The sequence below is a fragment of the Rhopalosiphum maidis genome, chromosome 3, assembly GCF_003676215.2.
Source record: "Rhopalosiphum maidis isolate BTI-1 chromosome 3, ASM367621v3, whole genome shotgun sequence".
Lineage (NCBI taxonomy): Eukaryota > Metazoa > Arthropoda > Insecta > Hemiptera > Aphididae > Rhopalosiphum > Rhopalosiphum maidis.
In genome coordinates, this window is record NC_040879.1 from 72,180,836 (window position 1) to 72,232,136 (window position 51,301).

The 51,301-nt window shown below is 32.7% G+C and overlaps 1 protein-coding gene and 1 pseudogene across 1 annotated transcript; one reads left to right on the forward strand and one right to left on the reverse strand.

The window, feature by feature from the left end:
* Positions 1-2,273: 2,273 nt before the first annotated feature.
* On the forward strand, positions 2,274-46,257 carry LOC113558303 (annotated as a pseudogene).
* Positions 25,305-27,769, reverse strand: LOC113555585. The gene is made up of 2 exons (XM_026960026.1): positions 25,453-27,769; positions 25,305-25,363 (listed from the first exon to the last, which is right to left on the reverse strand). Exon 1 carries the CDS (start codon positions 27,056-27,058, stop codon positions 25,466-25,468), a length of 1,593 nt encoding a protein of 530 aa, XP_026815827.1. The 5' UTR covers positions 27,059-27,769; the 3' UTR covers positions 25,305-25,363; positions 25,453-25,465.
* Positions 46,258-51,301: the final 5,044 nt, after the last annotated feature.

Sequence of the window (51,301 nt, forward strand, 5' to 3'; positions counted from 1 at the left end):
TTTTTATTATATTGTAATTTCAAACGATAATTGGATGTCATGCAATTGGCAGGTTCGGAAGAAAATATAAAATAATTTAGTCAAAATCGTAAAATGTCGCTTCACTGTATTTCTGCGTATTACACATTACTGTACAATACCTATTATATTATTGTGTAGTCATTGAGTTTTATTAAATTTAGTCCAAACACAAAATATCTCTTTGTAATCTATAATGTATTCGGTCTAAAAATATTATAATAATATATTATTTATTATTTAAATACATTATACATACGACTAGTTCCACGTGTGTAAAGCCATTATTAATGGCGTCCGTCATAATACGTGTTCATAATGATAATAATTCGCTAGAAGTCTATACCTAGTATAATAGTAATAGTTATAGTAATAATAATACTAATACCAAATATATAATATGCCAGGTAGCTACTTGGTGTCCGGGCAGACGGATGGACGTCGATCGAAGAAACCGCAAGGATAAAAATAACCTACGGAACAACAATAAGCATTATGTTTTACGACTCAGTCACAATAATATTTTGCACCCAATATACTGTATATTACTATATATATTATAGTCGGCCAAGTATATTATTATTACGCTATAGTAGGAGGTATGTATATTATACGTATTATTTTGTCTCGCGTGTTTATGACGACTCGAAAACTCTAAATCGGCACAACACGGGCCCGTCCGCGCTACTCATTAAATATGTACGTCCGAAAACATCGAAGGCGTCCGCTTTCGTTGAATCTTTAATGCCTAGCAATTTATGTACCTCCCCGCACTGAGAGAAATCGTAAATTTTTTATTGCCCATCGTCAGACCGGGTCCTTCCCCCTATCACAGTGGTATATAATATACATTGGACATCGTGAACTTGGGGTTGATCTAGAATAGTGTAATACGAATAATAGGCATACGATAATTTTAAATCACATTGTGTATCCGCACAACCGTGTGTGTGCGTTTGATTTTTTATTTAATATTACTATTTCTAGGAATATTCTTAATTGATACTTTATAGAGCAATTGTGAATTTATTTAAAAAATAAATTGTTCAAAACATTTTTAATAAATTAATTATAATATATGTCCCCAAACACTGTTCAGATGCAAATTCGACAATTATTTAAAGGGGGAGCGGCTGCAGTACAGTTTTTGTAAGCCTTAATCAGACGTTTTCATTAATTTGTGTCCTGTGACCAGAAAGTATATTTTATTTTGATAATTTTCATTTTAAAAATGCAATGTAATATATCAATTTATATAACCTACGTTATTAGTATGAGAATACCGCATTCATTCGTTCGAAATATGTGCGCGATAAGCATCACGTTTGAGTTTGACATGGCCACTTTTGGCGATAACCATCAATAATAAGTTCGGATTAACAGCTGCACAGTTCTGCAAAAAGGTAATAATAAAATAAACACACACACACATATATAATATATACACCTAGGTATAATATAAATATAATATACTAATACTACAGCTCGTTCGTATTGGGTATACGATATAAGTCACAAAAGACTTAGTTTCGACAAAGCCAGACACAATAATAATATCATAATATATTATACTGTACATAATAATATAGTACCCGCGGCCGTTTATAATACATACGGTAGTCTTTCAAATTTTGGGAAGTTTTGAAAGGCCTTTCAGCAGCTATATTATAATAGCTGTGCACCTACCCCGAAATACCTCTATCAGAATAACGATAATAATATTTTACAAGACTCAGTTCACTAAACAATTTCGGACGGTAAACATATTCATAATAATATGCACACAAAATAGAGGAGTTATGAGAATCTTGACATATTTTACAAAAATTTACAATTTTAAGATACTTACTTATAAGTTGCTTAAAATATTGTAATATCAAAAAAAGTGTATGCGGGGATCTGGATAATATTCTTACCTAAAATTCTATACCAATTCAATCTCGATTTAAATATTATAGAAAATATAAAAGTAAAATCGATTCTTCTAAATGCTAAAACGTGCCGCGTTATAGTTATAATAAGATAACTGCACGTCGCACTCTAAAAGTCTAAAATATCCATCGCAGAGAGATAATGACGTGTTATGTTGTACAATATAATACGACGTGTGCCGTGTCATTGGATTTTGAGATTTCGTTTACACAATAACGGCGCGTGATATGACTTTTTCGTACATAGAATTTCTTTTCTGGCACCGACCACGGGATTCGAAGGTACTATAATATAATATCATTTATAACATCATATGAAATATCATGATATCGTATTTGGATTATCCGTTAAACTCCCACTACAGCAATGAAGCGTGTGCTTGCATTTTTGATAGTCCGTTCCGCGGCGACTTCAGTAGTGGCTTTTCTATCCAAAGTATTATTGTACATAATACACTATACGAAGTGCACTCATCTGGAGGCATTGTTGCAGTAGCTGCTATTTCGATTCCATTTTCGATTTAAACGGTTTTTAATGCCGAGAACTCCGCGGCCGCACGAACGAATTTTAAACGAAACGATACACACAATATTTATATTTATGATTTACGACCTACCACTGTGGTGTCCGTGTAAAAATATGATAATATTATAATATAAGATATATAATATATGACATTATACGTTGACGATTTACCGCCTTGTCGCGGTCCTTCATACTACATAGTACATATATATATATATTATTTATTGCGTAACGCGCAGTAGATTTATGCATAATAATATTATGTGTTGTAAATAGTAGCAAGGATATCTTCGAGTTATCGTAACGTGGTAACTCATATCTGAGTTTATGCGTTGTTTATATAACTAGTAACTTTTTTGTTTAAGTAACGTCTAATTAAACGAGCTAAATTGTATTCCACGATGTTCAGTTAACTGAATTTCCAATCAGTTGTAATTTATAAGTAGTTTTACTATTAAATTATAGATTGGCAAACTATATGATGCATGTATGTGTATAAATATCTACAGAAAATCACATTATTACGTCCAATCACATTAATTTTAAATTCCTCAATAACAACATTGATTTACTAAGTTCGATGTTTAAAGATACATGTGTGTCACGCTCCCTTAAATAATTAATTAATGAGCTAATCAAAAATTAATTTAGATAAATAATTATTAACTTGTTTTTGTGTATTTCGACTAAATTGAGTTACTTTTATTTATTGTTTGTAATAAACTTTTTTTTATTTAACTTCTTATTTTTACAAGTTGATCAAATGAAAAGTAACTTCAAGCTTTAACCTTAAACTATACGTTTTTGTAAAACTACCTAGCTTGATAATTTAAAAAAAAATGGTTGACTTAACAAACCTTGGTATATTGTAACTAAGGCTGCGAGGATTCGAACAAAATTATTTAGAACGTATCGCGTCACAGAAAAAAAAAAATAAAATGCACCTCCGTCACACACACCGAACTCGCCCATGTTTAATATAATAATATGTCGACCTCGCTTCTCTGTATTGTCCAGTACATATAAAAACATAATATCCGTTATATTATTATATTATACTTTATATATATATATATAAATTATAAATATGTGGTGTGTGTACACGGTGTTAACGTACTGATTGACGATGTCGGCGATTGACGTATTGTAATATAACGAGAATAACGTAATAGGAAAATACATTGACTACAATAATAATAATAATAATAATAATAATAATAATATAAAACCGATTTCTAGACAATAATGATATTATCGAGTGACCTTCGTACACGTTAAACTGTCTCGACTTATTGTAGAAAATCATACCATTTGCCTCAGCGTCCTTCGGTTTCATTTTTTTTTTTTTTTTTTTTTTAATCAAAATTCTTCATTTCAGTTTTCATAAAAAATATTTAAAAAAAAAAAATAAAAACAAAATAATGTATTTGTGTACAGTACCATTATAATAGTTACTATATTTATTTGAAAATAACCTCTGTTCCGAGTATTTAATCAAAATATATAATCCCTTTTGGTTTTCCAAAATAATTGGCTTACATAGTTTCGCTTCCGAGTAGCTTTGGGGCAACCAAATATTTCGGCGGCAGATTTATTAAAAATGTTATGCTCGTGTATTGTTATTAAATAGCTCTTTATTTAATATTATATTATGCGAAAAGGGGGAAAACGTCGGATGGGATACATTGGTCTGAACGTCAACATTGCGTACACCAGAGATACCTTATGCGGTGCGCGACGACTTTATTAATACGGAATTCCATCATTCGCTGTCAAAACACATATTGGAGTAACTCCGTATCAAAACACGAGGGATGATGTGGCTAAAAAACGTATGGGCATATATTATAAAAAATGTTAAAGAAAAAAAGGGGTCGCCTGAAATATGTTCAGGTGTCGATATTATTATTTCCGTCGTTTTGTTCAGTCGTTACAATATTATGTTATATACTGTACTATGCATGTATTATTGTTATTATTATTATTACAGTCTGTCGAATTTTATTCGTTACGCTATTCTACCGACGCTGCTGTAAGACGTACTCAAACATTTTATTATTATTGGTGTTATTATTATTATTTTTTTTTATTATTATTAGTACTATTATTTTTTACCAGAGATTACGATAAAATCCATTGCATGATACAATTTTATGGCACTCTCAACTAAAAAAACGGAATGTACACTCGCAGAATAAAAAAATTTAAATTTAGTCTCGTTCGTATTCAATTATTCGAAACGTTTTGTTTGAACAGAGCTGGCACTTGCTTAACAGATATTTTATTCTACACGTACAATCAAAAGGTTCTAAATTGCTCAACCGAACTCGATCAATATAATAATATCTACAATCGACGAACTCGTACAATACATTATTTCAATTACAAAACAATAAATAGCCAAATTTTATGTACCAGAAATAATGGATTGATATTTGAAAAGAGTAAAAGTGTTTAAGACATTTGCAATGTTTTCAATGATTACGTTAAATTATATATTAGTAATCTTTTTGACTTAGTATTGAATAATATATTATACGTTATTATATTATAACATGTAAAAGAGTTTTTTACATGAACTATGATAAAATAATAAAAGTAGTCTTATAATATATTCTAATGTAAAATCTTTCTACCCCTGAACCGAGCACTGACCTGTGAACATTTTCTAAATTAGCTTTGACGAAAACGTAACGGTAGTGAATCGTACATAGTTACTTTAAATACATTGAAAAAGATATTTTAGTTTATTTAAATGTATAAAACTTGAGTTTGTCTTAAAGTGTACTTTATGATTATATAACACGAAATAAAACCATCAGTAAAAATAAAATTTTTTGATTAGTATAGTAAAAATAGTGGCAAAAAAAAGAATAATTGCATCTTTATTGTTGTAAATAACTGTTATTTAAAAAAATATATACATATATTTTCACCAGAGAAAGAAAATAAAAACTCTGTTCCTTAAATCACCGTCGTTGCTTAATATACAGAAAGGCTTTTGGTGTAAAAAATAAGCCTTTCGCCACTCTTCCCGGAAACGAGTAACCCACACACGCGCTTGTGAATTCATTTACATAATTCGATTCGCAACACTACGAATGTGCGTTTTTACCTCCCGAGCCAACGACACGTGTCTTACTAGCGAATATAATATATTATATTATAAGTCAGACTAAACTCTAACTCGACAATACAAAAAATCACGATTTTTCGATATCACACTCGGCCGAGTTATCAGCCGGATAAATAGTAATTTTTTAGCGGTTCGATTCTGTAATATATGCGCATTACGATATTATAATATTATGTACACGCGCAAAGTGTACATCGCGTCTACGGATTGGCTGCCTCGGGCTGTTTGATAACACTCGCGTGTCTCGCCGCTCGCACGGTGCCGAGCTTATGAAACGGATAAGGAAAAAAGAAGAAGTACAAAAACCAACTGTTATCGCCGTTCCGATTTCTGGCACCGCCGAGGGCCGAGGATTTGCGGCTTATCTCGGGGGGGGGGGGTAGCCCTACGCACGTTCTTTCGTATTCCGTTCGTCGGACGTTTGCAGATTATAAACGTAATGCACTACACATCTAACACACACAAATACACTGCACAGATACATTATGGTATTATTTATGTTATCGGAGCGTGTGCTTTTTATACGTCATCCAACCTCCGCCGGGGCCCCGCGAAATGCGCCGCCCGAAAACCCGCGCGCACGTCGAGTGTATATCGTACGAACCTACACGCGACTATATACGGCCTGGGGTGTCCGATCCATTAGACGAATACAATGTATATACGCATAATACATAATATTATTATTGTACCGTCCTCGTATACCGCGGTCGTAAATGGAACCGCCGCGGAGTGTCCTATATATTATTATAATATACCGTAGTTGCTACCATAATAAATATATATATATATATATATAAATGCTTAAATATTATATATTACGCGTTATATACCCTTCTTGTACATGCGCATCTGTCACGAGACTGTGTTCCTACTGTTCCCGCCGCCGCGGGCGTCACGTGCGCCGCAATTATTGATGATTAAATCGGGATTTCGACTCCTCCTCTTCGTCCTCCGCGTCGTCCTCAATGTCGTAGTCATCCTTCACCGCCGGCGCGCGCCCGACCGGAGGGCGACGGACGAGATGGCATCGCCGGTGCCGCCGATCGACAGGCTATTAATTTATTTTTTTCTTTCATTTCTTTCCGCCCGGTCGTGTGCCTAGGGGGGCTGAAAATGGCGAAATACCGGGGAAAAAAAATCTGCCTTTAATCTCCCAAAGAGGAGGCGTTTGATTTGACGGCGGTGGTGACTTTGAGTTTTCGGAAAACCCATTTTTTCCCCAAACGTATACAAACGCCGTCTTATTATTCTAAATTACATTATTTCCTACTCAGTTTTCATCGTGTTTTTTTCCCGCCCTACCCCCACACACTGCAGCCGTTAAATCGCTCTAGATGGAAAACCGCTGCAGGGAGTGGGGTCCGGGACAAAAGCTTTGCTCCAACAGGCACCAAAAACTCTGAGAGAATCAGATGTCGTCACACTGTTCGTGACGCGAGTAGCATTATACTGAAAACGCTCCCCTACCCAAAAAGGGTTGTGTGCGTTTTTTTTTAATCACTCTTAGTCGAGAAAAGTGATTTTCAAAACACGCTTTCTTTTTCTCACGGTAGTCATATCGTCCGATCGTTAATCATAATTAAAACTCAAATGTTAATGACATGAGTGCACAATTGCAAATGACAAATTCAACATTCGGTAACGTTAAAATGATGATGAATTTCCCTTGTGTAAACCTATTAGAGCACGATATAATTTACACACGCGATCATCAAAACGGTCGATTCTATAATATAAAACCATTACCATAACATTATGTTTCATAATATTATTCTCTTAAAAAGTTTTACGTAAAATAAAATATCTAATTTCAAAAATACAATGTATTTATTTACACTTATTATATTACTTAATAATATAATATAATATATACATATAATCCAGTTTTTAATTTGTAACACTTCTGTTTTTTTTTTTTTTTTTACAAAGTTTTTAAATAAACAATAGTTTTATAATGTACAAATGTTGCTTACAATTAATAATCTATTAAATATATATCTAAAACTTTTATTGTTTTATCCTCCTTCTTATTATTATTATTTGTACACAATAATACAGCTATAAGATAAGTATCAACTTGGATACTACGTAAACAGACATATAACGAAATAAAGTTTGACCGTTATTGATAAATGAGATCGAAGTAAACATTTCAAGTGACTGTTTGTTATAGGTACTTGAAATCAACTGTGGTCTGACGAATTCATTTTTTATTAGATTTTTTAAGCAATACTATGGAATAAACGAACGAAAATAATAAAACTCTAATAGCGTGTTTGGCAATGTAATATATTTTCAATGGTTTTCAGAGTCGTAAAGGTAAAAACATATATCACATAAAAGTCCCAATTTGGAAATACTTAAAACTTTTGGAGAAGATCGAAGTATTTTGAACTTTGGATACATTACCGTAATGAAATCCAATATGTAAGATTAAAAAAATAAAAAAATGTAATTCGAGTAACTTAACTACCATGACAACCATGGTGTTATCTTACAATGTATCTTTTTTTTTTTAATCAAGTAATACTACTAAAACTCTATTTTCGTACATTATTATGTCTACCATAAAAAGCAATAATTTTCAAAACTTTTAAAATATTATAAATTTCAAAAACCTAATTTACATTTTAGTTTTCAAAATATCGGGTGCATTTCATTTTCATATTAATGAAAGTCAGATTAAAACTTAACATATATTATGGGATCTCCACCCTAATTAATGAACCGGCTTTTAAAAGTAAAATGTCCTGTGTCAGTGCAATTTGTTAAAATGTAAATAGATAGAAAATGAGGGTTTATGTTGCAAAACAAAATACCATCATAATTTACATAACAGTGTAAACATTAAGTCGGGGAACCGTTAAAAACAAGAGTTTATTCATAATACTGTTTCTGTATTTTATTTTTTTTCATTAAATATGATTTTGGCTGATCTACTGGATTAAATTAAATTCATGTATTATACTTTCTGTTTTTCTTTGAAAACATATAAATATAAAAACATTAATTTATGTACATCAAAAAGTAATATAATTGCAGCTGACGGGTGTGCAATGTGTATTGAAAAATATATTTAATTTGGTAAATAATATTTAATATTTCTTATATAAAAATTATTTTTTTAAACACTTTCAACTTTGGTTCACATTGTCGATCGAAAATCTTTGATGTTGTTGGTAAAGCAGTCCCAGCAGAACTAAATGATAAATTATTATGATTTATCAACTAATCATAAACACAAAATAATTATTATATGACAGTTGAAGTAAAATAATAATAAATCGATTTATCATATTTGTGTACACTTGAGGCTCTATTAGGTATAATAAACAATAACCTTATCGTGTTTGAGGATGTTTATAATTGCATAACCAATGGAATCACTATGTGGATACTAAATTATTTGAGAAATATGATAAACAAAATTAATAATAACGGTCATCTAATATAATAATATTTATATTATATTCGGTTGCCCGAAAAATTGAAACCCCATGTCGAGATGTAGTTTTTTTATTATATTATGTAACATATTTTTTTTTTATGAAACATTTATTTTTTTTAATCCTAATTTGTTGTAACTTTTTTTCAGGCGTTGATAGATTTCATGTTTTTATATAACGGTGTTAACGTTTTATGTTTTAAATTTGTGTTAACAAAATTACAACTCATTACCTCTATACGGTACCTATATAGATATTTTAAAACGCAAACTTTGAGTTACATTAGTTTACTTTTATCGTGTTCAAAACTTTTGATTCATTGACCAATAAGAATATCTCCGCACCTACACTTTTATACAATTTTATTATTACAAATTTTTCATCAGATGATATTAATCTCTTTTATCTATTATATTTGCCTTTTGTCTTTATAGTTTTAGAAAATGCATTTTTACTGATTCCGTTTTATTAAATAGTCTATAGAAAATCTTTAGATGTTAGACGATGCTATTATTATGGGTTATAATTAAATCGCGAATAATCGAATAGTCCTAGTGCGTAGCCTTTATTCCACGGTAAAAGTCTATAAGTATGGACTCTCGTTTATAAACCTAATTTTCAATGAGAAAATATATTTTTATGGAAAAAAAATGCTTCCGTAATTTATCAAAATATAGCGAACTCGAGTACGTCCTATTATAATATTAAATCGCGTTTTGGCATGTCGACCATACGCGATTAGACCCTTCGTTTAGTGAATTATACACTGGAGCGTATGCTGCGGACCGCGGTGGACGTTTACGTGCCACGGCCACGACCCCAAAGTGGTCAGATGTGTTGCGTATATTATTAACATAAAATAACGTGAAACGGTTAAAAAGGCTACGCTGTCCCCTCAACGGCGTCGCGTGGATGGGATATCCTAAAAAAAACTCGCCGAAAAACAATAGAAAATAAACAGAAAAAAACGTGTTTTTCCGTTTCGACGAAATAATACAATTATGTTATTATTATTATTTTTTTGTTTTCCCCCGAACCTACAACCGCTACCCTCCCACGGGAACGGACGCACGTGGCGTTGACCGTAGGCCTGTATACGGCGTACGCGCTGCGCGTATTTGCCATTATTATCGATCTCACTCGGTCTCTGTCCGACGTTTGGTCGGGATTCGACGATGACAATACGGTTTTCACCGCAAATGCTTCACTACCGCAGCGGATTATTGCTGTCCCGTCGACACAACAATAACGCGCAGCGCGTTATTACACGTTATTTATGCCCACACATGCGAATGTAGGCCATTCTACCTCCAGTGCGTTCGTTCGAGAGATATTTAGGACATTTGTCTTCCCGGGAAAAAAGTAAAAAAAAATAAAATGTCAGACAATACTCCCTCCTATAATCTATTTCTAAGGTATTACATTTAAAGTTCACTTAAAATTAAGATATTTATTGCTGGCAGGTGGCCGGATTAATAATGAAAATGTCCCTGAGGCTTGCAAAAAATAAGTTTATTTCTGTGAGCCACATATTATTTCATATTATATTCTTCAGCTTATAGAATTAAATATTAATAATAATATGCATATTTTTAAATAATAAACTAAATGATAAAAGAACATTTTTTTTTTTTAAGTATTATTTTATAATATTCTGTCCGAAAACTGATTAAAAATTGTATTAAATAAATAATTATGACAAATACTACCATCTAAAGGATTTTTTATTTTATTTATTTAAATTAATTATAATGATTAAATAGCAACTAATTGACCAAAATTGATTTTGTTAAAATAAAAGGATTAAATAAGGTATTCTATTTTTTTTTTTTTTTTTTAATAATGCTTCCTGTTTGATGAGTTGAACATTTTTAATCGAATAATATGATCACATTAAACTTTAAATTAGGTTTTCTACTATAAAAAAAAGAAACGAAAAACCAATAAATAATAAAATAAACACATAACTGTTAAACTAATACGTTTAAAATCTTCGCTGGAATCTAAGATGAGAGCAAAAATAATTATTTACTTATTTATCTACTACGTCTTCTTTTCAACCTTTATAATTTATTTTCTTTTAAAAGTTTATAAATATAACAGATGAGAAAACTACAATGTACCTATGGAAATATTTTTATTTTTTAAAATAAAATAAATCGAGTACAAACATTTAAAAATGTAACGTCCAATATTGTGCATTATTTGATAAATAATATATTAGTTAGGTAGCCATAAAAAGAACAAGATATGTGTCGATAACGTATAATAAAAATCCATTTTTATGTGAACGATCATTTCGTGTTACCCATACATGCAATTTCATACGCTCTTGTGATATACACAATATATAATATACGTTTACGTCTATTTTTCACTTGACGGTTAACGTCTAAAAAATTATACATCTCACTTTTTCTTAAACATTTCGATTTACGATTCGCATTTTCAGGTCTTATGTGTTAAAAATGTATTTTCTTATTATTATTATTTTCTTTTTTTTCACATTCCCGTGGTTAAAATGTGAACAGTCTATAACAATAAATGTATATATCGGTAATACCTAAACGGCATAATTTTTTTCAGTCAAAGTCGATCGATTTTTACATCGGTCCGTTAAGACTGAGGGTTCATCTGGTATACGACCGCGCATATACGGTGTATTCAAACGCGGTGTGGTTTAGGTAATTAGTATGTAAAAGGCGCTCCTACGCACACATTATTATAATATATACATATGCCCGCCCCGGATAACCGACCAAAGTTGTGTCTTGCTGTGTTCCCTCCACCGCTGTTTGTCTAGCTCGTCCCAAAGTTTTCTACCTGTGCGCGCGAGTGTGTGTTTGTGTGTGTGTGTGTGTGTGTGTGTGTACGCGTTACACGTTATCTCGGGCGCGTGTCCAGGTGCGTGATTAATTACGCTATATTTTCTATTGACGGGAGAAACGTGAAACCTCGTATATATAATTAAACGCTTCCGGGTATTCGCCGGCAGAGAGACCCGAAACTTTGGATTCCTCTCCGCCGCCGCATACGAAGAGCCAACTAGGCCGGAGACGGGATCGATGGAAAAAAATACAGAGCACGTATTTCGAGCGATTATTGTGCAGTGTAGGTAGTTTTTTTTGATTTTTTTTTTTTTTTTTTTGTTTTGTAACTCCGTCGGAAATTTCATTCGAAAACTTCCCGATGGGATATATTACCATCACTGTCGCGCGGGGTGTGTCGGAAGGGAGGAGAAGGTGAATTTTTTTTAGTTCTGGTCGTGTTTTTGTACCAAACACACTAATATATAGTTTATAGTATATATACAGGTACATCGTTTACGCCACGCCCGGGTCCGGACATTAGAGTTAGTACCCCATCTACGCTACACATGCACGCGTTTTGTATATGATATTGAATTATGTGCCCGGCCGAAATTTTCAAACAGATTAACGTCGGAATTGCCTTAAAACGGATTACGATATTTGTTACTTCATTGTTTACCAATCAGATGCAAACATTTCAATCTCGCTTCAATTTGATTTTTTTCTACGGCGATTTTTCAAAATCGATAAATCATCATGACACAATTGTTATGTTCACTATAGATATCAGGTTATTAACAATTTATACGGCACTTATGCCACAGACTTAACAATAATATTAAGTAACCGAGATTTGTTATATTATTGCTTTTGCCTCCCGTTCACCTATAGGTATACCTTGATTTATACTTTTTTCCCTCGCGAAATAGCTCCCCACAAGGTTTCATTAATAAATTAAGGAGCTTGGTTATTTACTCGAATTGATTGTCAGTGGCTTTTATTTGTTGTGTCCGATTTGGAGAACCCAATTTGTCGTCTTGGCTGTTAGACCAAACCCTTATATCGAACTTTTGGTTAAAGAAAACAAAAACAATACCTTACCCTCTATTTTGGATTCGTGCCAGCCAAATTGTTTGTTTCGATTATTTCCCCTGTTTTAATAGGCACTCAGTCGTGTAGTTGAATTTTCTAAGTAAAACGTAATAACTTAAACACAACTTCGGTTTACACTACATTTTGTAAATATGTGCTTTATATTCTATTCGTTTATAAAAATGTAAGTCCTCTAATACATTGTATCCAATCTCCTTGATACAATTGTATGAACGGGAACGCATAATAAAATAATATATGACGATATTTTTGTATAATATCTTTTCAAACATTTTTTTCAATGTTTTATTTATTTTTGTTTTTCATCACCATTACCATTATTTTTATTTTATCCCGCTGAAATATGTATGATTTGCATTATAATACATGACTTACTCCGTATACTTTTAAAAATATTTGTTTGTAATTAATTTGGATTTTTCTTATCCATCGAGTAGGTAAAATTTTATAATAACCAAATCTAATGCATAAGTAGGTATTTAAATTTTCTATCAAATTCAAACTGTATACTCTAATTAAATGAATAAAATAAAAACGCCTTTTATACTTAGAGACTTAGAGCAGCAATTTATTACAGAAGAATGTGAAAGTTCACTATTATGCGCTTATACCTTCGTAACGTCCATACAATGAGTAATGATTAATATACGTATCAAAGTTCAGTGTCATTATTTACGTGCATCACGTAAATTATACTTAATGAAATCAACAATATCACCTACTGCTGCTAACATTAATATATTAACAATTGTACAATTAAAATAATAATGAAATCGTTATTCATTCGCTAGAAAGTATACTATTCTGAATTAAAAACCAGAACATTTTACATTTTTGCAATATACTAAGAAATCGCAAAAGAGTGTCGTGTCGTTTATTCGAGATTCTTAAATCTTGACTTTTACCCACTCTGGTTTTATTAAAATAACAGTTATTTAAAATATATTGTTGATGCCGGTCGAGCGAGTAAGAGGTTTATCCGAGACTTTTCTGAATTCGAATTAGTATCTGCTCATCGGCACAGACGTTGTCTAAAATGTATACATTTTATTAAACTGAAGGGCCCAACTCCAAGCCCTAAGGAGTTCGCTCTTTTCTCTGACGGCGACGTCTATACGTTCTTTCAACGCTCAGCCGAGGTCTTCAAGACCGTGAGCGCGTGAAATATGTAATCGGTTAAAAGCCAACGACGGCTGTCAACTTCTCCGCAGCGACAAGTACATAATTAATATTTTTCTCCTTTCATCACTCTTTTCCATTATTATTATTTAAAAACTCCCTCTTTCGTTGATCTGATCTTTCCATTATAGGTGACCCGATTTTAAAAAGTCATTCTTCCGAGATAACTACCCATAATAACAAAAGAAAAAACACGCTTTATAATTTTTGTGTAAAAACATACACATTGTCTGCTAAAAAAATATATTCATTTTTTCCCACTCGTACGTGTTTTGTGTTAAAAAAAGTCATTTGCCACGCTATTTTTTTTTTTTGTTTGCACTTCACGTTTGCGTTAATTCAAATTTACATTCAATTACTATGTATTTTTTTCGTACGCATTCTATGACACTCGACTATAGTAGTTATATGACGTGATATGTCTTTGTATTACCTATTTTGGGATTTTACAAGCTAGTGTAGCTTTTTCAACAATTATTTTATCGAATTGGTGTTTGGATTATTTTTTTAATGTGTCGTTTATAAATCTGTATGTACTAAATTTTTAAATTTGCGCGCATCACCCCGAAAACTCTAATTTAACCGAATTATCACATTGTATTGAAAATATTTTTATCTCATGGTTAAACAATAATTTTCTAGACGCATTCATTCAATATATATTTTCAAAAAGTTTTAAATAAAAGTCTTGTCGGACGTTTACTGCAGAATGTCCAATAACTTTCGAAAAACTGTAAATAATGTGCAAAGTTTTTAATGATCAAAGTGAACAGATATTATAGTTGAATTTGATTTTTCTTTCGTCAACACTAGTTTTACTTCAATTGGTTTGTACAATTTGCCAGTGATAAATATTTATCACCACGTTTATGTCAATAACTCATAATGTAGGTCTGTAAACGTTGTCAATACCAAACCGTATTATATGCGAACACAATACGTACTCGTAAACGCCGTCAATGACGTATCGTTATATGAATAAAATAATATATATTCCTCGTAACTTTGTCTAAATATTTAACGCATATTTTTGTTTCTTTGTATTCGCTCTCATCGTGGCACAATAACATACGATAACACTGTCGCAGTATATCATCAAAACGTGTGCGAAAACTCTTTATTTGTACGTACACGTTTCGTCGGTGGCTAGGGAAAAAAAAATTAAACAGAGGAGAAAAGCACTTGCGCAAATAATGCGAAGACACTGATGCTGTCTGCGTGTGTGTATACTTGTCGTTGGCGGTGTGTTGTTTTATAATGTAACTTTCCGCGATTGCAAATTCATGTGTTCCCCGCCGCGGGGAGGTTTCGAAATGCACTCTGCTCGTCGTCATCAGTCCTCACCGCCGGCGCACTGACATCTAGCACAGGCGACGTTTTTTTTTTTTTTTTTCGCCTGCCTTCCCCTACCGCCTTTCTCGGTATGACAAAATACGTTCTAGTGGGATATTATATTATATATACACGCGCACGGGTGCTTGCGATCCACTACAACATGTACATACTCTGCACGGCGCATAATAACAACAACAGTAATAATAATAATAATAATGATAATAATAATAGTAATAACTGCGACGACAATGAAAGCCGCCGGCGACGAGGGGGGGGGGAGCGATGTTAATTTAAAACGCGCCCGCCGGCTGCACTATACTAGAGATGAGCTTCGGAAGCGCATATTATGTATACAAATAAATATTTATTATATATATATATAAATGCTGCACGTGCGTAAATATATTTTATGTTTAGTTCTGTACACCGTGAGCGCCACTCTGTACATATATTATGACGTGTATATGATATTGCCACTTGACCGGTGAGCAAAACACGAACGCTACCACCGCCCACACCGCGCACCATTCTTAGACGGGAAATATCATTACGTTCGCCGCGTAAATGAAAAAAAAAAAAAAAAAATGTCGGAATGAAAATTGTTTGACGAGTTTTGTTTTTACAAGTGTCTCCGCGTGTGTATACGTCACAGTGTCAACACTCGTACGTGTGCCACGCGATCTGCTCATCGCCGCCGAAGTTATTTTTAATCAAACCAAACAGGCCACGCTCGGAATAATAAATAATTTATAAAATTTTATACGCTATTATGTATACGCGCCGTACATACAGTTCGAAGGATAGTCACCTGTCATATTATAAACGGACGTTTTAAATTTTTATTAAACCCAAATCTATCCCCCGGCCATATTGGTCGAATATAACATGTATATATATTATTAAAATATAGCAAACAAATATTGCACGGTAGACCGGCACGTGCGTTACACACACACACACACACACATAAACTCGTTCACTTTTCGTGCATGTCGTGGCTGATAATGATTTCCACCCTCGCGCATCGTCGTCGATCTTCCAAACATATTATACTATTATGCAATATAAATGTGCGGCGATCCTCGTTCGTAATAGTAAGCATATGATATTGTATAATAATTTATTATATCGTATTACGCGCTCTTCGCTCGCTACGTGCGTATTAACATTCACGGCAGCGCAACCATACATACGCACATGCACACACTCGCGCCAGACGTCGAGAGTTTACGCTATTGATTTTACGACTCGGGGACGCGGTTTTCCGCGATATTTTATCTTTCGGCAAAACATCCGCGGAAGCTGCGGCCTTTTTGGAGCGGTTAAACTTTACCAATAACGTACACCACACGCGTGTGCTATAATACTATAGGCGTAACGATAACGACGGTGTCGTATGAATAATAACGATGTCATTGGCACACGCACAAAATTACAAGATATTATTGTCGTACTGAACGGTGTCCTTTTATTTGTTTTTTTTACAGACGTCCTGTGTGGAAAAGCTCCGCGGATCATCGAACATCCCACCAACATGACGGTGGCACTGCACGAGCCGGCCACGCTGAACTGCAAGTCCGACGGTCAGCCGGTACCGGAAGTCCGGTGGTACCGGGACGGCCGTCCAGTGGATTTCGCCGGTAGCGTTCGCAAGGCCCTATTGCCGGAGGGATCGTTGTTGTTCCTGGAGGCGTCGCAGGGCAAGCGCGACTCCGACTCAGGGACGTACTGGTGCATCGCTCAAAACGAGTTCGGTGAAGCTGTTAGCAGAAAAGCTAGCTTGGTCGTCACATGTAAGTATACCGATGAATCAGTTAATATGTTATCCCTCTACGTAAACCGCGTGCATGTAGAAATCACTAAAATTCAATTTACATATTAAACCAAAGAAAGCAAAGATAAAATCACAAAACTAAAATGGAAAATAATAAAAATACGTTAAGTTACCCTTAAGTGATAATGAATAATTTAAGAATTAAAAATTTTCGTTTTTAAAAATTCGCTAGTAGGTATTGGCTTACATAATGTTTTTGAAATTACCAACTTTCCGCTATATATCATTATATTCCATCGATTTGTCTTATCCTGAGTCTGCTACGAATTTTTCATATATTTTCATAGAATTATCGTAATACTTACTATATTATACAATGAGTATTAATTAATTTATGAAAAAAAAACCGGTAAAAATTATTTAAATGTATTGAATAAATTGTATACCAATAAACAAATTCCTTCCCATTTCATTTTTTTTTTTTTAAACAGAGGGCAAAAAGTACATTTTTAAACGTAGGCTGATTAAAATAAAACGTAGATAGTTTAATTTATAACATACATTCGTATACATTTAAGTGTTAAAATTATTACTGTGTTTAATTTTGCAATATAAATTGCATATTATATTATTAGTATACAAAGAAATTATTTTTGTAAAATATCAATTACGCGGTATTTTATATCATTGCTCTAGCGCTAGGTTGTTATTACGTCGAATAAAAATATAGTAGTTAGGTATATATTTAATAATGTTCAAGAGCAAAACGTTATTATAATCTTATCGAGAACATTGAACTTCCTGTAAGTGCAACCAGAATATAAGAAGAAAACAGTGAAAACGTCTTGACCGAGTGCATGTTAGAAACAGACGAAACTTCAAATGAGATCGGTCATCTTTAGTAGTCCCCGTTCTTATTATAGAATAAGGTTTTAAGTACACGTTTGTATTGTACAACGTGATGGCGTCATTAATCAAAGAGCAAACGCCCCGAGGGGGAAAATGTACGTAAAATCCAAAACTCTAACGATTTAATCGATTCAATATTGTTTCAAAAGTTTCGAGTGAATAAGAGCTCATTGACATTTTTTTTCCTTTTAATATGTTTCCGACATTGTCAAGACACTGCTATAGTGAGTACTATAAAAATCACAAGACTTGGTGATAATCGGCGTACACGCTGCGGTGCGTGAATTTAAACATACCATGTATATTTAATTTTTTCAGCCATCTGATCGTCGTACTATTAATTAAACAGTCAATTAATTAACGTTTAATCGCCGGTAATTAAAGTCCATTATGTACTATTTTTTATATATACAGTACGGGTTACTCTGAGATCGGGCCGCAGGTGTATGATATATTATTATACCCGACCGAATCGCATTAAAATCGTTTAATGTTCGCGTCACACCGGCGCGGGATAATAATATTTTGTTCTTCCGTACTTTACCACGATCGAATCATACATCCCTCTGACTATCGAAACACGTTATCGACCCGTAGTTATTTCCGGCCGACTCGGCTGATTCCGCATGCGTCTAATTTTTTGAAAGTGTATAATATATACGATTTTGGTACACACATACACATCGTTGAACTCGTCGGGATTGACTTTTATCGGGCGGCCCCGTTTGTTAATTACAATGTGTTCCGGCACATAAAATACCGGAACCAAATCGCGTGACGACGGCGCGGCGCGTCGCAGTTGTTGTGTCGCGATCGGATCCGTCCGTATAATGACATAGTCAGCTGCCGGGTCGCTGTATTGCGTTTCCTACCGCGTAACCGTGTTACCTACCCTCCAAACCGCCCGAAAACGCTATAAAACATAGCGGCAATAATAACATAATACATCGTCAGCCATCGTCGCGAACGGTTTTTATCGCGAATGCGTTTAACCGAAGAGACCGGACTACTGAACGATAACTATGTATTATGTTATCGTCGTCGTGATCACAATCGCGTCGAGTGGTGCATGTGTGGTATTATGTGTAATATTTATTACGGGGGCACTCCGCACGCCTCTTACGGCCCGTCGTCGACCATACAATAACATAATAATATTATTATATACTGTACAATTCAATCCGCCTACAGCTCTTTAATTCGCACGCGTGTTTGAATTTGACAAAAACGTTTGATGGCAGCCGAAAGTAATGTCCGGGAGGGGGTGGTGCGGTGGAGGACACGATTCGGTCAGTCAACACGCGCGTGACGGAATATAAGGGGCTTATTGAAGCGCAAAACAAACGGCCGGAAGCAGTTTTCTTTAGACACACTGGAATTGAGTGAAAATAAGGGGCTTTTTCCGTGGCGGTGGCTGTGAGGGTGAGATGAGGTGACCGGAGACGACGTCAGTCGGTTGTGGTACTAGTTGTGGAGGTAGAAGGATGGAGAGGAGTTCGAATGGAGGGAGAAGCGAAGACAAACATCGACCGGAAAAATGGTCTTGTTTGATGTTCCCCGGGGAAACGTCCGAAGGTTTTCTTTACTCTTCACGAGAGGCACAGCTCTTTAAAACCCCTAAACTTTTGGTGCGTCGGACCGTTTCTCTAATTAATGGACGAGAATCGAATAACAGTTGATGGACGTCGAATAAAAAAACTTAATATGTGAAAAACGAAGAGTGTGTAGAAAGAAAAAAAAACGAAATACAAATAATGGTTGTATGGGTAAAAGGAGGGTCTACAGGACTTGGGAAGTTATATATTTTAGACGCATACAGGTTAGGTTAAAATATGATTTTATAAAAGTGTATAATTCATTGTTTAAGTTAATATTTTAATTTTTCAACAAAATATTACATTTTATTTGTTTAATATTTTACTTATCTTTAAAATTGTCTTTTATTTTAAAATCATTATTTGTGTATAGATTGTTCACTTATACCCTGTTTTAAAGCAAACAAATTGAATGCATAATGTTTGTTTATTTATAACTATATAAACTTGATATATTTTAATGAGCAGATTTAATGTCCAAATATTTTATTGTCTATTTCACTTATTTTATCTGAATTTATAACGATTTAAACTAGAATATATTAATTCAATATTCTATGCAACGAAATTTCTAGATCATAAATTCAAGTTTATGGCTACTCATTAAAAAACTTAAAATAAACTCTAGATGTTTAAATAATAGCGAACCACTTGAATATTTTGTAAAAATGTAGAGTTTTAATATTACTACCTACTAGAACACAACTTATTTTTTCCAAATGGAAAAAATCGACATAAAAATGCTATTCCGTTCGTTAAAGAAATCATGCCTTATTACACCGTAGTTTAACCATCGCGGAACGTGATCCAGCGCGGTTAATATAATGACTATATTATTATTATTATTACTATTATTATAATTTATACGTTTTCCCAATAACCGTATAAATCACGGTTTATACAGTGGTATACATGTATAACATTATATAATGCACTTATACTATAGCCTTAGTGCGAGGGATAGAGTAGAATAGTAGAAATTAAATATAATCCGTAAGGCGCCAAATCTATGGATTTCGTTGAGACGTAAAGAAACGAGATGAACGAGATATTATCGTGAAATGTTTGTGTGTGTGTAAAAAACGGAAAAAAAAGACAGATAAATAATAATAATAATAATAATACGAGCGCCATACAGCGAAACGCTCTTTCTGCGTGGTACCTCTCTCCAGACCTATAATATATTTATATACCGAGTCGTGCCGCAAACAAATGCAATCCATTATCGTGCGGATTGGATTCCGTTGTCATTTTCTCTTTGACAGCCGATTTTTCCCATCTCTCCGACACGCGTATACGCGACATATACTGAATATATATATATATATAGACGTTTAGATTTTGTCGCCCGAAGAAACGTTTGTAAATTATTGCTTTTATCGGAAATATTCACAACGAGCGCCACCTCTACATCCATGCGCCTGACATTGTACTCAGTCGTTGGGAAACAGTCTATAATGAGAGCGTTTTTATCGAGCTGTTTCTAAAAAAAAAAGAAGAAACTCGTATAGACTAATAATAATTGCAATGTGCGACGTGATGTTGTATATATTGTCGTGTATATTATTATATATAGTTAGCCGTTACCGCCGATATCGTTTTGGCAACCAAACGTTTCGTTTGGTATTTTACGAATTCAATCGATGTATATGTATTTTTAGACCAGTAGAAATGGCCAATTAAAGATGCGATGACGTTAAGTAAGGTTTATCTATGTACGAAGCTTAGAAACGATATATCTTTGTGTTACAGTTTTCAAACACTACTGATGCGTGTTAAACGGATAATTTTATCTCGCTTACTTGGTATTTATTAGCTAAAAATATACGACATTAAATTAAAGTAGCGCTCAAAAGAAATACAAATTAAATATTTCACATCCCTGATATCATTAAAGTATTATTATTATTATTTTTTATTTCAACGATTACGAGTTTTGATTTTGTGAGGAACAATTTAATTTTATAGTTCATGTAAACTGTGTTTCAAAATAACACACACATAATTTTAGACGTAGACATTTTTTATAGACATTTTAACCATTTGGTATGCTTCGTTAGTTCACTTTGTGGTACGAATAAAAATATAAATGTTAAATCGAAAAAAACTTTGTTTAGTAATAAATAGCAAGAGTGCAATTAAGGTATCGAGTTAGGGTTTAAAACAACTGTTTTTGATATTGTGTCACGCGAGTTTTAAACGTTTTCATTGTTTAGTCAATAACGTCATGATATCGTAATAATAATTCAAACTAAATTGATTGGAATACTAAAAAAAAAAAAAAAGATAAAAATAATAATTTACTCCACTGTAGTTAATATCGTTGTTTTTAAATGAAATAAAATGACAACAATTAAACATTAGACAAATATTAACTGTACCGTTTCTAGTGAAAAATGAAAAATGTAAAAAGTGCTCGCCGTAAAAATAAAATTAATTAAATTATTATGTGGAAAACTAAAGAACCGTGTCTTTAAGCTTTGGAGTCGTAAACTTTGCAGTATAAACGTGTATAATAAAGCAATTTATATTTGGCTTTTGGTGTTATGATGAAGTTTTGGTTCAAGATTTAATTAAAAAAAAATACGCAATGAATCGTTTGTTTATTTTTATTTTCGTTTGAACATTGGTACACTCCAACAATAAATGTAGGTAATTTAACGGTGTCCCGTTTTAATTCATACAGTGGAGTGGGGGGGGGGGGGTGGCGAGGCGAGGCGGGTAGTTTTTAAACATTTTCCAAACGGGAAAACGTCGTCGAACAGTAACGCGAACGCTGGCGATAGTTATTATTCGTTTGATATGTGCGCGAGTACCTTACTCTACTTTATAATATATATTATAATAATACAAAAGCTATGTGCCGCGACCCTTCGAATTTGTTGTCAACGCTTCAGTTCGATGGGAGGTCTAGTGGAAATAATAACAATAATCGCAAAAGTAATAATAACGTCGATGATAACAATAATGGTAATAATAACGCATCCCATGATTTGCATGGGGTAACACAATGGCGACCAGGAAACTGGACGACAATGAGAGACAAAATAACCGGCCGCCGCGTATTGTTATACGGAAATCGGGAAACCACAGCGACGCGACGAAGTGCAGATGGTCACAAAAAACCGTGTAAATCATATTATGGACAAATCGTCGCGATGACACGAATGCAAAATTTTTAGCAGTCCTGTTGATCGGTTTTTTATTTTTCTACATTTACCTCGTCTCGTAACTGAAAACCAATCGTGCGCCGATTTAATAACTTGGACGGACGAACCTATCGAACCGAAAAATCACATTTCCGATCGTTCGGAAACGCACGATCGTCGCCGTTGTTACCGAGAAATTCTCAGACGGCCGTTTGAACTTTTAATTTCATCTCGTCTTTCGATCTCCTAAGGAAGCTTTAATTACATCGACAATTTGAGGCTCTACAGCGTAGTTTTGGCTTTTATGAATACAGAAATATCTAAACTATTATTGAAGTAGGATTAATCATGCGATCGTTAACGACTCCAAATTTGTTCATATCTAAATGAAACCTAACGTATAGTATACTTCGCTAACCTTCAGGATTTTTTTGGTTAGTTTAAAAACTCTACGCTATGAAAGCAATTTTAATTCTTTTAACTATGTTTAATAACGTTCGCTAAATTCAAGATATTACTTTTTCAATACCAATAACAGAAAATTTAAATACTTAAAAAATATTTAATTGAACAGCGTTACATATCATTATAATATTTTACTTAAACGTAAAGTTATGGTTTTTTTCGATTTTACATATTATTATCACTTTATCAGCTATTATAATTTAAGAAAATATTTAAAACGTATAAGGAATAGTAGGTTTAACGCTTCCAAAAATTATGTTTTTTAAATTGTATCACTCAATCGTTTTTATTAGTATTATCATTCCATTTTTATGATTTAAATCGAGTTTTGTCATTTTAAAATGTGATATGAACAGAACGAACTATCACGAACAGCGTACATTACTACACACTATATAGGTAGCACGTCTGCATTGTATACATCAAGAATATTTGTAAAATATCATTGAAGTATACATCATTAATCAAACGCGCAAACATAATATTGTTCGGTGAATTATATAGGTTTTTTTTTCCAGTTCGATCTAGTTTGATTTACATAACTTAAAAGGTCGCATATACGGTGCCCGATTAAAAAAAAAAACTTTCGTTACTCATAAATCAAATACGTTCATACCGCTACCGATACACACTTATATTTGCTACTGGCTATTTGTAATATCCGTGATTGTACTGACATTGATACGCTATTAATGTACACGAATCCATCAAAAGATATGCGAAATGAAAATACTCCCGATTTTACTGAAATTCATAAACTATTATAATATATTATTAGTATTATGTGAACAAATTTTAATACTATGTGTTTTTTGAACAACCATAATACAGTTTGATGGTTGGAAGTAATTAATTAAAATACAAACTATAAACTATTATAAAATAAAAAACAAACTATTTTAATTATGGATAAATAAACTATGAACGCTTTAAAACAGTACATAAATATTTATAATATTATATGAAATATTATGATATTGTCTTTATATTAAACAAAATAAAACTTTTACAAAAGAATTAGCCCAGTCAAATTAGGAAAAAGTTCGGAACTAATTCCACGAAAGCTGGAGTTTAATTTTTTTTTTAGATCATACCTTACTTATAAACATACTAAAAGTCCTGACACCTACCCCTTGTGCGTAGCCCCCCACCCCTCTTCAAAGGGTGGCGCACCCCTTTCACTTGTTTCGCTTATAACTCGTTAGATTTTTAACTTACGATAAAAATACCCATGACCAAAATTAAAGACCATACAATTTACCATAGACTTGTGCTACTTTTAATATATATATGTTGCGATAAGTGTTATTTTTTTAAAAAATATAAAAAATAATTTTTTTTTATCTTTTTTTTATTGTGTTTTAGCCAAAACCGTCAATGATACGCTGAAATGACCTATGACAAAAGTTAACGAGCATATTATTTTACATAAGATAACGTTAAATTATTTTAACAATTTTAATTAGCATAAGTAAAAATGTTTTTTATATAAAAAGTGACGATGTAATTGAACAATTTGTTGACAATTACAAAATATAAGAATCAGAAATCTAATTACAATATACTAAAAAAAAAATGTCGAAAGCTGAATTTCGGTATATGAGCAGTTTATACCTTATTTATGAACATACTAAAAGTCTTGACACCTACCCCTTGTGCGTAGCCCTCCACCCCTCTTCAAAGGGTGGCGCGCCCCTTTCACTGTTTTCGCTTATAACTAGTTAGCTTTTCAACTTACGATAAAAATACCTATGACTAAAATTAAAGACCATAAAATTTACAATGAAAATACATTATTTTATTTTACATACATATTTATAAAATTGAAATAAAAAAAAAGTTAATTATGAAACTATTAATTACATACAGTAATTTATAAAATATTTACAAAAATTGGAAATTATACATTTATTTTTATTTTTTCAGACTATAAGCTATGAAGTTAAATATAAAAATAGTGTTGGGTTTTGGGTCCTGAAACAAAATTAATTAATATACTTAATATTTTCATATTTAATTATTTAAATTATATTATGTATTGAATTATTAAAATCATACAGTACCTTATTAATTATATTATGTGGGTCTAATTTTTTTTATTGTCGGTGTGTTGGTTTCTTCTTTTTGATTTCCAATTAAAAATATTTCATCGATATTGTCCTCAAAGTTGTCATCAATATGGTCCTCTTCTACATCATCTATGATCGGTTGCTGATTTAAACATGAACCTCCGTGACAATGCTTGCATATAACCGAGCATAGCAATCCTGCTTTTCGACAGCTACAATTTTGTTCACATGTTTTTGCGCAGGCACAACTGATCACTTTTAAAAGAGTATCCGGCGCTGGTGGCTTTTTCGTGAAAACTGGATTTAGTTTGCCATTATCTTCTTTCCATCCCCAATTCTGTGGATTTAATCTATTACCACGCCACAACTGTATTTGCAAATACACTCTATGTAAATGTTCTCGTGCCGCATCGATAGTAGGCGGAAGTCTAGCTAGTTGTACTTGTTTTTTGTTGGAAGCTGCGGTTTTGTGAAAAATATGATGTCTTAAATTATTTAAAGATGTAATATGGGCTGGAGCTTTATATAATGCTAAAAGATATTTTTCTCCAGCACATTCAATTTCTTCGGGCGATGACGATTCATTATTAAATATTAATAATGAATCGTGTAATTCCGGGTGTTTTTGAACTGTTTTCAGGTGTTTTATTTTGCCTGTCTGAAATAATGACGAAGTAGTATCACATCCACCCACCGCATGGATAAACATAAAATATTGAATCTCATTTTTAAAATGTTCTTGTAAACTTCCAACAGCATAAGATCTTGTTTCTATTTTTCCTCTACCCGGTTTTTCGAATATTATTGTGTTTTTTGGAGGACTTAATGTTAATAACAGTATAAGTAAATCAATATCCTCTCCTATGACCACTACTTGGATATTATCGTCGGTGTTTCGTATAGCTGTATTGACAATAAGTAAATCAGCGTCATCTTCGGCTTGATGAACAAGAATACCCGAAGTCAAAAACTTTTCAGTCAACATTGTTATAAGCCTTATTTTGTTCTCGGTGTTGGATAAAAATTTTTCTTGAGTGGTTAGTACATCCATTGACTCTTCAAAAATTATGTTTGTACTCGTATACATATTTTTTCGTCGCTGTCTTTCTGAATTTTTAATATTTAATTCGGTATTTGCGTATCCATCAAATACAACTATGCAGTTAGATCCATAGTGTCTTTTCACGTAGCTTATATAATTTTCTATGATATTTCCATACGTCGAAGTTGAAGGCCATACAACACGATGCAATAAGAAACCTCCATCGATTACTACAATAACATTTTTGTCCAGAACATTGTATGTGTTTGTTGTAGTTAGAAACACATCATATAAAATTGATTTTTTAGATTTTCGCATTTGACCTGATTCGTCGAACAATGAAAGAGGAATAGGTGATAACTCGTATTCAAAACATTCTTTGAGCTCTTCGTCAGTCTTAACTCTTATCATTATTCTTTGGAAGAGTAATAAAGGATCAATTGAAAAAATGTCATCTCTAATACAAACCGTTAGTTTTTTAGCAAAATCTAAAGGGACTACGCGATTTGCTCGTTGTAACTTGACATCACTAAAATTATCACCTATAACATTGTTCATCGTCTGTTGGCCGACTTCTTGTGCTTTATAACAATTAATTACAATACAACAATAGATCCCCTCAAGATTCAACGTTCACTGAAACCCTGTTTGTGTACACGTGTACTATGGCCGGCTCACCATCCACAACAATTCCGATTCTACGAATTATATCTTTTACAACCATTGCGATAATATAAATAATATAATATACACGTTAATATAATCCAATGACATTATTCATACTGTATATTTTATAAAATTATACGACTATTTCAAATGTACGACTTACAATAATTAAAATTATTAATATAATTTAACATTACATTATGTAAAATAATATGCTCGTTAACTTTTGTCATAGGTCATTTCAGCGTATCATTGACGGTTTTGGCTAAAACACAATAAAAAAAAAGATAAAAAAAAATTATTTTTTATATTTTTTAAAAAAATAACACTTATCGCAACATATATATATTAAAAGTAGCACAAGTCTATGGTAAATTGTATGGTCTTTAATTTTGGTCATGGGTATTTTTATCGTAAGTTAAAAATCTAACGAGTTATAAGCGAAACAAGTGAAAGGGGTGCGCCACCCTTTGAAGAGGGGTGGGGGGCTACGCACAAGGGGTAGGTGTCAGGACTTTTAGTATGTTTATAAGTAAGGTATGATCTAAAAAAAAAATTAAACTCCAGCTTTCGTGGAATTAGTTCCAAACTTTGTCGATTTTTGGTCTAATTTGACTGGGCTAAATACTATTATACATAATATTATTGTGGTTTGGATAATGGTATGGGAATTTGTTGTACTGAATTTGATCACCTCGGCGTGTTTATAATATAATATTAAGCACCTACTATTAACTTCAAACCTTTTTTCATTGATTATTTAAAACCACTTCAACTTCCACTCCACAATGGTACAACTGTGGTAATCAATTATTCCGTGGGTATAATCCCGATAGATTTAACGCTTAACGCACGACTCGATTTATCTAGCCACGCCGTACAATATGGGCAGGGGAAAATTTTAAATCCAAACCGACGGCGTAGGATACTCCAGACTTAGAATCTATTAATCTGTAGTTATATTTCAAATATTGATGGTCAGAGTGTGTTAGCGTAATGTCATTGCCCACAGCTATTTCGGCCTAAATACTATAATATAATAATATACCGATATCACTATATTATTGTCTTTGATGTTATTACGTACGTATTTTGACGGCGAAAGTGTATTAATTTTCATGGATAATAAACATTTTATGTGTACTCAGAAAAATATATAAATCCTCAGCCCGTAGGTACGATAATAAATTTGAAACGAGCGCAGCGCGTAGTATACTCGATGACCGTAAAGTGTTGGTATATATTATATATATATATATATATATATATATATATTTTTTTTTTTTTTTAAACAAATTATGAGTGAGAAATCGCGTCGTCGTCATCGTTACGCTCCGAACACGCTGGAAAATTATATCATCGTAATACTATAGGTAACGAGGTAATAAACGCGCATCTAGGTGGTGACCAGGATAAACAATCGGCGAGATTATTTCGTTCAGGGTGGCGCTGAACCGGTACGATATCTAGTAGTGCGCGGACCGAAGCGCCGTCCTCGTGCGGTTAAAATCGAATAACCACGTCCGGAAAGTATTTATTAACGACGACGAGGAAATCGTAGACGGCGGCGTAGGCTCGAAAAGTTTTCGCATTAGCCAGCCACGGGGAGGAGAGATACATTTTCTCGTGGCACCTCTCATTGCACGTCATCTGTCACGCGTATGAGCACACTGCAGCGTGTAGTGCATATACAACGGTGTTAGTGGTGTTATGGTGGTGACGGCGGCGGACTTTGGACGAGCGGCGGCGCGAGTTTTTCAGTCGAAAATCGATTAACCATCCGTCTTGACGGCACGGGGCGGGATGAAGTCCGCGGCGGTGACAGCAGCCAGTGCGTGGGTGTGTGTTGTATATTCGTAGGTGCACGCGCGTGTGTGCGAGCGCGAAACATAAAACTCGAGTCGAATACGAGGCAAACATCCATCAATTAGCGTCCGTCGGGAACGCGTGTAATTCCGCCGCGCTTACATTTCACCGGGGACGACCGCGTTTTAACAAATTAACTAGACTGCGGATATTGTAGTGACGACGTAGGTACAGCGGCGTTCTATACATGCCTATTATTTGTACACGTATCGTGCGCGCGGCAGGTCCTGGTACGACGAAGACTACCACTGCCACTAGATCTGTCTTACTTTGTCAAAATTTGAAAAACAACGTTACGCACACGCCGCCGACAACGGGAATCCCGAAACCGTTACCGCTTTCGGGCCGAGTACTAGAGATATTATATAATATATATATATATATATATATACACAAGACGTACCTGCGGCCCGTATAGCCTGTATGACGGACAGGGTTTATTACTCGTGCGGACAAGAATTAAATACGCGACGACGTCCGTTTGGTGAACTGGGAATTTATATTGCCCTCGTATAATATACCTACTACTGTGCGTTGACGATATTATATAATAGCAGTTTCTCTTGTAAACACTCGCGGGAAGTCGTCTCGTAGTGTGTCATGTCTGTCCTGCAATAACTGTCCGGATCCCGAGTACTTGTATTTTCGTAGTAAATAAACTCGATGATCTAATGGAATTCGTTTTCGGAGAAAACGTCTAAACGAAATTAAATTACAACATGACCGCCAATACGATCGCTGTCGCTGAAAAAAAAAAGACGCAATTTATTTTTTTTTTCGAAAATAATATTTAAGTAATAAACATAACCCATATTTGATATAGAAACACAATTATAATATTATCATTGACGATTTGTTTAATTGTTTTATGAAAATATCTAACACACGGGATTTGAATAAATATGATTTCGTAAGTTGCGTATTTGATAATAATAAAGTAATTATATTTTTTCGTTCATATCGAATCTTCTTTTGTGTTTGATGATGACATATCCTTTACATAGAAAATATAATTTAATAAATAATCAACATTACAATATGGGCAGAATGTCGGAATATAGTATGTATTTAATAATAGAGCAGCGGGCAGGTGATTCGAAAAAAAACCGGCTGATGTAAATTAAACATAGTACCTAGTCCGACGAATTTCAAAATACGTATCTTCAAAAGAATAATTAAAACCAACTTTTGTTTGGCTATATTGCGTTATGTAGATATAATGGTACAAACATCAAAAGCCACAAATATGTACGCCAAAAACTGGCGTAGGCGGTGACTTTATTAGAAAGTTCGGCTTACAGAAAATAAAGTTAAAAAACTCCGTCACCTCACCGCTATTCTCGAACAGATTAAATCGTTTCCTTTAAGATGTAAAATTTAAGTGAGCCACTAAGGCGACATGCAACTGAAGAGTTTTGGAAAGAATAACTTATCGTAAAACAAACGGGCTGGCTTTGGCGTTGTAAAATAATATATATTTTATACTCACGCCGTGTCGCACGTAAATCGGTAGATACGTCGACGACGTTGATAATTTGGCATTTGCATGCATCGAAGTTGTAAAGCTCACGAGTGGCGATAATCATAACTTATAGATATTCAAAGTGGGTAGCCTCGGCACAGCAGGGTGGATATTGTGTAGATAGTACTATATATATATTATACACACTTTATTCCGGTACGCTTCATTATCGTTAAGTCGAAGAAAGCTTTTGGCGGCAATTTTTTTTTTTGTTGTCAAAACCCTTACCCCCATCACCGTTTCCCGTTCCGAACTACTCCCTCACGCGAACACCACATACAAACAAAGTTACGACGTCTGCACGAACGCACACAGACACTCTGACACACGCGCATACCATCACTTTTTATAATAATAATAATATATACACACTAGGCGCGGTATGACGTGTACGTATACGATATAATATAGTGGTGAGGTAGTAACAGAGAGTCGGACGGTTGTGATGAGGAATGGTAGGTTAGGTACGCCTTAAGAAAATCGGAACCACGCCCCGCATAGCACATGGCAAGAAAACCCCTCTGTAATCACCATGGTAGTGGTATACTAAAGTGTATACAATATATACGTATGTGCGTGCATGTAAGAGAGAGAGAGAGACAGAGAGAGAGCGAGAGCGCGAGCTAAATAAGAGCAATGACGTTACGTGTAGCAGTGGGGAGAAGGGAGGAATGACGGGGTTAAAGATACTGAGGAAGGAAAAAATGATCATTTTGGATCACCGCGATATTTCAACGGACCCGCTGGAGTTTCGGATGGTTGTTGAGGAGAAAGAGAGGGGACCTTGTTTTATTAGGCACTTGGCGAAACCCCCTCGTCTCATTTGCATCAGCGTCCCCCCACTGCAGCCGCCGCTACCATGAACAAAGCGGCACTAAACTTTTATAGCCCCGTAGACAACGCAGCGCTGCAGCTTCGGGAGGGTGGGCGACGACTTGGGCGCACCAGTATTAACGTTTGCACCTGTTTTTTGCGCATTAAGCAGCGCACGTACGCTGAAAACGTTGTTCTTCTTATTACGGTTATTATTTTTGTTTATATTTATTTTTATTTTTTTATCTTCCCCCGCACATAATGTCGGTTACTGAAAAGTTTGCTTTAAATTCACCAGCCGATCGTTATTTTTGCAGATCTAAAACAAGACTTTCGAGTCCAGCCCAAAGACGTCAATCCCGCGTCCGGCGACACAGCAGTCCTGGAATGTGATCCGCCAAAAGGACATCCAGAACCATCGGTGGCATGGCATAAAAACGGCCAAGCTATAGAGGCTGACGAGAAAAAAAGGTAAACAGTAAAACAATAATTAGTGATGTTGTTGCAGTTATTTTTTGACCATCATTTCGGAGTTAATAATGTTTTTTTTTTTTTTTTTTTTAATTCAATTAAATTAAAATAATATATACTAACGTTCGTACACAATTAATTTAACGTTATGTTAATCAACATTACTATTAATTTGGATCTTGCTATACGACTTTGGAAAATAATATTACATTTATTACTGATATTTAGTATTTTTGTGTGAAAAATATTTACAGGTCATATTATTATAATTATAAATCATTTTTTATGTATTAAAACAGTATGGCAGTAATACAGCTATTGTTTGAAGTTTGAATCTTTGAATTCAGTTAATTTAATTGCTAATCTATAACTTAATCTCTTCACACTAATGAACTATTTTACTGAATAAAATAAAAAATAAAAATAATAATACAATTGTCTATTTAAGTTGCGAAACCTTATTTTAAAATGTTGAGTATAAAATAGAATGTACTTAACTACGAAATGGGATTCCAAAAAATAAAATGGGATCATTACGGAAATATCGATTTAAATTTTAATATAGGAAACGTATAAACGCTATTCACACAAACAAAGTGCTAGAATATTTTAATTTAATTGGTTTATTTAGTATTTATGGTAGGCAATTACATTAAACTGAACTTTAAATAAATATAATGTAATCTATGTTTGCATAAAATAAACAGTGTTCGTAATTTAACGGTAAATTTAAAATAATTAAACTCATATTTTCTATTTTCAAAAATTATAATTATTTTCTATCTTTTTTAAAATTTTAGATGGTACATTGAAGATAACGGAAATTTGATTATTAGAGACGTGAACTCCGAAGATGATGGTTCTTATACATGTGTAGCTAGCAATTTAGCCGGAGTCCGGAAATCTAAACCGATTTTGTTGGCAACTCAGAGTAAGTGCTTAATGATATTTTTGGAAATTAATTTATTAACTGTTCTGTACTTGTGTATTTATATAGTACGTCCGTATATGATACAAGCCCCAAAAGACACTATAGCTATGGCTGGTTCCAGTGTACAGTTGCAATGTAAAATCGGCGGGACACCACAACCCGAAGTGTTCTGGAAAAAAATATCAAACAGTGGTGTCGCACAACACATAAGGACTAGCCATTACAGGTAATTTAAATAATTTTAAAAGTTTTTTAATATTTAAATTATATTTATTAATTCATTTTTTTCTATTATCGAAAAAGAGCTAATTTGTTTAATGTTTAAACAAAATGTGTTTGTCATTATTTAAACTTAACAGTGCACAAAAATAAACTTTTGAATAAATGTTAAAATGTTTAAACGTTATCATTATTTCTTTACTAATCCAATGGATTTTTATATAAACAAATAATGCGATAAGCAAAATATATGTGTGGAACCTTGAAACAGTTGATAACGATACTGACTAATTTAGTAAAAAGTGGTCTTATCCGATACGTCGTTGTAATGGATATTTCATTCTCAGAAATTTGGACTGTCAAACGAGGTTTTGATCATGCTTAACGATTTTTTTTTTTTAAGGACGCCCCATCAATTTGGTATTTCCTGTTCGTATTACAATAAAACAAATTTTTTATTTGTAGGACACATACTGTTGGCTCAGCGTCAATATTTTAGATAATTAGCATACTGTCAAAAATAATATAATACACCATTAATTCAGTATATATATTTATACATTATTTTGTGTTATAACGCTTACATATTTTCAACAACATGGTTTTAAAATCATTTTTTAAATATATCCTATACATTTGTAGTCATATAAAAATGTATGTTTATATATTATATTATATAATATTTATCTATTATTATATAAAGTTGAGATATAATTCTTATATTTTATTTTAAGTTCGTTAACTTAAATTTATATTCATAAGCTAATAATAAGTTTTGAATTTATTTAAAGTAAATTTTAATTGACGTTATTATAATTGATAGACATAACAGCTCTAAGTTAGTTATATTTAATTTCTTTTAATTGTCTGATCATAACAATTTTTTTTTCTTTTGTTCGCCAAATAAATTCGTTTTTTTCAACGATAATACTAAAAACTATAATTAGAAGTAAATTTTCATATTAAAAATATATATTATTTATAGTATACCCGTGGTAAATTTTCATTGTTCTTATTATAAGCTTCCATAGTATCATAACACTATAGTTTTAAAAATTCAAAAAATAATCTCAAGATTCTAATACGATAAAAATGATGGATGTTTCAGAAATGAGAAACTTTCTGGGGACAGGGACACATTTGAGCACGTTTACATAACACAAGACGGCAGTTTGAGATTAGACAACGTGAGTCCGGAAGACGAAGGGAAGTACGTGTGTCACGCAGAAAATCACCAAGGCAAAGTAAACGCTGCGTCATCTCTCACTGTACACTGTGAGTAGCTAAACGTTTTACAGTATAAATATAGTAATTTAAATTCGTTTTATACTAACAAGATCATATTATTCAAAATGCATGTATCATAGCGCTGTTTACTTTAGGGAAATACAAAAACTAAACTAGGATCTTAAGTGTATAACGATTTTTCATCGTGTCGTAATATGTAGACTGTTTCATTAATATTATTTTAGAAAATATGTATAAAAATCTATTTGTTTAAACTAAAATTGTTGTTCAACTTCCTTAAATAACGTTTTTATTGCCTCGGAGTATACATATCATAATAAATTATTATGGACATAAGTTCTAAAGGAACGCATGTTAAATAATAAACGTTAACTATTGTACCTCATTACAAGATAGCTGTACCAGTTGAATTAATTTACGGATTTGGTCTTACTTAAGCCATACGAACCCTAGGGAAAGACATTTTAGAAAATAGCACGTATTTACTCGTATGAGTAATGTGAAAAATTATAGAGTTATGAAATTGCTACAAAATTTCCGTTTATTATGATTTCATCCGTTCTAAAATATAATCGATTATTTAATTAATTATATATATAAGGAACTATAATTTTAGCTTTAGTACTTTTGTGACTAAAACCTTGACGAGTAATTCTATCAATAATTAAATGTATCTAAAATTGGAGCTGACTTCGTTAAACAAAACTTTACGAAGAACAACAATCCCTTAGGATAATACAGTGGTTATCTCATTTTGAACTACATTTTATACTTCTTAAATTATTCAATCGACTAAATTATAAATTGGAGTTGTGTTTTTGTTAGTCACGCAATATTATGTTAAAGTAACTTTGGTTCGACCGAAATCTGCTAAGTTGTATGAGCGGCGGAAATAACATTGATAACATGATCACCATCAGTTATACAATAGTGTATTAAAATTATAACAATAAAATGAACCGATGACCGTGATAATAATGTTCACATAGGAGTGAACAAAATTCGTCGTACATACCGCTTTTCGGTTTATATATTTTCATTTTTGCCTATTACGCACACGATCGCAAAACTAATACGGTCAAAGAAAAACACGATGTTACTATCGCAAAGCCGTTATCCGGAAATAGGGTCTGGAAGTGTTTATTATTCGCAAGTGATTTAAAACTTTCATAATCGATAGTATAATAATGATAATAATAGTAATGACAACATTATTGAAGTTCAGAAAAGCCAGAGGTGAAACGCGGTCCGATCGACGTCGTAATTTCAAAACTTTCGCGCAACAGTTATTATATTGCCTATACAGAGTGTTTCCTACATTATCGTTGGGATTAACAAACTGTCCGAAAAGCCCAACCGTAACGGAGACGTTTTAAAAATCAAACATTTTATTGCTCACTGTCGTTTCATTAGTATTTATATTATTTTTATCTGCTGATGACTGTGGAAATCTATGGATACTCACGAATGATCTCTACAGCCATACGTCGATGGTAGCATATTATAAAAATACGATTAATTTTTGTTGATAACAACTGACGATATCTTCCAAAACTTATCAGGTGTAAAACCAACGATACAATTACGACAATAATAATTTAGAGACAAAAGTTATCAAAATTTCGTTATTCATACAGTGTGATACCATCATTATGGTAATTTTTGTTGGTAGTCCCCACTCGCGTATGCTATGTAATCCATATGATGTTAACAAATTAAATTTCCCGGTCGTCATGTAATCAACGCCGAACGAATGGCTATTTATTTCGTTGTATTCGACGAAAATCTTACCAAAACCCACTGAAACGCCGGGTTATTTCATAACTTTACGCATGATCGCACTTCATGACATTTTCACAGAACCGTGATTATAAATACAAAAGACTCAGTAAATATGTTTTTATTTTAATTCTCGAATCCAATCATGTGGTACTTAACGCCGCGATAAGACACCGCGTATTATACAAATGCACTAGATTTTTCTTATATCCACACTGGTGCGCGTGCGTGTGCAGTGTACATATAAACTTGAATTTTAAATGTAAACTTTGTGCACTGATTATCTCGCTCGCAGAAGCACCTTTGTGCCGCAGCCGCCACACACCTTTAACGCGTTGTATACCACAGACGATGGCGGCGCGGCATTCCTTGCCCGCCAAATTTCTCCTCGATGCTCCGCGAGCGTGGTCGACGGCAGTGGTCTTAAGCTTTTAATTATTTTCTCCGTTAAAACTTTCACCGGGTTTTTTCACCCCCTTCACTCGCCGCGGTCACGTATACGTCTCAAGCGGCGTCTTCGTACCCACCCGTCGCGTCGCCGCCCCGGGGTAACAGTTACCGTCTCAAAACCGGCAAGAAAACATTTATATACATACACACAGCAGTGAGCCTAGCTTCACCCCTAGCTATATATATATATATATATATATATGTACATTTTACGTACATAAATAGGGCTCGGGGGGCGTTTATATACAACCACACCTCTCTCGTGTCGTATATCCACCTCACGCACAGCGATATAAACAATTCGGCAACTTCTATTCTCGAGCTTCCCATTATCTCTTGTGGCTTTTGTTTTGCGCGTCCTCCTCGTTTCCGCCCGCCAGTCACCGCAGAAGTCTCGTTTTCGCGCACGGCCAGTCTATATCGCGCGTGCATTAATCAAACTACTACCGCCGCCATACACTGTATATGTATATATATATATACGAAACGCGCTACACTTTGGCGAATACGATATTCGCGACCGAACGCGTCCTATTGTAACCGATGCCAAACGGTCGGAAATCTTCGGTTCTTCCAAAATTACCGCCTCCGAGCTGGTCTCTTCGGGCGAATAGATAAACCGCTTTTTCTCCCGCCACCGTCTGACGGAATATTTCTACTACTACTACTACTACTACTACTACTACTACTACTACTACTACTACTACTACTACTACTACTACTACTACTACTACTACTACTACGGCATTGATTGTTGTTAACACCGATTTAATCAGCTGGCGTTGCAAACGGATTTACTGTCGAAAATTCAATGTATATAATATATATATGCTGGCGATCGGGTGGTTTGAATAAGTGGGCGAACAATCGGAAGAGGGGACTCGTCGAGCCGGTCGAGTTTGTCCACCACGGTCTATGCTCGGGGCGTCACGATAATCGGAAGACTTTGTTCGGGGTATACCAAAAAGTTTGTTTGGCAATGCGCTATACACGCGTGTGTATATGCGATCGTCGATAATAATACTGTTGTTATTTCATTATCCCGCTGTGCATGGCGGTTGTGTGATCAGGGACGGGTAGTGTACGGGGCGAATAGCGGTCAAAAAGTTAATCTCGTACAATCGTCCAAGACAAAAATAACAACCGATAATTCTCTTGCGATAATGCACATTTATCCGTTGGAAAACAATGTACGCGTATTTACTATATATTATAATATACGGTCTTATAAAATATATCGGTAACAACTAACATACTTACATATTTGTACATATTTTTCTCTATTTTTCTACTTTTTTTTTTTAATACTATTCCCACTCATATTTCATATAAGTTACTTTATTTATAAAATAAAAAAATTCATGATTTTGTGTATTTGGACGATTTTTTTCGCTATTAAGAAGTGTTGTATATAATACAAAAAAGTTTAATCGAATAAAACGCGAGTATACCCATTGGTATAAACTATTCATCCGATTACATTAAAACGATCATATTATACCGTTTTAAATTAAAATCGATTACATTTAAATGCCTATTTTATTTATTAAATTTCCATGGACGATTTAATATTATTATTATAATAATTGTAGTTAGAATTATTATTACTACGGTTAAAATCGCGCGTTAGTTGTTTTACAATCCACAGAGGATGTCGCCGAAATGTGGTGGTTGGTGTACATTCAGATTGAACATATGTTTGTTTCGTCGTATTTGAATCCCGTTCTCGTGGCAATTTCACGTTTCATATAAACATTAACAGCTATACCCGTGTCACGTTAAATAACGTAATGTGGTGGATATTCCGAATACTTGTTAAATTGTTCGAAACATCATATATTGCTTTGTATATAATTTATTATTTATTTGGTAAATTATTCGAAACTGACGTTTTCCATTTTATAATAATTTCTAATTATCTACATACATTTGTTCGATTCGAAATCAGTGTATAATATTATTATGTTTTATATTTACCATTATAAATCTCGTTTGAATTGTTATTCATTGTTCAGTGTTATTGACGTGCGCATACTTTTATATTAAATACCATCAATGTAAACTATAAATGTATTCAAAACAATTAAATAACTACATAGTAACACGTACAATAATATTATATTTTATATTTTTAAACAAATTTAATAAATTTTTGCTTTTTAAAACCATATTATTTTGCATTGTTTAAGTACAACTATATGAAAATGCATACAATACTATGTTGTAAAAAAGTAAATCAAAGTTTTCTCTAACAACTTTTATAAAATGTCTAGATCCGATGATAGAATTTAAGTTTTTTTATTTTATATAACTCTGTAAAACGTTGAAATGCTTTTATCCGCTATCCGAATAGCTACAGATTTATTTCTCATGAAAAAAGTATGGCAATGACAATAACAAAACATTGCACGTATAATACTATTAAATGTATTATATGGTACTCGAAAGATACTCCATTAAGTATAATGTGTTTTCCCATATTTTTTTTAAATAATTTATTGCTCTAAATAATCAATTGAATCAATCACAAATTATTATTAATAGTTTAATCATAATTATATTTAATTATCGTTTACAATACATTGTATAGAACATTAATCAATAATTGCGAACTGTGGACATTTTTTCTGATGTCTACTGTCTATGCATCGAATCCACTAATAAGTAAATACTATATTATATATCAAAGGATGTTTGATTAATTTGTTTCAAATAAGTATTTACCCTTTACCCTTAATACTACAAAACTTTGAATACACGCTTTTACCCCAATCAAACAACCTGAAATCCCTTTATCGGGAAATAGAAGCAAACTAAATTTCCTATTTGACTTGTGCTAGAAATTGTTTTTTTTTTAATTGAACGATTTTATAAAATAATTTTATTGATAGACGTGGGTTATTCATTGAAGTCATTAAACTAAACGGAATAGGGACGACATTAAATAAAACGATTTGATATATTAAGTACATTAGTAAAAATAAATTCGATTTTTAGTCGGTAGATATTAATTTAAAATTCATGATTAAATCCTTTAAAACTATTACACGTTTAATAAATAATCATATGCTGTGTACTAAAATTTTCATCTGTGATATAATAATTCTGTTCTTTAAAATTGATCGAAAGCTAACTGTTATATACTCACGTAATTTATTTTTATATTCATTGTAAAAAATTTCGTAATTTTTTTTCATTTTAGCTGTCCCGTTAATCGCCCAAAGGCCTGCAGATACACACGTATCGGCTGGCAGCAATGCAGTATTTGAGTGCGGTGTTCGGGGTAACCCCAGACCGACAATATTCTGGTCTTTGCAGGACAACGACACCGTGTTATTCCCCGAGGAAAGTTGGAACGAATTTCATGCCGAAGACACAAAAGATTCCGTGTCCACTCTGGTCGTACATGTAAGTCACAAAATCGATGTGTCTGTTACATCGGATGCTGTGTAACCTAACCATCGTTGTTATATCGATTGATATTTCAGACGTGCCTGATGTTTGGCGCAATATTTATTATTATTATATTGTTGTTCACTCTTGCGCGTTTATTACAGAACGTCAGGAAAGAACAACATGATCAGCTGGTCGTCATGTGTTCAGCAATCAACGAAGCGGGCTCGGACGAGTGGCGAGCCACACTGACAGTGGCGGCGGCCGCGTACGACGAGTCCTTACCACCAATCATCGAGTACGGACCCGCCAACCAAACCCTTCCATACAGTTCGATTGGTAATCTTGTATGCAAAGCAATTGGAAACCCTCAGCCCGTGATTACGTGGTACAAAGACGATTCACCGCTGTCGACAGATATCACTAGGATCAACATCACTGAATCCGGCACACTCCAAATAATGAGTGAGTATTTTCATACTTTTTTAAAAAACCTCATGGCATTATTTTTTATCTTTATCAATAACTTATTATCATTTTTAAAATTATGATTTTTCTGATTAAAGTCCCAATTAAAACAATTTATGTAAAATATATTAATTTGATTTACGTAAACCCACGATAAAATAATCATAGAAATATCGAGTATAGTAAAATCGTTAATTTTAATTAAGTATTTATATGCACTTATAAAAATTATAAATTTTTAAAGTGAAATACAGTTAGTGGAAGTGAAAAGTTAAATTGTAGATGGATAGATATGAGCGACTTTATATATAATCTAACCACTGTGAATTTTCAGATTTACAAAAAAGCGACAACGGCGTTTATACATGTGTGGCGTCTTCGGTCAATGGCAAAGCCACGTGGAGTGCTGAACTGAAAATGGAATCACCAAAAAATCCTAATGTAGGATTCTTCAGGTCACCGGATACGTCAACGTTTCCCAGTGCCCCGAGCACACCCGTTGTCATCAACCACACGGACACAACTGTTACACTGTCTTGGGGCCGTAGCAGCAAGTTCGGATCATCACCACTGCTCGGTTATCAGGTAAGCAAGGCATTTTCACATACCACCTTAGACGGTATTTATATTTAAAATGATCGGTAAGAATCATGATAATATTATATACCGAGGGATATTAAAACGCACGGATATACACAATTTCTAAGGAATTGTGGATGATTAAATTAAAATTACTATTATATACGTTTTGGGAGGTATCGAAGTGCTAGGAATAAATGTATCGTGGGTGTAATGAATTTAAAAATTAAAATATGTATAATACCATCGATATGACAAGTTATTTGCATCAGCATTATATTTTCTAGGTGGAAATGTTCGCTTGTGTCGAGAACGTTGGATGGGTGACATTGGTGCGGAGATTACACTCGACTCACTTTACGCAGTCTTTCTTAAAACCAGGCCATTCCTACTTGTTCGTCGTGCGTGCCGAAAATTCCCACGGTCTTTCTGCGCCTAGCCATCTGTCCAACCGCATCACATTGCCCACGGAATACCGTCAAAGTATATCATTTTCACACGATATGTCCATCGCCAAGTCTACTTTGTTCGGCGGCCATATCGTAGACCTCATCGACATAAAAACGGTCAGCTCAACTTCGATAAAACTTTTCTGGGAGGTAAATCAGTCACAATCAACCACCGGGTTAATCTACGACCCGAAACATACTATCAGTAAACGTATTTATTAATACTGTAATAATTCCATTGTTTAGATTCTTAACGGAGAGTTTTTGGAAGGTTTTTATTTATACTATCGTAGCAAAAATATGACCGGTCAAAACACCACGTTCATGAAACTCTTGTCTAACGCGACTGAACTGTCGGGAGCGTACGTGATTAACACGCTAAAACCGTCGGTAACATATCTGTTTTTCTTGGTGCCATTCTACAAGCACATCAAAGGCCGACCGTCGAATTCAAGGACCGCAAAAACTCACGAAGATTGTAGGAACAATACAATTATTTATTCTACTCTCGTTATCTCCTTAACACCTATACATTTGAATTTCGTTGTTGTAGGCCCTTCTCTAGCACCTCAACACGTCGAACCAACTGCCTACAATTCCAGTGCGGTGTACTTGAAGTGGAATCCACCGCCAGATCACTCGCACAACGGTGTTATCGTTAGTTACCAGGTAGTCATACAAGGTGGTGCTAGTTGGGACGTACTAAGTAATGTGACGGTCAGTGCCAGTACTCCTACTCTGCTCCTGACAAATCTCACATCGGGTGTACGATATAAGGTCATGATTGCGGCAGCGACAAAAGTCGGTTTTGGTCCATACACGGATTCAATAATACTACCGACAGATTCTATGAACCAAATAAAGTATGAATAGTGAACACTATTGACTTAAATTTTATTGAAGACCTTTATTTTATTTTATAATATTAACCATACAATTATTATGTTATTTAGTCAATTTAACGACGCAGTCATCGACCATGAAGAAATCAAAGAATTTGTTGCTGAACCGTGGTTTATTCTGCTGTTGGCCGGAGTTATAACATTAATGGTAATTTTACTAGCCGCCGTACTTTCGTCAGATACCGTCAGTTGGGTGCTAAAAAGTCACACTTAGGAGGTATGTGTTTCGTATTTTTTTGTACGCCGAGCATGCAACCTGTATTTTAGAATATTATATTAACCACGCATTTATTTAGATTCATTAAATCCTGCCAACAAACTGTCCTATTCTTCGGGTTTCAAAACTAGCCTGGACGTATCTCACCGAGGACAAGTAGCGTCATTTTTGCAATCCGAACACAGCGTCTCGAACAGTCAACGGTGTTTATTTATCGATGCAAACTCGTGTCATAAGCCCAATTGGTATTTATTATATTTTAATTTATTATATTTTCAACAACAAATAATTACAAATCTGCTTTCCAGGATGCATCATGATATTGATAGTAACGAAAAAGATTCTAGTCAACAACTCTTACCTGAAATCGCTGACTATGCAGAAGTGAATCCGAATACAATGAGTACATTTTAAAAGACCGTGAACTTTCGTCGCCGGCTCCTTATGCAACAACCACATTGGTGTCAAACTCGAGTTCTAGAAATGTAAAAAAAATAATAATACAAAATAAAAATTATTAAAATTATTATAAGACGTTATTTATTTAATTAAACTACTGATTTGTCAATTGGGAATAATAGTTGTAATAATAATAATAATAATAATAATAATAATATTTTTTTTTCAGATGAGACGAAATTCCGATGATACAGCTTACGCTTCAGCCAATATTTATAACCGTAATCAGAACGTGTATTCTGAAAGTGGATATAGCTGTTGTTCCAGTAATAATGATTGTCAGGGCTGCGCAGGTATAACCTTTTTTTTTAACTATACGGGATTAACTATGAAAACTTATATTATCTAATAGTACACATTAAATATAACTTTAAATACAACATACACGAATATTATTATTTATTAAGTATATGCGTCAGAAACACATAATAACAAAAAAATATTACAATGGCCGATAATATTGTAAAATACTTTGAACACAAAGTTAATAAAAAATAAATAAATAAATATTTTTACTCGTATTTCTAGATATTTATGTTTAAAGCTCAAAATGAGATTATGAATTATGGAAATAAATTTCTAGTAAACAAAATGTGAAACTAAATTACTTTTATGAAACGCCTATTATAAAAGCAAGTGCAACCAGCTATTCAACTGTATAATAATATGCGTTGGAAAATATTAATTTAAAAAATAATAATAATATAATCAGTAATCATGTGGATAACGAAAAAATATAGAATAAAGTATGGTATAGAAAGTTTTAAACTTTCAACTTGTATAATCTATTTTATTAAAGTTATACTTTTTTATGTATACGTTTTAAATTTAAAATTTTTGTTTTTAAATACTTGCATCTGAATTATTTGATGTGAAAACATAACTCGTAATACCGTAATAATACTTTTATGATAATATACAATATGGTTTGATTAAATAATTCAATATTATAAAAAGTAATGATTTTCTTATACAATGCTATATTTTTAATTCTGTCTGTAGACGATTGCGGGAGCATGCAAGGCGTTCCTGTGTCAGTCGTTCTGAGCGGTTGTGGCCGAAAGACGTTCAGCGAAGTGTCTCACCACAGCAACAAAAGCGGTTCGAGGTTCAATAATTACCCACCATATTCATCTAGACAGCGAGCTCTGGTAAGCAAACGACCACCATCTCCCACATACATCATTAATTTTATTTTTTTTTGAAAACACATGACGGATGTATATCAATATAAACGAAAATAAGTTAATGACTAGAAGATATAAAAATTAAAAATGTACAACCATAAAATAAGGATGTTTACGCCCTCTAAAACTTTATTGTGTAATGTCCATTAAGCAAATCATAAACTGTAAAAGAAAGAGTCTTTTAATAAATTAAAATCATAATATATATGAACTAAAATAGACTAAAAAAATCCTTGTATTCAGGGGCGTATCTTACTTAGTTTTATTGGGAAGGGAAGATGATAAAATTATATACTTTTTACAGTATTAGAAAAATAGCTATATATATATATATATATCGTATATGTCTGACTTAGGTAGGTTAGGTATACTTAGGTATAATAATCCTAAAACTATCGAAAATATTATCAATTATTCTTTTTTAAATTTGCATCATATAATGATAAGGTATGTATTTTTTTTTCAATATTAAATATATTGATGTTTTTGTGTACATACATTTATACAAATACACTTAATCTTTCTTGTTCCATTTTTGATCTTTGCTATGTTTTTAATTTAAATTAAACAAATGAAAATACTTTCAAAATAGGTATAAAATTCAATAAACAAGTTGAATTTCATACACAGAATCGTGATTGATACTATTATACTATTTAAATTATCATGGTGTGTGTGTGTGTGTGTGTGTATATGTGTAAACAGGTGATCTCAATAAGTACAACTCTCGAGCACTAGCATTTTACCAAAAAAAAAAATACAGATTCCTTATATCTCAAAAATAATGTGGTCTTTTTTTATATACCTATAAAAATAATATGCAATATATTTGTATAACGAAATAAAACAATACGACAAATAATAATAATATGAGTTGATTTATTAAAAACGCGTGTAATGAAAACATCGAAGCCGTCTTTAGACGACTTGGATGACACCTTTCAAGACTATATAATATCACACGACAGTGTAGTGTAATATTATCATTCAGCCGTATTAAGTATTTAACACCGTCTCCTTTCTGTCGCCGTTTCAGATGCGCACTACGTGTTCGTCCAACGGCTACCACTACGTGGACCCGTCGGTCATCGGGCCGATGAGCAGCAGCAGCTACACCAAAGGCTACGGCCGAGACTGCGCGCCGCCGGACGTGGTGGCCAGCAGCAGAGGTCGCCGTGCTACACCGAGGCGGGTGCCGCGAATACGCAAAACATCTCGTGAACGGTTTTTTCGGCCGATGTCGTTTGAAGAACGAATAACTGTCGATGACTACCCCACCTCCGTCGCTGAGTCGCGGCTAACCCGCGGTGCAGAGCGCCAGACCCCATCGCCGTAGAACGAAACGCGTATACACACACAGTGTAACAGTATTATTATGATGTGTTTTATAGTGCATTCATGTATATATATATATATATATGAAAAAAAAAGAAATACCTGTGCGCCGTATCGTAATGTATATTTGTCACGCTCGCCGCGCGGTGACGTACAGGGTGATTCCGACGTCCGTTGTAATGTGATTATTATTATTATTATTATTATTATTGTTATGACGACTGGGCGAGGTGTTTTACCTCGTTACGGCCGTCCCTTGTACCGTAAAAAAAAGCAAACCAAAATTATTGCGTTGTACTCACATTGAAATCCTCCCCCCCCTCCCGTTCACTAATTCGCGTACACCCAGGACCACGAGAGCGAAACATATCATTATAATATCGTTCACCCGTTTCTGACATAAATAGTAAAAAAATGTACGAGTCTCTATACTTTTCGACGGTATCTTAACAGTAATAATAATTATTATTATGGCTGTCGTACGGCAGCGGTTTTCAAACGATGAAATATGTTTTATTGTCGTGTTTTACTCGTCGTCAACGGTTCAATATTGTATAACTATTATTATATATTATTACGATTACCTATGTATTATTATTATTGTATCATGTAAAACGTAACGAAGAAAAAATAAATGAAAATGTTATTACATCGTTTACGCGCGTATACGACGGAATGTTGTGCAGGTTATTAGACCCCGACGTGTTTATGTAAATCTTTAATAGTGCCAATGTATATTTTGTATTTCAACTGTACGTGTACATTTTAAATAAAACCTTCCATTTGTTATTTATAAAATTTAATTGATCGTGTTTTGATTTGATTTTGTTTATTTTTTTGTTCGTCGATTGACTGCGAGCTGTCATTGTAAAGATTTAAAAACAAAAATAGAATTTATTTATTTTCTAGGTCCCAAGTAAAAAAAAAAAAACAAACTAATAATAATCCAACGCGATAGCCCGCGACTGGTTGAGTATTCTAAAGATAATTTAATATGCGATATTATATTTCTATTTGTACTTATTTTGTATATTATTGTTATGATAGATTGAACTAACCTTTTACAAAAGCCTATCCATAAATAATATAATATATTAAATTACTATAGATTATCTTATCATATTATATTTTTAACTGTTATCAAATTAAGGCAATGCCTTAAATGTATACTATCTTAGAACATCGAGTATAGATATTTGCTATAAATATCTTAAAATGTATATATATATAAATATTTTTTTAATGTTATTGTTTATAGTAAATAATTCAATTATTAATAATGTATACAAAAACACAAAGTTATCAGAAGGTAAAGTCTTATAACATATGAAATTATTGATTTCCCATTAAACTAACAATATATTACATCATTCCACCAATAAATTAATATACATCATAATTCACTAAACATGCTTATATTGTATGCATTTATTTAAATTCAAATTTTAAATATACTTATAAAGACTATATCGTCATACTTTTTAAGGAATGTTTCTGTAACAACATAAATTTCTACCCTTTAAATAAGAATTCATACTCTTGTGTTTTTGAAATGTTGATGCACATGCACCTACTTCAAAATTGTAACGAGTATTTTATTTGTTATTAAAACATTTAAGCTAATGATAATTTACTCTTAACATTTAAACAGATGTTATACTGGATATAGTACTTTTTATACTTATACCGTGTTCACAAATTATAAATTTTGATAGATTAATATTATTTTTTAAATGTTCAAGTAACTATAGTTCTCCTCCTAAATCGTCCATATTCATATTATCCATGGTAAAATTAAATAACTTAGAAATGCTTAGTTGTATAATTATTTTTAAACAATTTTCACAAAATTATGCATGAATAGTTCACAGAAGAAAAGGGGGGTAGATCTCATATGAAAATATAAGTTTGAATTTCAGCAATTAGTCTATGATATAATACATTTGGAAGATAATGTATTATATAATAAGTGCTATGATTGTAACAATTAATACAATATTTCGATAAATATTTATCTAGTTCTAAAATCTGTAAGACTTCTCCAAGTATAATAATAATAGATAAATACAATATAACATATATATTGTTTATTCTTGTAAAACAATTGTTATTTAATCAATTTACAGCAAATAAGACTAGTTTTTATTTGATTTAGAAAATAACATATTATTGTATGTCCACTGGACACTCCATAAGTACTTAGCAAAAAATATTATCATACATTTTTGGAAATATAGTTCTTAAGTATATTTAAAATTTCAAAAATAAGATTTTGAATAACTGCATTATTGAAGGATAAAAAAAGTATGAACATGCTAAATGCTTAGTTAATCGTTGCATGTATATTATAATAAAATTTTCATACGTTATTATTTTTATTAATTTTCGAATTATTCAAACATCATAATAATATGAATTAAGGAAATATATTATCATATTTTATACGTTTTATATTCAGAGATACACATTATTATTTTACTTTATTGGTCATTGGAGAAATAAATGATTAGTTTATTTGCATTATTTTATTATTTTTATTTAAGCTTAAGTCACAAATAATTATCGGAACGGATTAAATACGCATTGTCACAATTCTTGAATCCTGATAACCACTGCCATCAAGATACAGTTGAAGTTTGAATTTCTTTTGTTTCGTGTACCCTAAGATAATCGTGGCGCCCTCGAGTGCAAAAATTATCAACCATGCCGCAACTCATTTTACGTCCAAGAGGTCACGCATTATGTGGCCCGACTACCGTATTGAACAACAGAACAACATTTTAACGTTTAGTACTTACTTACCTACCTAATTACCTACTCAGGTAAGTCATTAAACTTTGTTTTTATACATAAATATTATATCCATACGATACTATTCAAAATGTACTATTCTACCATTCGAAAACTCCCTTTGAATTGTTGAAAGAAAATTATATTTTACATTAAAAAAATACTTAGGTACTAATAAATAAGATAAAACAATACATTTTGTTTAGATATTGAGTGTTTATGTTACCTATAAGCTCTTGTATTAGTTCTTAATTCGGTTTGAATCGATTTATTAATCTTTATTTAAAATCTGAAGGCATTCATAATATAACAATGTTGTTGGTATATTTGAGAGTTTACTATAACATAATGGTAATCGTGTATTTCATCTGCTTTTTAACAGTTATTAGTTATATATCTAAAATCTATAGATTTACTGATTAATAATTATTTATCAGAGCACGTCTGTACTGCAAATTGTCTTATTTTATATATAAATAGAACAATTTTTTATAATCTAGTTTAAGTGTAGTAAATTTAGTAGGTACGTAATTATATGACCTAAATACTACTACAACAAAAATACAAATTTTTAAGTAAAATATTGACTTGTACTATTTGTAATACTACAAAATGTTCTAATAGTAACTCATAGAAGCAACAACGGTACGTGTCTTTTGGTATTTGAGTTTCGTCTCTGATTTTTATTTATTTAACTTTTTATACAAGTTAGCTGTTTTCGATTCTGATTCAGATTGGAAATTAAATTGATTGCTATTTTATTTTTTTTTTATTATCTTTTGGTAAATACATAGAAGTCAATACATTCGATTAAACAATCGAACACTATATATTATGTTCTAAAATGCTATGTAAATATTGTAGTTTAGGTTGATAAAAATCGCAATTTATTATAATAACGATATATTATACAGTACGCAATATACATGGAAACTTATTTAGCTCACTACGGTTAGATTTTTGGAGTATAAACAATGAATACAAAATAAAATATTTAATTATTTTTATGACATTAAATATTATAATATTATACTATTATGCGACATTCTAATTATAGGAGTCCTAATTTACTTTATCTTTATTTTAATTTATAGTTACTTTGAGAACATTTGAAATACTATACTAATGACTAATCGCAATATGCATAGCCTATTAATAATTTCCATACGAAAAAACAAAAAAAAAAGAAGAAGATTTTAATGTGTCAAACTGTTAATGGATATAAACGTTTAAAGCTTAGATAAAGAGGAATGATGGGATATATATGTATAAATAGTTAACACGGAAATCTACTTTGACCAAACGACAAAATTACCATTGAAATTAATGTCAACAGTTATTTATTAATTAACACAAATAAAAATTGTATTAAAATGTCTCATTATAAAAAATCTACCGTAAACAATAAATAATACAGTGATATCTGGTATGTAGTTTGGAAGAAATTGTTAGAACGATAATAATTTAAAGGAATTCCCTTAGAAAAATATGTACGATTCTGCAACATAGTATGAATAATTCAACTATGGTGAGAAAATAAATCTTCAGCATGTTAAGTTTAATAATCTTGGTTGAAATAGGGAAATTGTATTTTGTAGGCCAATTGGAGTATAAAAACTATAAATTTCCACTAAACATCACAACTATTTTTTTAACTATTATTTTAAATATTTATATAAAATTCATCATTCATTAGTATTTTATAATAATATTTAATATTCGTATGGATAGATATTATGATTGTTATCAAATTTCAAATTACGAAAACATCATTAGTCGTTAATATCAATACATTTCTTTTACTGACAGTTTAGATTTACTTGCGTATTGTAAATTGCACTTAACTTCAATAAAGGTCGTGTTTGAATTGCACTCGATTCAATCATTCCATATAACTTATAAATATTAATTTAAGTCGACAATTGCATGTTTGTGTCGATAAATTTAGTGTAAACAACGGTGTTATTACACGACTTTACTAATAAATTTACTAATAATTATAACTAGATATGTTTTATATAATCATTTGTAAATTGTAGCTATGAATAAAATTATCATGATAAAAATGATGAACTAAATATATTTAAAATACAAATTATTCATTCGATCGTCCACCGATATTCGTTAATATGAGAAGGTTTTACGAAATAATAATCGAAACGAGTGAAATCCAAACATTATTTTTCTTTTTTATAACTGAGTGAAAATGTAACTTACCGTTTTCGAACTTAAATGCAAGTTTAAGATTAACATTGTCTCTGTTTTGTGTGAAATTTTACATAAATATGAACGAAGTTCTATCTCACCCATTCAGCTAAATACAAACCATAATATTATTTTCTCAGGCTTTTACTCGTTTGTGTCGACTCCGGATACTGATTAAGGTATCAATTTATTTATTTAATTTTATTCCCTGTAGGATGAGTTGTATAATAATGTTGTAACAACACACGGCGCTATTATATTACATAACAAGTGTGTACCTATCTAATAAATTATACAAATAATATTATGAACACCAATCGTAATTTATAACAAACAATATCACTGCATGTACGTATAACAATAAATTACGTACTTTCAAACAATTAAAATAAAATGTTCGTTTTCGATGTCATAAAAAACTGGTGCAACTGGTGTACATAGAACAAGAGGAGTGGCGTGAACTGTAAGGCATGGCTGTAGCCGGCGCGAGGCAGTGTAATTGATGATCGAAGTGCCAATCGTGTCCGCGTGTGGTTTATCGGTTACGCACTGTTGTTATGTTAGAAGTTATTACTCATTAACTACACAGCAACATAAATCCAAAATATCTAATAGATATTAATAATAGATATTATTAATATTTTTTTTCGGTAGTTATTATGTAGAATATATAGACTAGACAACGCTATTACTCGCTTCGTTAAACAATACTATAATATTATTTTTACCTCCTACGAGTCAAAACTATAGGCTCTAGATAACATTTTTCGGTACCTAACCCACCGTATGTTTTAGTAAAATAACACGAATCTACACGTATGATATGTACTTACTTTAATAATTAATTTAATA

What these genes read in the sequence shown, in the direction of transcription:
- LOC113555585 (XM_026960026.1), bottom strand. Translation starts at nt 27,058, where the DNA reads ATGAACAATGTTATAGGTGATAATTTTAGTGATGTCAAGTTACAACGA.